Here is a 72,089-nt window from a genome sequence, read left to right as displayed (position 1 = left end):
AAAGAGTACATCAATTGTCAAATTATTTTTTTTAAATTTTTTCAATTTACTTTTTCTTTTCTTTCTTTTTAAATTTTAAATTTTTTTATATTTTAACTTTTTTTAATGTGGGATCCATTTGATATTACTAATTAAAAAACTTTTTTTCTTTTTTTAACGAGTTTTTTTTTCTTTTTCTTAATTTAATAATTTTTTAAAGAAAAATCATATTAGGAAAACCTCATTATGGCTAATACAATGTGACAACTCAACTTCCTTCTTTTTTATTTTCTAGCTTTTTTTTTCTTTTTAAAATTTTTCCTTTATTTATTAATTAGATTATTTTATTGAAAGAAAAGCCCACGGATGTGTGCAAATGATGACACTCTATTTCATTTTTTTTCTTTTAAAAATGTTATTAAAAATTTTTTAATCAGATAATTTACAACAAAAAAATCAATAAATAAAATTTTTAAGAAAAATATCAATTGAGGTATAGATAACAAAACAACCTATATTCATTAAATTTTGATTCATCCAAATCCAATAGGTTAATTATTTTGTTTGGGACCAAAAATCAAGATCAAGTTAGAGACAGATTTATGGTATTTTGTTTTGTCTTGACTATATTTATTAAATTATATTTTTAATTAATTATTTAATTTCATTTATATAAATGTTTTTATTAATAAAAATATTATTTAATATCTTAATTTAATAAAAAATACTATATATATACATAATTAAGATATAATCCATCCACAATATAAATTTGACTCATTTTTACTTTTGCTTCACCCTTATTTAGGTCTTAACATGCTACCTTTTTTTTTTCTTCTCTTATTTTTTTTATTTTTTATTTAGATAAATTTTGTGAAAAAAATTGTGTAGTCGTCTATGTGGTACTATAATTTGCCTTTTTACCTTTTGTTGTTTTTTGATTAAATAAATTTTGAAACAAAATAAGCTAATGGATAGGAATGGCAAGACAATTCGTCTCTAATATGTTCCCACTCAATTGGGATATCCATATAATACCCCAATGAGCTATCTTTTTTATTTTTATTTTTTCATTTTTTGTTTTCCTTTTTTTTGTGTTTTTGTCTTTTTTATTAAAGTATTTTTGTGAAAAAAAAACTCAATAGATGTGTTGACATCGCATCCCTTTTGCTTTTTTTCTCTTTCATTTTTTTCTATTTTTAATTACATAAATTTTGTGGCAAAATGTATCAATTGATATAAATACCAAAACAATCGATATCTGATGGGTTTCACTCCATCTTAATATAATAAAGGGTAATTTTTTAAATTGGGATTGATTTGAGATAGATTGAGTTTTTTTTTTTATTATTAATAAGAGCTCAAGTCGGAAGCATATTTAAGGGATTTTGCCTTTACTTATTTAGGTATATATAAAAATATATTTTTTATTATTTATTTAATTTTATACATATATATTTTGCATTAATAAGTTATTTTTTATCTTAATTTAAGAAATTAATATTTTAAACTTAATATAAGGTGTCAATGTCGAACCCTCTATAAGGCTTTTTTTTTATTTTTCATTTATTTTTTTTCTTGTTTGCTTTTCTCCATTTTCTACTTTTTTTTTTATCTTTTTTTGTACTTTTTTCTTTTTATTAGATAAATTTTTTGAAAAACGGCCAATTAAGATATCCACATGTCTCTTTTTTTTTTATCTTTCATTATTTTCTTTTTTAATTAGAAAAATTTTATAAAAAATAAATGGTGAATAGATGTGACAAAACAAAAAATTTTCACTTGCAACAATACAGAGCATTTTTCTAATTCGTTATGAATTACATAAAAATATTTTGGGTACAAAACCATTTTTTTCAAAAATAGTTCATTCAAACTCATTTTAATGACCAAGTGACATTCCAAAAGTTGTTTACGATCCAACCTTAATGCTAAACAAAGAAAAAATATTATTTTTTAATTTAAAAACTCATTTTTACAACCCTATCTAAAAGCTACTCAAAAGGTGCTTTTAAGGTGAAAAAGTGGTTTTAGGATAAAAAAATCACTATATTATCCTATATTTTTAATATTTTATCATTTTATACATTTTTTTAAACATTTCAATTCACAACACTTTTTCACAATAATTCTAAACACTTAAAATTTTTAACCACACTTTTCTTATCACATTTTTTAAATGCACTTTTTTCAACCTAAACTTTTCTAATTGTAATGGCATCCTAGCATGTGCTAAAAGAAACACAACATAGGGTGATTAAGTGTCTCGTGAGCCACTTTCTTTTGGCACCAAGCCATAAGGTGTTTTATTTAATTTACCCTAAATATTTTAGTGATCGATTGACTTTTCAGCCACTAAAATCTGGAATCTTAGATGGAAACTAGGGATGCTTAAAGCTTTTAGAGAAAAAAATCTAGCAAGGAAACATTTTTTACTTAAATAATGATGTGAAACAATGCATTTTGAAAGTTAGACCCGAGTGAGGAATTCATGTCAACCTACAAATGACCTAATCTAATTGCGGCACACAGAAGCTAAATAAACCATTGATTGTTAATCAAGTCAAGTAAGCCATTGATTTTGTTTTTAGTTTTTTTGTTGTTTTATTTTTTTTTATTTATCTATTTGTTTATGTTCTTTATGTGTGTTTAAATTTCAATTTTTAGATACATGTTTCAATTAGTGTTTTAATTATTTTGAATTGGTGAAAATAGTAAAAATATATAAAATTTAAAAGGTAAATTTTTAATTTCATTAGATTAGATAATGATAAATATACTTTATTATAATTACTTTATAGTGGAATTTTTAATAATTTTGGAATAAGTGAAAATCTAATGAAAGATCAACTTTCAAGAAATTTGCAAGTGCGAAGTTTTCATGAAAATTTTTAGGTGAGAGAACTTTTTCAAATTCTACTAAAACATTGTAGAATTTAGAAAATATTTTCATTATTAAGGATTTTCATTTTTTCTAAGATACAATGAAATAAATAAAAATCAATTATTGTTTTAATTAGTAAAATGAAAAGGATAAAAAGTTAAAAATGTAATTTTATAAGATTGGATTATTATATTTTTGTATAGTTATTTTATCATGTAATTTTAATAAACTTAGCAATAATTGGAGAATTGACTCATGATGAAATTTTTAAAAACTTGTGGGCATATAATTTTCTTAGAAATTTGCAAGTAAGAAACTTTTCTAAATTTCACTATAGCATTAGAGAATTTAGAAAATGATTTCAATATTAAAGATTTTCATTTATTTCTAAAGTCTATAAATATGTTAAAACAAAAAATTTCAAGATTAATTAAAAATGTTAAAAATTAATTAGTTTTTATTGAATATTCAATTAATTTAGCAATGGAGTTTTTTCAACTGTGTTTACTTGAAAACTTTTGAGGTGAGAAAAACTTTTAGAGGGTTGATCAAGGTGTTGAAGAAAATCTAAAAATTTTTCGATTATCTATATAATAAAATAATAAATAATAATAAAAATAAACAAAAATAATTAAAAGTGAATACCATTTTACTTAAGACTTAAAAATAACATAAGATTAATTGGTACCATTTTAGGATTGGTATTGTGTGGATGTTAATACCTTCCCAAAATGTAACTATATTCCTAAAATTAGTTACATTTCGTAGAGCATAATTTATTATTTTTAGGAACTCTTGTCAAGTTTAAAACATTTTTAAAAAAGATAGATTTCAGTAAGTAACCAATCACACTTAGTTAAAAAAAAATTGATAACAATTCCTATTTTTTTGTGTCTATCAACTAAGTTCTTGAATTTAAAAATGATGACTCCATAACTTTCAAGAAAGATGGTCAATGATTTCAATACAAGACTTATTTGTACACAACAAAGTTAGGTGGATACATCAAAATAGGGAAGCATTTCACTTATAAATTTTTTACTACAATCCTTTAACTACATAATTACAATTAAAAATTATGTAAGAGTCTACCACTTAAATCATAACGTGTAGATCGGTGGACCTACCGCTAGACATAGATTAAAAAGAGTCGCCACCAATCTTTTTTTTGTCTAGGAGTGATTGACCACCTGATTGATCTTATTTGTAAAATAGATGTTAGGTTTAGGAGTCAGTTACGCATGGAGAAGGTTGCAGCACCCTTACAACGCCCATCCAAGGATGGTACCAGTTTTGATTTCAAATTATCCAAGCCTTGATCATTTTTATGATTTACCAAATAATTTAATATTAAAAATTAACCCTAAAATTGTCTCAATAGTTTGGTAGCAATTTTGGATAATTCTCTCACCTAAAAGTATTCATAGAGATTAGTGTCCCACTCTGAAGAGGCTCCGTCATCGGATTTATTAATTTTTATTCCAAAAAAAAATAGTAAAGCCTCCCAATAGTTTGGTAGGGCTTATTTCAAAGCAATTCTCCAATAGTTTAGAGGATAAAAACAATTTTCTTTATTTGAAAAGTCTCTTTTTTTTTAAAGATTTTTTTATTATTTTTTATTATTTTGAAAACTTTATTGACAAAGATTTTTTTATTCTTTTAAACTTATTTGAAAAAGGTTTTTTTATTTATTTCATAAAAAAGTACAAAAAAATCATAATAATAAGTAATGTATTTTTTTTCAATTTAAAATAAGAAATAATAAAATTAAATAAAATAAACAAAATAAGAAAAATAGAATCAAAATAGAAAACGGAGTGGAAAAAGGAAAGAAAATACCTATGATCAGGTAGGGTCATGTATCGTAAAACTCATAGATCTTGATGTCTCACATTTCAGGCTTTTATTTAAAAGTGTTTCAATATGCCTCTTTTTCCAAAATGTCTATTCTTTTGTCTTCTCTCTAATTGATTTTCAGAAATTGATGAATAAATCCCAAAAGCTAACATAGAATTTCCAAGAACCCAACAAATTGTCTGGAAAGCTAAACCCAAAAATCCCTAGAATGCAAAACCCTAGAGAAATTCAAACCCAAAAACACCAAATCCCAATCCTAAAAAATCTAAACAAATTAAACCCAGGACCTAAAACCTCTTAGTTGCTAAACAAATTTCTCTTTTTTTTTCTAGAGTTTTCGCACAATCTTTTATTTCTCTCTTGAATGTTCCCTTGCATTGATCATAGGTTTATATAGGAATTCATGCTCAATCAATTCACCTTAAATCTATGATTTTATTTGATTTCTATTTTAATGAGAATTGATTCTGAAATCAAATCCCAAAGTCTCTCCCTATCAATTTAATATGAATTGATTATGTCCTGACAATCTTTCCACATCAAATGTCAATTGATTTTGGAATTAAATTCTAAAAATCTCTTAACTATGGTTAAACTCCAAAAAAATATTTTCAAACAAAATGGAGTATTTACAGTTGCCCCTCTTTGTGCATTTTTTTTATAACAGAAATTGCACAAAGACAAAAGACATCCATTTTGTTCGGGTCTAACATCCGAGATTTAAAAAGCGATTAAAGTAGGCTAAAATGATTAAGGTTAACTATAAAACAAGAAATAAAATGATCTGGACTGAGCCAAGATCAAAATAGGTGATCGAGACAAAAATCATGAGTTAAAAAAAAAGTGACCAGGACTAAGTCTAAATCAAAAATAAATGATCGAGACGAAACCAAAAATCATAAGAAATGATCTGGACTGAGCCAAGATCAAGTAACCAGGGCAAAACCATGAGTAAAAAAAAAAAAAGCGACTAGGACCAAGTCAAGGTCAAAAATAAATGACTGGGACAATGCCGTGAATTAAAAAAGTGATCTGACCTGAGCCAAGATTAGATGATCAAGACTATGTCGTGAGTCTAAAAATGACCATGATCGAGTTGAGGTCAAAGATGAATGACCGAAATGATGCCACAGGTTCAAGAAAGTGAATTTTGCTCTAAATCCAAATATTCACAATTTGGACATTCAAAAAAATTGTGAGGTTCTAAAAGTTAAAAGATCCCAACATCTTGATTCTAACAAAATCGTAAAGTTTCAATCTTTGCAAAGGGTTTTAGATTTATAAGAATGAAAGACTCGTAAGATTCTAAACTTCGCAGAGGTTTTAGATTCATAAAGGTTCCAGGTTCGTAAGGACTTTCAGATTCACAAGAAAGAAATATTTGTAAGATTTTAAGTTTCATAAAGGTTCTTATTCGTAAAGATGCAAGGTTTACAAAGACTTTAAAATTTGCAAGAAAGAAAGATTCACAAGATTTCAAGTTTCGCAAAGGTGTAAGACTAACAAGGACTTTCAGATTCGTAAAAAAGAAAGATTCATAAGATTCCAAGTTTCACAAAGGTGCAAGGTTTATAAGGACTTCAGATTCGCAAGAAAGAAAGATTTGCAAGATTTCACATTTCATAAAAGTGCAAGGTTCACAAGGACTTTTATATTCACAAGAAAAAAAATTCGCAAGATTTCAAGTTTCGCAAAGGTGCAAGGTTAGCATGGATTTTCAGGTTTGCAAGAAAAAAAGATTCGTAAGATTTCAAGTTTTACAAAGGTGCAAGGTTCACAAAGACTTTCAGATTCACAAGAAAGAAAGATTCACAAGATTTCAAGTTTTGTAAAGGTGCAAGGTTCGTAAAAATGAAAGATTCGCAAGGATTTTTAGGTTCACAAGAAAGAAAGATTTGCAAAGTTTCAAGTTTCGCAAAGATTTTAGATTTGCAAATATGCGAGATTTGTAAGGGTTTTTAGGTTCGCAAGAAAGATTCATAAGATTTTATAACAAAATTGAAAGAGTAAAAAGGATAAAGTGACCAAGATTGAGTCAAGAAAGAAAATGACTAACTGAGATGATGTCACAGGTCAAAACATATATGACCTGAGTCAAAATCAGATGACTGGGATGATGTTACGAGTCATGAAAGATGACTTGGATTGAGCCAAGATCAAGTGAGTGATAACAAAGTAATGCAAGTGCATACCTTATGCAAATGCAATGTATGTAGAGTTGATGTCATGAAATTTCAATTATGGTGATAAGGTTCTTAAGACTCCACTAGTTTTTCTTAGCTTCTTAGTATTCAAAGCAAACTTTGTCAATTGATTCATGTCATTCTTCTATCTGGTCACAATTCACAAGTCGTGTTAACCAATCTATCACTGAATTCATCATTAGATCACCTTGTTTACCCCTTTCTAAATTATTTTCCCATGATTCTTTTCATTTATCTCATCTTGGAATTCTTTCAAAAGAATAGAAAACTCTTTATGAAAAATATCATTCATTTATTTGCCAACATTCAAATCAATGACAGACATGATGCATTTTCTTAGTTCACTCAGGGAATGCTCATTTGGTGAAGGGTAAAAAAAATGGATCTTTATTATTGAAAGAACAAAAGGTAGGGTTAAGAACAACTAAAGGGTGAACAAAGGCAAAATGCTATGATTTATTCAAATAGGACATTAACCCAAAATAATGAGTGCCCAAACAATTTTAAACTCAAACTCAGGATTATCCTTCAAAAACACATTCTATTAGACTCTTTAATCTTTAAACTAATCATCATTCTCTTTCCGGGACCTTTACATAAAGTCATTTTTACAAGTTTTCATCTTCACTTAAATTGCCATTTCACGTTTTCAATTTAAGTCTTTTTTTTCCTCCTTTGTCTGTTTTTTTTCTTTATTTTATTTTATTTTATTTTTTTGCTTCTTGATTTTTTTTGTACACCTTTTTTTCTCATTTTTTTTTCTCTTTTACTAATACTTTGATCAAAGCTTCACACAATCCAATAACAAACCTGCCCCAATTCAATTCATGATTCTTCAAATTAAGTATTCACATTTGATCAAAATGAACTTTTAAATGACATAACATAGGCTAAGGTAAATGGTGCCAAAGGAAGGGATAAAATAGGCCCAAATTGCATTTAAAGGGTAATCAAACCAAGGATCATTTCTTCACGTGAGGGATTTTGACATTTTGTCCCATCAATTTTCTTTTTCTTTTTTTATTTTTTTAGAGCATATTGGCATTTTGCCCCAATAATTTTCTTTTTTTTCTTTTTTGGTAGAGCATATTGGCATCTTATCCTATCAATTTTTTTCTTTTTTTTAAACAAAAGGGTTTTGCCCTTAAAATTACTAAAGGTAAATAGACTTTCTGACTTTGCCCCTCAGTGTAATGGTGATCCTTGGTTAGGGTTCTTTAAAAGAAATTTTCAACTAGCTCAGATGGGGTAGCAAAGGATTCTTCTTCTTTTTTTTTTAGAAGGATAGAAAAAATATGGCCATTTCTCATTTCAAACATGAATACTCTTAATGGAGAATCTTTATTAACTAAGAGCAGACTTGTGAATGAGCAAAGATCATGTGTTGCATCACTTTTGAAATTCTTCCCCAGATTTATCTTCCTATTCAGTAGTCCCAACAATCTCAAATTTATTAATCAAAACATCATGAATGGTGTTTTCAAAGTCAAATCTTGAATTATCGTCACTATTGTCAAACATTCATTATTTGGAAAAAAAATAGGTAGAGAAAAAGGGTATAAAATGGTAAAAGTAAATGATGGATATTCACAAAGAAAGGAATGTCATGAAAATGCATCAAGCATGTCATTTCATTAAAATTATGAAAAATAAGATGAAATCCAAGTACATAAAAGAATATCATTATTCTTAAAAGATCCAAGATGATAGGTAGTTCCAATTAACCTCTCAAGGTCATACTCTTGGATGATTGGGCAAAGAGTCTTTATAGATATTCAGCTCTCCTGATTCATTGAAGCTCATCAAGCTTGCTCGAATCAAACTTTGTACCTTATGCCTGAAAGTAAGGTAGGTTTTTATAGAATGACCCGCATTCCCATTATGATAGTCATATGTGACATTAACATTGTACCATTTAGGATAGGGTGGCTTTAATGGTTTCAAAAAGACTAGGGATACTAAGTCATTTTTGATCAATTCTGAAAATAACTTAGTATAGGTTATGAGGATAAAATCAATGCAAGCCCTCTTTTGATTGTTCCTGGATCTTTCTAAACTATTCGCTTGATTATTAGGTCTTGGAACTAGTGTAGTAACAGATTAGGCTCATATGCATATGCTTGAAAAGCTGGTTGATGAGGACTTAGAGTGATGTTGTTCATGGTTGGGATATAAAACTGATAAGGAACAAGATGAACATATAGTGGATATGGGGTATAACTTTTGGATTACTGCCCTTTAAAACTCACCGTTTGGGCTTCACTTTCTTCTTCTTTAGGCATCTTACCCTTTTTGGCACTGTCAATCATTTCCTCTTCAAGCTTGTTACTCTTGGTAGCATTTTCAACAATCTCCCCTGAAATCACTATCATAACGTCTAGATCCAGAGATTTATTGCTAGACATTGACTTAAAAAGTCACCACCAAACTTTTTTATCTAGGTGCGATTGGCCACCTAAGGAATCTATCCTTTCAGGGAACACCTAAGTTTAAGGGTCCCTAAAAGAATAGGTTCAAGTCTACTAACCATAATAGGGTTCGGGAGTTCAGTTACGCGTGAAGAAGGTTATAGCACCCTCACAACGCCCATCGAAAGATGGTACCAGCTTAATTTGTGTTATCCAATAAGCCTTAAAATTTTACCAAGTAATTAATTATTTGAAATTATTCTCAATTGACTCTAATACTTTTAGCAAAAAATTAAAAAAATTTCCTCACCTCAAAAGTATGCAAGAAAACTACTGTTTCACTTACAAAGGCTCCATTGTCAGATTATTTAACATTAAAGAAAAATTCTAGAAAATAAAAAGAAAGAAAAAAATTATTGCTTTTGTGCAGGAAAAATTGATACTTTCAAATTTTTTCCAAAAATATTTTTTTGAAAAGCTTATTTTCAAGAAAAATTGATACTTTCAACTTTTCCTCAAAATATTTTTTTAGAAAACTTATTTTCAAGGAAAAAAATATTCTTTTAGAAAGCTTATTTTCAAGAAAAATTGATACTTTCAACTTTTCTTCAAAGATATTATTTTTAGAAAGCTTATTTTCAAGGAAAATTGATACCTTCAACTTTTCCTCAAAAATATTTTTTTTAGAAAGCTTATTTTCAAGGAAAATTGATACTTTCAACTTTTCCCCAAAAATATTTTTTTTTGAATTTTATTTAAAGAAAATAAAATAATAAAATAAAAATAAATAAAAATGAAAATAAAAATAAATAAAAATAGAAATAAAAAAATATTAAACAAATCTAATCTAATCAATAAATAATAATAATAATAATAATAATATATAAATATATAAAAAAATAAAATGAAAAATGAAAAAAAACCTGAAAACGGCTCGACTTAGCGGCTCGACTTGGCTCAGCTTGAGGAAGAAAAACGGCTCGAAGGCACAGCTCGGGGGTGTCAGCTCGGTTAACGGCTCAGAGATGCGGGTCGCATACAGGTTGAAAGCAGGTTGGCGCTCTGGTCGAGTCAGACCTTGACAAAACGCGCGGATCCTCTAGGTTACTAACGCAAAAACAACGTCGTTTTGGGGAGGGTATAAAAGGCTAATTCCTCTGTTTTTTTTAGTAGAATCCTCCTTCCCTCTCTCTCTCTTCCCTTCCTCTTCTCTCCCTTCTCTCTAAAACCTGAAGAACTCCGATTGAATGCCCATCAGATTCTAGAAATTTTTGTCGGAATCTGGATTTTTCGTTAGAAGTTCGTCGAAAAATTGATCGGTTTCTGGAAATGGTTGTCGAAAACTGGGAAGTTGATCAAAAATTTCAAACTTGGCCTGAATAGTTGTCGAAAAATTCAATCTTTGCCAAAATATTCAAACGAAATGTAGAATTTTCCAGAAAAAAATTTTTCAAAAAATTCTCCAAAAATTCCCTATCGATTCTTAGAGCTATTCTAACGTATCAAAACCCTTTTAAGCTTCTGTTTCTTCACTGTCTATCTTCTATTCTGTTCTGATCAATCAATATTTTTTTTTGGATTGGGATTCAATCTTTGAATCCAATCTGGATTTTGATTGAATCCCAATCCCAGGCGGGTCAGAAGAAAAAGAAAATATAATCAAACAAAAAGTGTTAATAGATAATTAAAAGAAAATAATTACATAAATAAAACTATTAATAGATAAATAATAATAATAATAATAATAATAATAGATAAATAATAATATGTATATCAATAGATAAATAATAAAAATAAAAATAAAATAAAAATAAAATATATATATTAATAGATAGTAATAATAAATAAATAATAAATAACTAAGATACAAAAAATAAAAATACCAGAATAAAATAAAACGGGCTTACCCATTTGGACCAGGCCCAATTGATCCAAGCCTGGACCAAATTAGGTGTCTACAGTTACCCCTCTTTGCACATTTTCTGTGAAACAAAAATTACGCAAAGACGTAGACACCGATTCAAGGCTCCACTCGACCCTCTTTTTTTTATTTTGTTTTCGTTAAAATTTAATCAAAACTCCTCTAAGCAGAGGCTCAATGACTTTGAAGAACATAAACAAAACTCCTCTAATCAGAGACTCGACGACTTTTGGAAATAAATAAACAAAACTCCTTTAATCAAAGGCTCAACGACTTTTTGAAAAATAAATGGCTCTTCTAATTAGAGGCTCAACGACTTTTGAAAAATAAAAGGCTCCTCTAATCAAAGGCTCAACGACTTTTGAAAAATAAAAGGCTCTTCTAATCAGAGGCTCAACAACTTTGAAAAATAAATAAATTCTCTAAGCAAAAGCACCATGACTTCAAAAATAAATGCTCCTCTAAGCAGAGGCACCACAACTTTGAAAAGTAAATTGCTCTTCTAAATAGAGGCAACCATGACTTTGAAAAATAAATTGCTCCTCTAAACAGAGGCAACCACAACTTTGGAAAATAAATTGCTCCTCTAAACAGAGGCACCACGACTTTGAAAAGTAAATTGCTCCTCTAAACAGAGGGGATGGAACTTTGAATAAATTGCTCCTTGACAATCATGTCCAAAAGAGTTATAGATCGTGATTGAAGAAATTTTGCAATGGGAACTCAAGGATTCACAATTTGAGTTTGACATTCAGAGGTTCAGATTCGCACAAATCTTTCAACTTCATAAGAATTTACTGAAATTTGATTCTCAAAATTTCAGTTTCATTCAAATTTGTAATATCTCGAGATTTGCATTTGCAACTTACAAGACTCGCATTCAATATTTAAGGATCTTTATTTGAATTTTGGAGATTCACATCCAAAAGTTCAAGGCTTTTCAAAGGTTTTCATTTGGCAAACTTGGAATTCATATCCAAAAATCTAAAGCTTTTCATTTGAATTTTGGAGATTCACATCCAAAAATTTAAAGCTTCTCATTTGAGTTCAAAGGCTCACATGCAATAAAACTTAGAGTTTTGCATCTAAGTTCAAAGGTTCTCATTTAAAACATTAGAAATTCATAGCCAAAAAGTTGAAGCTTTGTATTTTAGAGATTCACATCCAAAAGTTCAAAACTTTTCATTTGTTCAAAAATTCACATTTGATGAACTTTAGGGTTTCACTCCTCAAAGATTCTCATTTTGAAACTCAAAGATTCTTATTTGAGTTCTCAAAAATTCTCATCAAAATATTCACAATTTATTTTTCAAGTGACTCAAAAATTTGCATGAATGAATATTATGACCAAAAATGTAAATGCCTTCTTAATGATGCAAATGCCTTCTTAATGATGCAAATGCAACAACCTAAAGTTTAATTCATCAAATTATGTGCATGTACTATTCAAACAATGATGCCATCATGATGCATGTAATGCAGACGTCTATGTCACAAAATTCTAAATAATTATGGTAATATGGCTCTCAAAACTCCACCATTTCGCATGTCTTCCTTGTTCAGTTTCTCAATACTTTGGAACAAGTTTCATCAATCGATCATCACTTGACCACCATTCATAGACTTCTCAGCACTAACAAATTTCAAAACAAGTTTCATCCACCATCACTGGGTCATTACTCATAGGTGTCTCAGCATTAACCATTCCAAAACAAACTTTGTCCACTGATTATTTTCATCATTCAATCATAACTTGTAGGTCATATTGACTAATTCATTTTTGTACTCATCACTTGGTTATACCACTTTTCAAGATTTGCCTCATCTTCATTTTATTATCCAATCCATCATCATATTCTTCATTTGGTCACATCATATATCTTTCTAAATCATCTCTTTTAGGTTTCTAATATTTTTCATTTTGTTACTGCCATCATCTTAGATTTCTATTTAAAAGAATGCAAGATTTTTTTATGCACATTGTCATTCATTCATCATCATTTCAATTCTTGACAATTATAATTCACTCATACAGTAAGAGAACACAAGGTGAATTATGGTAAAGATAATCAATGAAGATCTATTTTAGTACAAAACAAATGGGAAAGGAAATAAATTCGATACATGTCATTGGGATGAATGGTATGTCCAAACAATGAATATTCAGACAATTCTCAACATTAATCTAGGATTCTTTTTCAAAAACTCATTCCATTTACTGTTGAAGTCATTTTGAGCTTGGCGAACTTTGCCCCAGTCTTTAAGGGATCTTCAGATGTCTTTGATCTTCCATCCATGTGAACCATTTGACCTAGATCTTTTTATACCAAAATCACCCTTTCATGTTTTAAATTTGAATCTCTCTTTTTCATTTTCTCATTTTTTTTCTTTCTTTCTTTTCTTCCTCTATTTTTTTTTTTTTTCATCATCTTCTTTTTTTTTCTCATTTTTCATCCATTGTTGATATCTTTCACACATCAAACTTTAGAGCAATGTAGCATGATTCCATTATTTCATCATGAGCATGTCTTTGCCCAATATATGATCATTCAATTTAAGCATTCACACTTGATCCAAATAAACTTTTCAAGGTTGTAATGTAGGTCAAGATAAGGGGTCATAAAAGAAATGGATATAATAGGCTCAAAACATGTATTAAATAGGTTCAAAACCAAAGGATCATTTGAAGCAACTTGGTATTTTGCCCTCACATCATTTCACTATTTTTTCTTTCCTCACACAAAAGATTCTCATTACTTTGCCCCAAATCATGTGTGGTATTTTTTTTTTTTTGCTTTTCTTTCTCTTTCCATCTTTGAGACCTTTTGTGATATTTTTTTTTTCAAAAATTGCCTTCCGGTGTAGAGGGTGATCCTTGGTTGGCGTTCTTCAGGAAAAAAAATCATAATAGGCTCAAAGGGGTAACAATAAATGATTTTTCAAATGGTAAAAGAAAGATGACCATTTTTCATCTCAATTGTGAATACCTTTCTTAAACATCATCTATTGAAAAAAAAATAAGCTCATAGATCTGTATAAAAGATTGCACATCTTCAAGACATATCTATTTCACCTTTAGCAATGTCTTGCTTTTTTTTTTCTTGCTCAAACCACCTCTTCTTGTTAGTGTGAATGAGTTCTCAAAATTAAATCCCAGAATTATTGTTATCACTGTCTTAATATTTATCATCTGAAATTTGAGAACGGGAATGAAAAGTTATAAAATGTGACAAAGCACGAAACAATGGTTGAGTGAGAGAAAAAAATTTAATGAAATGTATTAAACTGCTTTTTATTGAAATGATAACAAATGAAATCCTACTGCCTAAAAGAAACCTAACATTACTCTAAAAGAAATCTTAAAATGACAAAAAAAATTTCAACCAACCTTATCTCCATTCTCTAAAATTGTCCCCTTATGCGATCAGGTGAAGAATTTTTATTGACATCTTGCCCCTCAATTCATTGTGACTCTTCGGACCCTTTCTGACCAATGTGTTCTTGATTTTTACTCAGAGCATTAACATGGTGATTTGGTAGTGGATTGCCACTAACATTAGGTGTTGTTGCTTTTTTTTTATCAAAACTTACCATTCCATCATTGATCAATCGTTGCACCTTATGCTTTAAAGCAGTACAATTTTTAGTAGAATGGCCAGTAATTTCATAGTGGTAGTCGTAGTGTGCTGTAAGATCATACCACTTAGGATAGGGTGGCTTAACTGGCTCCACATGGCTGAGGGCAATCAAATGGCTATTATAGAGTTCTTGATATAACTTCGTATAAGTCATGGGGATTGGATCAAATATAGGTTTTTCTTGATTAATCTGTTGCTCTCGTGAACCACTTGCTAGATTAGTATAGTGAATTTGGGCTCTTGCAGGAGTTTGAATGTTAAGGCTATATGTAAGATCTTGAGGGCTAAAAATTGATCGGTATGTGGATGAATAAGGTGGTTGTGGAGCTAGCTAGTATGGGTAGGATGCATTATTCACAGTAAGATAGTATGGAGAGTAACCTTGGGGTGGATAGGGTTGATAACCCTTGAATTATTGCCTATCAAAGCACACAGCTTGAGCTTCAGTTTCTTTCTTTTCTGATGCCTTCTTGGTTTCTCCTCCTTTCAACTTGCCATTCTTGATGGCACTTTCAATAATTTCTCTAGAGATCACCATATCGATGAAATTCTTTGTTGCATTCCCTATCATCTTTTCATAATAAGGAAATTTCAAAGTGCTGACAAACAACACTGTAGTTTTTTTCTTAGTCAGAGGAGGTTGTACTTGAAAAGCAATATCCTTCCATCTCTGGGCATACTCTTTAAAAGTCTCATTGGCCTTTTTCTCTAGGTTTTGTAAAGACAAATGATCAGGGGCCAAATCCATGATATGTCGATATTGACTGATAAAATCATGGGCCATGTCACTCCAGGAATGGATGCGAGTTCTGTCTAACTGGATATACCACCTAACAGTAGAACCAGTAAGACTGTCTTGAAAAACATGCATTAGTAGCTTTTCGTCATGAGCATGGGCTATCATCTTTCTACAATACATGGTAATATGAGTTTTTGGGCACTTTATGCCATCATATTTTTCAAATTCTGGTACTTTAAACTTAGGAAGAATGACCACATCAGGAACTAAGCAAAGCCCAGCAGCATCGATTGAACCATAGAAATCAATTCCTTCCACAGCCTGTAGCATTTGTTTTAGCATACTAATTTTGGAATTTTCCTAAGCTTTCACTTTTATCTTTTCCTTGTCTTTTTCTTTCAGTTCATCCAGATCAGGGATTTGAATTAGTTCAACTACCTTTTCAGTAAAGACAGGATTCTCATAGCTATGGTAATGCCCTGGATTAGAAGCTGATGGCATTTCAGGATATGTAGGATATGTGTAGTGTTGTGGTGGAACCTCTTGTGTAGACTGGGCTTAAGGTGGACCAAAATCAGGTGGATATAGGAGGTCAGTCACTTCTTACGATACAGGACCTTTTTGGCTTGTGTTCTCTTCTACTCATTTCTCCTTATTTAATTTGTTAAGAGCATTCAAAATTTTAATTAACTCGTTCTCAATTTTCTAAGCTTTTTCCAATTTTTCAAATCTGTGAGAGTTTTTCTGCTCCATTTGTCTGGCTTTGGCTCTTGTGTTATATCGATGGGTGAGGTTGCTTGGTGGGGCTATCCTTGAACCTTTAACATCACAATTATGATTAGAAATGCTATGCTATGCTTTATGTATGATACGTTGATGCACGAATGAAATATACATTTTCATGGATGAAATCTAATATGAAATAGATGCAAATGATAATGTTAAAACATGATCATGCGAATGCACAAAATCAGACAAACAACATGGTTAGTTTCATAGATGAAATGAAAGTGATGCCGATGTATAATGTTACATATGATAGTGAAAATGATGCACAAAATCAAACAATCAAAATGATTAGGTAAACACCCTTTTTTGTGTCCTAGTTTCAGGGTATATCTATCATTGGATAGAAATGGCTCTATCTTAGGGTTAGGCACTTCTAAGGTTCACTATATGCAGTTCAAGCCTAAAATCTAAAGGTTCTCAAATTGCTCCTTACATCATTATCTGTCATAGACTAGTAAAGCACCCCAATCCTCACCCATTATAGGCTACAAGCGAAAAATGTTCAATTTGAGTGGGAGTATTTTGCTAGCTACTACAGAGGCATTAAACCTCATGAAAGCAATAGGTACTTTACTCTTTCCTAGAGGGATGGAGCTCGGGTATAGAGCTCATGTTATGCATATGCATATGAATGACATAATTAATAAAGTAAATAAACATGAATGAATAAAAAAAATCTATACAAAAGGTTCAATTTTATTAGGCTTTTGGATAACACAAATTTATTTGCTGGCCTGACTCTCGGATGTCCCCAGCAGAGTCACCAAGCTGTCATAATATCTAGATCCGGAGATCTATCACTAGACATTGACTTAAAGAGTCGCCACCGATCTTTTTTATCTATGTGCGATTGGCTACCTAAAAAATCTATCCTTTCAGGGAACACCTAAGTTTAAAGTTCCCTAAAAGAATAGGTTCAGGTCTACTAACCAGAACAGGGTTCATGAGTTCGGTTATGCATGAAGAAGGTTATAGCACCCTCATAACGCCCATCGAAAGATGGTACCAACTTAATTTTTTGTTATCCAATAAGCCTTAAAAATTTATCAAGTAATTAATTATTAGAAATTATTCTCAATTGACTATAATATTTTTAGCAAAAAATTGAAAAAATTCCCTCACTTCAAGAGTATGCAAGAAAACTACTGTTTCACTTGTAGAGGCTCTATCGTCAGATTATTTAACATTAAAGAAAAATTCAAGAAAATAAAAAGGAAGAAAAAAATGATTACTTTTGTGCAGGGAAAATTGATACTTTCAACTTTTCCTCAAAAATATTTTTTTGAAACTTTAATTTCGAGAAAATTTGATACTTTTAACTTTTCTCCAAAAATATTTTTTCTAGAAAGCTTATTTTCAAGAAAAATTGATACTTTCAACTTTTTCTCAAAAATATTTTTTTTAGAAAGCTTATTTTCAAGGAAAATTGATACTTTTAACATTTCCCCAAAAATATTTTTTTTAATTTTATTTTAAAAAATAAAATAAAAATAAATAAAGGAAAATAAATAAAAATATAAATAAAAAAATTATTTAACAAATCTAATCTAATCTAATCAATACATAATAATAATAATAATAATAATAAATATAAAAATATAAAAAAAATAAAATGAAAAATGAAAAATGAAAAAATGAAAAAAAAACCCAGAAACGACTCGACTCGGCTCGTCTTGAGGAAGAAAAATGGCTCGGAGACGCGGCTCGGCTCGGCTAACGGCTAGGAGACGCGGGTCACACACGGGTCGATAGTGGGTTGGCGCTCGGGTCGGGTCGGACCTTGACAAAACACGTGGATCCTCTAGGCTACTAACGTAAAAATGACATCATTTTGGGGAGGGTATAAAAAGCTAATTCCTTTATTTTTTTTAACAGAACCCTCCTTCCCTCTCTCTCTCTTCCCTTCCTCTTCTCTCCCTTCTCTCTAAAACCCTATGAACTCTGATTGAATGTCCATTGGATTCTAAAAATTTTTATCAGAATCTAGGTTTTTCACCGGAAGTTCACCTAAAAACTTATTGGTTTTCTGGAAATGGTTGCCGAAAACTGGTAAGTTGATCGAAAAATTCAACTTGGCCGGAATAGTCATCGAAAAATTCAATCTTCGCTGAAAAATTTAATCGAAATCTGGAAAATTTCCAAAAATTTCTAAAAAAAAATTCACAAAAAATTCTCCAAAAATTCCCCACCAATTCCTAGAGCTATTCTAACACACCAAAACTCTTTTAAGCTTCTATTTCTTCACTGTCTATCTTCTGTTCTATTCCAGCCACTATTTATAGGGATTGATCAAAAGAGTTTTTTTATCAATCCCTATTCCCTTTTGGATTGGGATTCAATCTTTGAATCTAATCTGGATTCTGATTGTCCCAATCCCAGCCGGATCAGAAGAAAAAGAAAATATAATCAAATAAAAAGTGTTAATAGATAATTAAAAGAAAATAATTAGATAAATAAAACTATTAATAGATAAATAATAATAATAGATAAATAATAATATGTATATCAACAGATAAATAATAAAAATAAAAATAAAATAAAAATAATATATATTAATAGATAGTAATAATAAATAAATAATAAATAACTAAGATACAAAAAATAAAAATACTAGAATAAAATAAAACGGGCCTACCCATTTGAACCAGGCTCAATTGATCCGGGCCTAAACCAAATTAGGTGTCTACAATCACCATATCAATAAAATTTTTAGTTGCATTCCTTATCATCTTCTTATAATATGGTGACTTGAGAGTGCTTATAAATAGCACTGTTGTTTCTTTCTCTGTTAGGGAAGGCTGAATTTGAACAGCAATATCTTGCCATCTTTGAGCATAATCTTTGAAAGACTTAAATGTTTTTTCTCCATACTTTATAACGAAATACGATCAAGAGCCATGTATATGATGTGGTGATATTGGTTGATAAAGGATCGAGTCAAATCCTTCAATAACTTAATGCGAGTCCTATCCAACTAGACATACCACCATGTAGCAGACCCAATTAAGCTATTCTGGAATACATGCATTAATAATTTCTCATTGTTGGCATGTGCGGCCATCTTACAATAGTATTTTGTGATATGCAAAATAGGGCACTTAGTACCATCATACTTCTCAAATTTTGGTACCTTGAATTTCAGAGGAATCACAACATTTGAAACTAGGCAAAGGTTGGCAGCATCCATGGATCCATAGAAAGCAATGCTGTTTATAGCTTGCAGTATTTCCTCAATCATGCTCATAGCTTGATCGGTCTTGGAGTCTTCTAGGGGTACAACTATCTGTAACTTTCTTTTTTTTTAGTCTTATCCATTTTGGGAATTTGGATTAGCTCATCTATCTTTTCAGTGAAGACAAGATTGGTATAGCTCTAAACATTCCCTTGATTGAAATTTGTGAACGTGGTCTGTTGTTGATGAAAGCTTGGAGTGGTCTGAGTCTAGTGTGAACTAAAACTTGGAGGATATGCTGATTTAGTAGCTTTTTGTGAGATATCTTCTTCTGTTACCTTTCCTCTATTTCTCTTTTTTAGAGCCTCTAGGATTTTGCTTAATTTTTCTTCAAGTATCTATTGGCCTTTTCTATTCTGTCAAGTCATTTTACATTGTCTTACTCTATTTTCTTGGCTCTAGGTCGAGTGTAATAATGGTGTTGATCTATCCTTGAACCTTGATTTCCCACAATTATGGAGCAAATTTAGAATGATGTTTATGGATCTATCAGATTATGCATGAAAATGAATGTAATGATGCATGAATACATACATGCATAATAAGAAAAAGAGTTAGTAAGCATAATATTTAACTTGCATGTATGTGTATGAATATGCACAAGAAAAGAAATAAAAAAAGACAAGAAAATCGGTTAGTCACCTCAATAAAAAATAAAGATTATAAAGCAAGCAAAATAACAATATGACCTTAGATTTGGGTTAACTATAAAGAGTGAAAGGACATGGCTCTATCTATGGTTAGGCTCTTAAAGTTAACTATATATGATTTGGGTTAATTCTAAAAGGTTCCCAAATTGTTCCTTACATCATGGTCCATCACAAACTAGTAAGGCACCCTAATCCTTACCCATCATAGGCTACAAGTGGAAAAGGTTCAATCTGAGTGGGAATGTTTCACAGGCCTATACGGAGACATGAAATCTCACAAGAGCATAGGTACTTCACTCTCTCCTAAAGGTAAAGCTCAGGTGGAGGGCTTATGTTATGCATATACAAATGAATGACAAATATATAAATAGATAATTAAGCAAATATAAGCAATGAAAAATAAGCAGGTACACACAATGAAAAGGAAAATAAATAATAATACAAATATAAGCAATAAAAGGGAATAAAATAATTTCAAACTTATTAAGCAAGGCTTGGATAATAAGAAATCATTTACTGGCTTGACTTTCAATGTCCCCAACAAAGTCACCAAACTGTTATAATGTATAGATCCGTGGACCTATCGCTAGATATGGATTAGAATGAGTTATCACCATTTTTTTTTGTCTACGTGTGATTGGCCACTTATTAAATATAATCTGCAAAACAGATGTTAGGTTTGGGAGTCGGTTACACATGAAAAAGGTTGTAGCACCCCTACAATGCCCATCCAAGGATGGTACCAGTTTTGATTTCAAATTATCCAAGCCTTGATCATTTTTATGATTTATCAAATAATTTAATATTGAAAATTAGCCCTAAAATTGTCCCAATAGTTTGGTAGCAATTTTGGATAATTTTCTCACCTATTTTCTCACCTCATGAGTATTTATAGAGACTAGTGTCACACTCTGAAGAGGCTCCGCCATCAAATTTATTAATTTTTATTCTAAAAAAAATAGTAAAGCCTCCCAATAGTTTGATAGGGCTTACTTCAAAGCAATCCTCCAATAGTTTAGAAGATAAAAATAAATTTTGTTTATTTGAAAAGTTTTTTTTTTAAATATTTTATTATTATTTTGTATTATTTGAAAACTTTATTTACAAAGGTTTTTTTATTTTTTTAATTCTTTTAAACTTATTTGAAAAAGGTTTTTTTATTTATTTCATAAATAAGTACAAAAAATCATAATAATAAATAACGTATTTTTTTTCAATTTAAAGTAAGAAATAATAAAAGTAAATAAAATAAACAAAATAAGAAAAATAGAATCAAAACAGAAAACAGAGTGGAAAAGGGAAAGAAAATACTTGTGATCGGTAGGGTTGTGCATGGTAAAACTCACAGATCTTGATGTCTCACATTTCAGGCTTTTATTTAGAAGTGTTTCAGTATACCTCTCTTTCCAAAATGTCTATTCTTCTGTCTTCTTTCTAACTGATTTCCAAAAATTGATGAATAAATCCCAAAAACTGACAGGGAATTTCCAAGAACCCAACAAATTGTCTGGAAAACTAAACCCAGAAATCCCTGGAATGTAAAACCCTACAAAAATTCAAACCCAAAAACACCAAATCCCAATCCTAGAAAATCTAAACAAATCAAACCCAGCACCTAAAACCTCTTGGTTGCTAAACAAATTTCTCTTTTTATTTCTCCAGGGTTTGTACATAATCTTTTTTTCTCTCTCTCTAAATGCTCCCTTGCTTTGATCACAGGTTTATATAGGAATTCATGCTCAATTATGATTTTATTTGATTTTCATTTTAATGAGAATTGATTCTGAAATCAAATCCCAAAATCTCTCCCTATCAATTTAATGTGAATTGATTATGGAATTAAATCTCGACAATCTCTCCACATCAAATGTCAATTGATTCTGGAATTAAATCCCAAAAATCTCTCAACTACGGTTAAACTCTGAAAAAATATTCTCAGATAAAATGGGGTGTCTACAGCTTATAAGTGTGGACTTCACATAATATTAACGGATTCTACATAATTCTAAATTTTAATTGGTTAATAATAATATAATTATTGTAGCTAATACTCTCCATCAAAATAAATGTTACTTTGACAGTCTCACACCTTTTTCTCTTTCTATTCTACTCTATTGGAAAATGAAATTAAAATTTACAAGATGCCTTTGCTATGAATGAGAGCAATCATCATGAGATCACCAAGTGTAGCCATATTATAAATAGTAAGTCACATGACCAAACTTAAATTTAAAGTTTTTTTATTGCATGTATTCTTATAATATAAATCATAAATTGATTTAATTAAAAGTAAAATATGAAAATAAATTGAGCTCATTGAAGTAAAAATTTAGATATTAATATCTATATATACAATAAAAATTATCCTTTTCTCTCAATTCATGCCCAACTCATGTTTGTTTTAAAAAATAATTAAAGGGCTAATTTTGGAATTATAACTATTATGAACAGAAGCTTCTCGATGTTTCAAGGGGCAAAAGCTTTCAGGGTTGAAAAGAAAAGGTTGAAGCTTTTAAAGAGAAAAGCTTTTGGAAACTAATGTGGGTGGAAAAAAAAGTAAAAGAAAAAGAAGGGGAAGGGAACAATAAGAAAGAGGGGGAAGAGGGAATTAGTCACAAACGTCCACAAAAGCTTGAAGATCAACAATGGTTAAGGTAAACTTTTTAAGTTTTTTTAGTTAATGCTTTATGTATTCCCATCTCTAATCTTAGTATCTATCTATCTTTTTTTTTTTTTGTTCAAGGGAGGGCATAGCCTTTATAAGGGGAAAAGGGAAAACCTATTTGTCCTCATAAAGCCTTATTAGCCACTAGACTAAGAGATGGAGGACATATCTACCTCTATCTCTATCTTATGAATATAGACTAACATTCCAACCTCTTTTTTTCTTTTTATTTTTTATTTTTTTGGAATATCAAGCTAAAAATAAGCTAAACAAAGATATAGATTTTCTTTGATTCAAGTGAGAAAAAAAATTAAAGAAGCTTGGAGATGAAAAATTAAAATTTTTTTAATGTTGAGCTTTTAGGGTTTTGCTTTTCTCGTGTATATATTTTTTGTAGGATAAATTGAAAATTGTAGCCAAACTTGTTTTCAAAAAAATTATAATCAAACCATATAAACTATAAAACTACCATTCATTCAACCCACATCTAAAAAATTTCTTTACAAAATCAAATTCTTTTACTTAAGTTCCCCATTCTATACTTACAATAAAAACTATCCCGTTCTCCCTATTAATGCCTAGCTCATGTTTAGAGTTGATATTGCACTAATTCTTGATTTGATACTTTAGAAGCTATCATTTCTTTATAAGCTATCATTTCTTTAGAAGTTAATTTGTAAGTTGATATAGAACTAATTTTTGCCCTTGACACTATAATTTTACCAATTTTTCACTTTTTTTCATTTCTTTTAAGGCCTAATTACATATTTGTAGATGAAATTGTTATTCTTATTCCATCAAATCTTTCATACTATCAATTTCACTTTCTCAAGTCTGAAACATTGGCATAACACTTGGTCACTGTTAGTCAAATCAAACTCAAATGTTTAAAAAACTTGAATTTAACATTTGCACCCTTAAGTTTTATCATTAAAAGTATCAACTTTTAGCTATGATGCCTTGAACATATGGCCATTCTAAAATTCTAACACATAATCTTTTGATTTTGTTTAAATGCCTTGAACATCTTTTAAATGCAAATGCTAATAGATGTTCAATAAGGCTAAGGTTGATTTCCAATTAGAGGTTTTCTAAGCTATGCTACTTAAAAGAGTAAGGCTTCTTGAAAAACATAGAGGCATGTCTATTTCTACTAACAAGTTTGTGTTTATAGTTCTATGTAAGTTTGAAACTTATAGATGGTGCATTAGTTTGTTATGGGATTAGTTTACTTATAAATTAATTATGTTTTAGTTAATTTTTTTATTATAATAAAGGTTCAAGAAAAAATGGGAACATTGTAATCAGTTGAATGTGCAAGATCATATATCAAATATGATATTTTTTCTTTTTAATTTTTGTTCAACTAACCAAGGAACAAGCCATTGTTTACAAGTTTATAACAGCATAATCAAGCAAAAATACTCTTGCTTCAAAGTAATAAAGAGAGGCTAATTTAGATTTTTCCAAATTTGGTGTAAGTCTACTATTTGTTCATATAAAATAAGTAACTTGAAGATAGTTTGCATGGTTAACTTTTGGATTTTATTTGAACGTGTAGAGGTACCATTGGTTAGTCAATGTCATTCTAACTTGTGAGTAATTACTTGATAGGGGAATAAAACTTAAACTTCTGTTTTTTATAATGAATTTTAGTTATTGAACAATCACTACACATGGGAATAGATCACATACTTGTGCCTTAATTCTTTAAGTTTAAAGGTACTCATTTATATTTCTTCTATAATGTCATTCTTTCATGTTTCATGTTTTGAATTTTAAGTTTTAAGCCATTATTTTTGGTTTTAAGTTTTGTTACAACACTTTAAGTTTAGCTTTAATATTTTTTTGGTAATCTAACTTTTGTTTTAATTTTTACTTTAAAAAAATTGTTCATCTCCTTTTTATCTTTGAGGTCTTCTTCTTGGAGTAAAACTATTTTCAATGAACAAAAGAGTCTATTTGTATCTATAATTCCTCTTTGGTCAAACATATCATAATATTTCCTTAGATAATTGAGTTCAACTATAACTCCATTGCATGATTGAATATTGCTTTATATTGGTTTTGACCGAATCTTGCAAGGAATTGCATGGCTTATACGTCCAAAGATATAATACCCTAAAATCAAGAATTAACACATTAAAAAAACCAAATTTAAGCAAATTTTCAAAATTTTGAACTAAAATAGACTTGTAAAGCATTGTAAATTTTATAATCATCAAGCTTAAACATCATGCAAAAGTTACTAGAAAAATAAAGAAAGCAGAATCTAAAAACTAGTGTAAAAGAAAAAATTGTAACTTGCATTATCAAAATAAAAAAAAATTAAAGTCTTTACAATTTAAAGAAAATTTAAACAAGCTAAAGATGAACTAAAGAATAATTAAAAAAATTAGAAGGTAAGCTTAAAAAAGAGAACATGAAGCCTCAAGGGAAGGTCTGATCAGCTAACAAGCATTTTATCATCAAACCAAAAAAAGCATGAAAACTACTAAAGGAAAAAATAAAAAAAAGAACTCCTAAAGCTAGCTTTCTAAATCCCTTTTATAGTCAATAGTTGAGATATTTTAGCTTAGCAATAGTTCAAAATGAGCAATTGTAGCCTTCTAATAAGCCAACATAGCAAAGGAAAAGTCTGGAATTCTTTGGAGTTAAGAAAACCACACATTTTTAGAGGTAGTTGTCTGAGTGTATTTCTTGCCATGTGAAGATTGCCTAGCTAGTTCAATTATAATTCTTTAAAGTTCCATGTGTTAGCTGACTTGTCAAGCTTCAAGAACCCTTAAATGTTCAAATGGGCCAATCATGTAAAGGCAGCAAATCAAGATAGCACAACACCAATTTAGGCATATACGAGAAAAGTGTCATCTTTGAAATGTATTGGTAGCCCATGTGAAGCTCACCACTTGTCTTAATCATATTTCATCCTTTCCCATGCCACTAGATATCTAGGCACCTAAAAGCCACATCATTTATAGCTTGGAAATGTCTTTTGCAGTAGCTGTCTTCTTTGGCAGCTTTACAATTGGCTTTTGTCTTTTTATGCCATAAGTAGCTGAATTTTTTCTTTGTTCTTCTTGTGCATTGACTTAGCTCTATGGCTTTCTTCATGGCTTATTAGCTAGCTTGAAGCATAGCCTAATAAAATTTCTCTTGTAGCCAACTTAACAGTCAAATTAGCATATTTCAGCAAGCATGTAACGTTATTTAGAGGTGTCTTTAGTGGAGGCGGTAGCTGCTATTTGCTAGCTGATTTTCTTCTTTCAAAATGTTGACCATATGATGATCTAAGTGTCTTTAATATTGGCCAATCATTATGCTTCAAAAGTAATGTCAACTCTTTCACTTTTTTAACTCAAAGTGGAAGAATGTAATGCTAACCCGGTGACATAATTGTCGAGAAAGCAATGACTTTTGTCATCATGTGTCAATGGTCCAAATTATCTTCAAGCAACTCATTTCATGATTCGGTAACTTTTTTTCTCCCTCATTCGGTAGCCAATATCTCCATAGGTCCTCATGCATCATCATAGAGTCCAAGCATCATGCAAGCTTATGGTTTAGCAAGGTAAAGTGCTTCCTTAATTCTTTATGGTTCAGCCTAGAGGTAGGCTACTAATTGCCATTGCATTCTTCATTACTTAACTCCATATTTGATTGAGTTACCTACACAAAAGATAATTTAAATAAATTTAGGTGGATTTACACTATTTGCTAAATATTAACCTAAAATCAAATAGAAAAATGGTCTAATTCATGCTAAAATCCCTATGATAATTCTATAAAAAAAATATAACTATCACCATCATGTTTCCCAAGTTACTCTTTACCTTTTCATATTTATAGATACAACTTGGAATTTATTAACCACCCTACCTTACATTATTGCTTAGGAAACATCCATAATCTTTCTTTTTCTATTAAAATTTTAGGTTTTTCTTTGTATTCAATTGTAAATACAAACTATTTTTTATATTGAATTGTTAGATATCAATCCCTAATAGAAACTCTAAACCTTGAATGTAAAAAATTCTAAACCCTAATACACAACTTTATTTTACTCTTGCGGTAAAGCACGAGCTTGCACCTAGTATACAATTAAAGCTATCCTCTTTTTTCCAATTTAAAGCAAAATCAGTTTTAGTATTAAAAATTATTTTAGGGTTAATTTTGTATTTCACTCCCATCATTTCCCCTCTTCCTTTCTTCACTCAGTCTTTCTTTACATCAAAGTTTTTTTTGGCCAATCCATGTATCAAACATGTATATGCTATAGTAATTTGAATAGAAGAAATTTAAACTTTAGTTATTAAGCATTACTATATTTTGGTAGATTATAGTAATGCCCACTAGCCTAATCTCTAAGTAGACTCTACTCTTAACAAAATGATAAGGCTTTGGTATTAACAAAAGTTGGTTGCTATATAGTGATTCAAATATCCATTGGGTTTATGATTTTCTTCCATGTAAATAGACATCTGGTTAGGGTTTTTTTAGATGCTTTGTGTTTTTATGTAAGATTCTATTAGTTATTGTATTGTTTTGTCTATTGCTTTACTCTTATTAAAGCTAGATATGCATCACATATTTCAAGTGTGAATATGATTTTATAGAACTATTTATGATATTTTTGCTATCAATGAAAAGCTTCAAAGTTAATAATTAATAATTTGTAATTTTCTAGAGTGTTTTTTAAAAAATATAAAAAAGTTGTACCTTTAGCAAAGTGAGGGTAAGCCGTTAGTATAATATAATAAACAAATTGAGATCAATATAATTAATAAAAAGTAAAAATTGGATTAGTTAAGATAAGAAATATATAAGTATTATTTATCCATTAATTTTTTTAATGCTAAAATTAATTTTGGTTTTACTAATTGTGATTGCGAGAATATAAAAGTCTTTTTATGTAGTTATTAGTGTAAGAGAAATTACAATCATATTAAGTATTACACAATGAGTCAACATATAACAAGATAAATCCAACATAAAATTGGATAAAACCAAAATATGATGAGACTTGAACTTGAAATCTTAATATTTTATAGGATCTTTTCTTTATCACTAAGCTAAGAGCCAAAGAACTCATTGGTAGTATACAAAAAACTATAAGTTGATCGATTTGAATAACAAGTAATTCCACTAACATTTTAAAACTAGATAGGTCATCAATTAATTTGACCCATCAATTTGATCTTATTTTTATAAACTTGAAAAAGAAAATATTCCATAACATAACAATGATAGCAATGTGTAGAAAACATAAACTTTGACAGCATGTTTGGCACATTGGAATAGGCATGGATAGGAATGTCAATTTTAGATGGTAATTTTCGGCTTTCAACTAAGAATTACAATTCTTCATTTCTGGTTGCAGTTGGATGATGAATTTCAATGAGGGATTTTGTTTTGCAAAGAGACTTTTAAAAACCTAAAGTAGAATTACTTTGTTTGGCAAATTAAAAATTAAAATTGTTAAAATTTTTTAAATTTGAATGAAAAATTTTGAAAGGATCAAATTCTCATTCCCAATTCCACCTAACGAGGTGGAATTTGTGAAACTCATCGTTTTTATGCTAAGAAGTCAACATTTATTTTTTTTTATGCAACTTTTTCTTTCAATTTTAATTACAAAAACTCATTATATAATTTATTTTTTAATTTTCATATTGTTAGTAATACCTATACATTTTTACAAATCTAATAATATCTATATTACGTATTTTTTTAGTATTTTTCTTTTTTTATATCTAATATCCTTATTTATCTATTATGATTATTTTTTATCTCATCAAATTTTAATATTTAAAATTCCTTTTTAAAAGATAATTATCCAAACAATGCAATTACAAATTTTGTTACTTTGAATTGATGCACTTCAAAATGCTAGCATTCAAAAATTCTTTGAAATTTCAAAATTTCCCATTTAACACACCCTCATGGAATCACAAAATTATTTTATGTCAAATTTAATCCTAATAAAAAAAACAAGTAAAACAAAGAGGCTGAAAAAAGGAAATAAAAAATACAAGTAAAGAAAGCAGCATAAAAAAGAAAAACAAAAATACATGCATGCATGATGGTGGCTATGGTGGTGGTTGAAAACAACTAAGAAATATGAAAGAAGGAAGAAAAAAGGGTTGTTTTAATGGTTGCAGAAAGGTCAACGACAAGTGAAAGGCTTGAAACATACAATAGATGGTTGAGTTTTTGAAATTAGATTTAGGTTTTTTTTAGAAAAGAAAAACAACTTAAAAAAGGAAAAAGGGGTTAAAAAGAACAAAAATATGGATTTGGGGATGAAATTGGTGCTGATCAATAGTAGTTAATGGTGATGGTCGACGATGGCGGTCAACAGCGATAGTGGGGGGCGATTTTTTAGAAAGAAAAGTTATGATTTTTAGAGAGGAAAATTGAAGAAATGGACAGCTAAAGAAATAAAATGGAATGAGGAAGGGGAAGGGGAAAGGGAAAGGGAAAAAGAAAGAAATAAATTAAAATTGGATTTTTAAAATTTTTATTAATTAATTAATAATTTTTTTAATTTTAGGTAATTTTTTATTGGGATAATGTCATGAATAGTTCTTAAACTATAGTAAAATATTCAATACGATATCTAAACTTTAAAAATCTTTAATATGATACTTGAATTATGAATTTATTAACTATTATAATACTTAAAGGATTAATTATCTAACATGTGTCATTATTTGAAGCTCGCCACGTTAGAGTTAAGTAGCACTTTAGTTAACAGATTCATAGTTCAGATATATAATTAAAAATTTTTAAAATTCAGATATTTCACTATGATTTAGTGATCATTTAAGATATTAACCCTTTTTTATTTTTAGTAATTAATCATATTAACTAATAAATTATGATATATAATTAAATTTTATTAATTAATGATTAATAATATGAGAGAAATGAGTTAATTAATAATTATTTTTACTAATTAATTATGTTATTATTATTTTTTATCATAAATTTAATTTAATTTAATTTAATAAAAAATAAAATTGTATTTTAACCTTATTCTAATTATATTTTTTAGACTAACTAAACATATTAATATTAATTCCTATTGGTTACTTTCCAACGAATTAAACATTAAATAATTTTTTATTCTATTCCTATAAAATATGTATTTGATTCCCCTTTTATTCTATTTTATGAATTATGCATGTTATCAAATGTGGCCTTAATGTTTCGAGATTTTCCTCTTTCAATGCATTTTAAATTATCAAAATAAATTAATGAAAAAAGTTAAAAAAATTAATGAAAAGAGTTTTACTCGACAAATTTCACAAATTGAATTCTTTAATTTTTTTATATAAATCTTTTGTCAGTAAATTGTATATATGATCCTTAATTTTTTATTATTGTTTCAATTTTGTCCCTAATTTTTAAATTATTTAAGGGGATTCTAAATACACCACAAAATTTTTTTTATATACACCTTAAATTTTCTTTAAAAAATATCCACATAACAAATACCAATTTTAACCTTTACTAAACGACAAAAATATCCTCAATAGTTTATATATCTAGCCTTTCTTCTTATTCTAAATTCAACGATAGGGAGAATTATATTGCATTTTTGAAAATGGGTTTTTGAGAATGCAACTAGATTTTCAGAAATGGATTTTTAAAAATACAATGTAAATCTCGAAAATCCATTTCCAAATGTACAATATAATTCTCCAAAATTCATTTTAGAGAATTATATTGTATTCTCGAAAATATATTTGTGAAAATACAAAAATTTTTGTTTAAATATATATTTAATTATAAACTCTTGATAATGTTTAATTTTAATTTAAATAAAATAAATACATTTAATCTTAAAATAAATAATACAAATGTGGGAATATTAGAGATATGTTCTCAAGCAAACATGGGTTAGAGGGGTTGAGTCAGCAATGTGCCCATGCTTACTTGATCATATGTGTGAGTGGAAGAGACATACTAGTTCTCAAACATGTATATGCATAAAAGTTCTTGTTTTCAGACCAAAAAACCAAGAACTCCCTTTTACCCATACAAAACTAGAAAATTAAAAAAAAATATTCTTAGTTTTTTGGAATCTCAAGAGAAAGAAGAAGTTCATACTATACATGCTTAAGAAAATCTATTTTAGTTTCATTCGCACACATAATCTAGTAAATGGGTCCATTTTCAATTAAGTCATTCTTGAATAGCTCATGGGACATGAGTAAGGTTTCCATTGATTAAAGGTAAGAAATCCACTTCCAGAAGTTTTTAAAGGTTTTCAAAAATAGATATCTGATAGGTTTTAAAGCTTCTTTGAAATGGATATCCGAGAAGCTCTAAGGCTTTTCAGAAATTCATTTTTGAGAAGCTTCAATGATTGTTGAAAATAGATATCCGAGAAGTTTTAAAACTTCTCGTATATGGATATCCAGAAATCATTGAAGTTTTTCAGAAATAGATTTTCGAAAAGCCTTAAAACTTCTTGAATATCCATTTTTTCGAGAAGCTTGATTTCACCTAAATCTTACCGTAAATCCTAACCTATATTCACATGATTTCAACCACAATTTAACCAACATAAATGGAAAACAAGGTAAGAATCTTACCTTTAATCACTAAAAAAAACTTAAAAACACAAGTGATTTAGGGTTAATTTGATGGATTTAGGGTTATTTTGGATTGAAAAGTGAGGAGAGAATAAGAAAGAAAGGGTAAGAATGGAAAAAAAGAAAATGGGGAGTAGGAGTGTATTTAGTAGAAATAGAAAATTGAATTTTGAATTTGGAGTATATTTAGAAGTCTGGTGTATAGAGTAATAAATGGGATGTAAATAGATTTCCCCATTATTTAAAATAATTCCTAATAATCTTTTAAAATGATTTTGTTTTGGTCTTTTATGAAAATATTTCATAAAACAATAATATCCTCATTGTAGATTACTTGGCATGCGATGCAAACATTGCAATGACTTAAAAAAAAAAAAACAAGAATAATTTAACAGGTAAATATTATAAAAAATACAAAATTTTATTTAATTTATTAATTTAACAAATAAAAAATGATATATTTCTTAATTTTATAATATCAATTTATTTCACAAAATCAACTTAATTAATTATGTTTAATCATATATTTTTAAACTTTTTTATTATTACGTTTAAAATTATTAAAACTTTTTCAAGAATAATACATTTCAAATTGATTTTATATCTAATGATGTGGATTTTATAATTATTTTCATCTTTTTACATTAACAATTTTTTTATTTAGAATCTTTTAATTTAAAAATATCAATTCTTTTATCTTGTCAAGTTAATTATTTACTTTAATTTTTTGTTATGCTTGTTCTTACTTTTTGTTTCATTTAGAATTATTATAACTCTTTCTTAAGGTATTATGACGTCAAATGTATTAGCTTTTAGGTGAGATGGTGATTCAAAATGGGATGAATTGGATTTCTCCAAATTTTTTCCAAACAATTTTTCAAAATAATTGAATAAAAAATTAAAATCAATATTAAAATATGATGCAAAGAACAAAAATTGATATATCTAGAAGTAATATAATCAACAATGAAAATAAAAAGATAAGGATAGAGAAATCAAACACATAAATTTATAGAGGTTTGGTCTTTTTCCATAAGGCACCTACATCCTCTCTTTTTAGCTGTCCACACTAAGACTTCAATCCACTAATCTTGAATTGAAAATATAGCCCTATCTTTTTCTCTTTAAGGCTTAAGATAGAAACCTCTACCTTTTGTAATATTTTACCCAATCTCACTACAAAGCTCTCAAGAAGATACCTCACCTCTTTTTCTTTTCCATCTTTGTATATCAAATGTAATTTTGTAAACAATAAAACAACCTTTCTAACGCTAGGTGTTTGCAAATTTTAAGTATAAGGAAATGATGAATGAATAATAAATATGATTTGGATACAATAAATACAAAGATATAGACTTTAAAGCTCTAAAACTTTTGATTTTTTTTAAAGAATGAATATATAGATTATTTGATCTTGCTCTCTTGATTCATTAACCTCATTGGTGTGTTGGAATGCTCAACATATAGAGGAATTGAAAAACTAGCCATTGGGGATGGTTTGAAAGAAGAAATGCTCATTGGAAGCTTGAAAAACTAGCTATTATGCACATCTTTGGGCGAACCCAATCAATCAAGTAAAGGACCTGATCGATCCCCTATGTAGGGGGATAGATCCTTTCTACATGTTTTAAAACCCCAAAAAAAACTTTCTGTACAAAAAATGGATCGATCCTTAAAGAGGAGATCGATTGGGTCACTTTGAAACCTTAATCAATCAATCCCTACAATGAGGGGATTGATCCAATCAAGCTGGGTGATTGTTTCCTATTTTGTACTCCATTCACTAATTTGATCATATTTTAAGTTACACAATTCCAAATCAAAAACCATTTGAAAATTTAGAAACTAGACTTAAAGAGCTTTCTATCATATAAAATTTATCACTTAATTCATTGTATACAATTTATAGTGAATTTTCAAAATTACCCCATTGTGCAATTTTTAGATAACTGCAAAGTATCTAGTAAAAATTCAAAATCTTTTCTTAGAAAATTTAGATTTAGATTTTGTTTAATCAATTAGAAAGTAGACTAAAAAAGCTTTCCAATCATATAAACTTCAAATATTAAAACTTTATGAATTAATATAGACAAATAAAACAATTTCAATATTGGAAAACTTTGTTCTTGTAAAATAACTTTCTTAAGTTAATTTATTTCTCAAAGCCAATATTATCCAAATTGTATTGAGTCTAAAAAGAATAAGTTAACTTTAAAAACAACAATTGGACTTTCATTTAAACTCAAATAAATAATATTTAAAGATAATTTTGATTTGAGAAATAAGAAAACATAAAGAAAGGTTTGTTTAAACTTTGAAAATCATATTATTTATTTAGTACCAAAATAATAAAACTTAAAAACATATATTGAATAAATGTTTTTCAAAATTTTGATCAAGCTTATTTAGTTAAATATTTTGTCATTACAAAATAAAGATCAATTCAAGGCTATCAAAATTATATCAATTTTAAAATTATTTTCACTTTTGTTTTTACTTTTTTACGTTAATACTTATTTGTTGGCTTGAAATTACTTTTTATTTATAATAATAATTTTTACATCACTAATATAATTATTTACATTATAATAATATGTTTTTACACTTGTTATTATATTTTATTACATTTAAAATTATCAAAACTTTTTTTCTTAATGTGTTACAATACTTCTAATAACTTTATGCCAAATGATATACATTTTACGATTATTCTCATATTTTTATGTAAACACTTATTTTTTTATTGAATTATTTTTTATTTATAATAATAATTCTTATATGTTGTTAACTTCATTATTTACATTAAAATAATATTTTTTTATACTTATTCATTATATTTAGAATTAGCAAAACTCTTCCTTAGGGTGTTACAATAGTTCTAAACTATTTTACACCAAATGATACTAATTTTAAAACTATTTTTACATTTTACGTTATGATACTTTTAACATATTTTACGTTAAATTATAATAATTTTACGATTATTCTTACATTTTTACATTAACACTTATTTTAGGTTTAAAATTATTTTTTATTTATAATAATATTTTTATATTATCAATTTAATTATTTACATTATAATAAAATCTGTTACATTTGTTCTTACATTTTACTATATTTAAAATTATCATAACTTTTTCATAAGTATTATGACACTTCAAACATATTTTGCACCATATTATACCAATTTTATTATTATTTTCATATTTTTACTTTAACACTTATTTTTTTTATTTAGAATTATTTTATTTATAATATTTTTTATGTATCAATAATATCTTTTTACATTTTTTGTTGCTTTTCTATGTTTAAAATTATTACAATTTTTTATTAAGGTGTATCGATATTTCTAACCATTTTATGTAAAATAATACTAATTTTATAATAATTCTCATCATTTTATGTTAACTCTTATTCTTTGTTTAAAATTATTTTTTATTTATAATAATAATTTTTTTACATTATCAACTTAATTATTTACGTTATAATAATAATTTTTTATGCTTGTTGTTACCTTTCATTACATTTAGAATTATCATAACTTTTTTTTAAAGGTGTTATGATACTTTTAACTATTTTATGCCAAATGATATTAATTTTACGATTATTTTCACCGTTTTTATATTAACACTTTTTTTTTGTTTAGAATGATTATTTATTTGTAATAATAATTTTTTTATGTTACCAAAGATATTACTTATGTTACAATAATATTTTTTTTATACTTGTTCCTATTTTTTATTATATTTAGAATTATTATAACTTTTTGTTAAGGTGTTACAACATTTCTCATCCAATTTACCCCAAATGATACCAAATTTATAATTATTTTTATCCTTTTTACTTTACGAACATTGTAACATATTTTACACCAAATAATTCTAGTTTTTTAATTATTTTCACTTTTTTATGTTAACACCTATTTTTTGTTTAAAATTATTTTTTATTTATAATAACAATTTTTATCTTGTCAACTTATATTTACATTATAATAAAATTTTTTACACTTGTTCTTACCTTTTATTTTGGTTAGAGTTTTTTTTAAGGTATTACGACACTTATAATATATTTTACGTCAAATGATACTAATTTTATGATTATTTTCATCTTTTTACGTTAACACTTATTTTTTTATTGAATTATTTTTTATTTATAATGTTAATTTTTTTACATTACTAATTTATTATATTTCAATAATATCTTTTTATGTTTGTCATTTCTTTTCATTACATTTAGAATTATTACAATTTTTTCTTAAGGTGTAACAATACTTCCAATTATTTTACATTAAATAATACTAATTTTACTGTTATTTTCACCGTTTTACGTCAACTCTTAACTTTTATTTAAAATTATTTTTTATTTATAATAATAGTTCTTTTGTATTACTAACTTAATTATTTATGTTTTAATAATATCTTTTTATGCTTGTTGTTACATTTCATTATGTTTAGAAGTATTACAATTTTTTTAAGGTGTTAGGACACTTCTAATCATTTTATACCAAATAATACCAATTTTATGATTATTCTCACTATTTTTTATACTAACACTTATTTTTTAGTTTAAAATTATTACTTATTTGTAATAATAATTTTTTACATTGCCAAAAATATTGTTTACATTAATATTTTTTACACTTGTTCTTTCTTTTTATTATATTTAAATTTATTACAACTTTTTATTAGGATGTTATGACAATTTAGATCCAATTTATTCCATGTAACACTAATTTTATAACTATTCTTACCTTTTTATGTTACGATACTTTTAACACACTTTACGTCAAATGATTCCAATTTTACAATTACTCTCACTTTTTTACGTTAACATTTTTTTTGTTTAGAATCACTTTTGATTTATAATAATAAATGTTTTTATATTATCAAATTAATTATTTACGTTATAATAATATCTTTTTATACGTGTTGTTATCTTTCATTACGTTTAGGATTATCATTACTTTTTCTTAAAGGTATTAAAACACTTTTAACCATTTATTGCCAAAAATACCAATTTTACAATTATTTTTATCTTTTTACGTTAACAGCTTTTTTTCTTTTGTGTGTAGGATTATTTTTTATTTATAATACTAATTTTTTTCCATTAACAACTTAATTATTTATGTTTTAATAATATTTTTTTACAGTTGTTGTTACTTTTTATTGTGTTTAGAATTATCACAATGGTTTATTAAGGTGTAATGGCACTTTGTAACTATTTTGCATTAAATAAAACTAATTTTATGATTATTCTCACTTTTTTACATTAACTTTTACTTTTCATTTTAAAATTATTTTTTTATTTGTAATAATATTTCTTTTACATTATCAACTTAGTTTTTTTTGTTACAATAATATTTTTTTATATCTATTGTTACTTTTTATTACGTTTATAATTAGCACAACTCTTTTTTAGGGTGTTACGATACTTCTAACTTATTTTACATTAAATAATACTAATTTTACGATTATTTTCATATTTTTACGTTAACATTTATTTATTGGTTTAAAATTATTTTTTGGATTTAAGGTAATAATTTTTTACGTTTCAACTTAATTATTTACGTTACAATAATATCTTTTTACTCTTGTTCATACTTTCATTACATTTAAAATTATTATAACTCTCTATTAGAGTTTTACGATACTTCTAACACATTTTATACCAAATGAAATCAATTTTATGATAATTCTCACTTTTTTACGTTAACTAATTTTCAATTAAAATTTTTTAAATATTATATTATCTTGTTCTCTTTTTTAGGAATTTTAAATAGATTGTATTTGTCTATTAAAATTTCTTTCATTTTATTTAATAAATAATATTTAATGTTAATTAATTAAAATTAGATTAATAGGTTAACAAGTAATTAATTATTTTTATAATTAAAAAAATCAATGATTTATATCTAGTAGTTATTATTCAATTATTTTATAATAAAGTCAAAAAATTTAAACTTACTATATAAATTCCCTATAATGGAATATGTGACTACTTCTACTTTCTTCCGTAAACATGACTACTTTTATTTTTGGTGAGAGATAAACAAAGTGCTTCATTAATGCCTAATTGAACAAGAAAGCATAATTAGTGTCGCAAATCATGATTCATGCAACTTTGACAAAGAAATCTTATTGGTCATTTAACCGCACGTGGATCGCCAACTCTGACAAGGATTTACAACTGAGGATGAATAATATAAACAAATTTGGTCAATGAAAAATTTTGAATTTACCATGCTCTCTCTTAAATTTCTCAATATATACTCCCAAATCTGTTTTGCCTTCTTCACTACTCGTTAATCGAATCATCACTTTCTCGCGAACAAATATTTTCTTCCATCACCTTCCAGGTCTTTTCGATTGTATAATCAATGGCTCATACGAAGTAAACAACTAGGCAATCAATGGGAGATGAAGAGCCACGTAAGCAACTAGCGACCAAAGCCACTATGAAATCGGCTCCAACCACTAGAGGAGTGAAAAATCCTTATTGTTTCAGGCCCGAAATAGTGGCATTGAAAGAAATCAGAAAGTACCAAAAGAGCACGAAGCTATTAATTTAGAAGCTTCCATTCGAAATGTTAGTGAAGGAAATTACTCAAGATTTCAAAACAGATCTAATGTTTCAAAGCAACGCCGTAGCCATTCTCCAAGAAGCCATCGAAGCCTATTTGTTAGGGCTCTTTAAAGACACCAATCTCTACACTATTCATGCAAAAAAAAGGTTATCATTATGTCGAAGGATATTCAATTGGCTAAGAGGATCAAGGGAAAGAGAGCTTAATAATGTACTAATCTATTTTAGAGTTTCTCAAAAAGATTTGTTTCTAGAATCCAAGTGCTTAGGGTTCTTTATATGTAGATCTCTTGTTTTAGGGTTTATGTTTGTTTTCTGAATGATGACATGTAAGTTTAGGAAATCTATTCAGTGTACTTGGATTGGCTTAATCTTTGATAGTCTTTGATTCATTGTCTTATTGGATTTGGGTTTTATTTTTTTCTTTGGCCAATGGTTTTAGTTTGCCTATTTATATGTTGAGATTATGTCCATTAGAACCAAAGGCTTCTTTATTCCATTAGTAATAGCAAGGTTTGTGTCACGACTCTTAGGGAAGACTAAGAAGAGAACAGAAGAAAATTAAGGAGACTAAGAAGAGAATAAAAAGGGATTGAGAGAATATAATATCTTTTTCATTCATGAAAATTAGTTACAGTTAATAATTATTTAAAAATAGCTATTATGGAACTATCATGCAAAATTATAGAAAAAATACAAAGTTACAGAGCATTCCTAGCCAATAGATTAATAATTGACCCTAAAAGATTAATAACTGACGTCACAATCTTCTTTATCATATTCACCCATTCTATTGTAAGCTTTGAACTCGTCTCTAAGTGATTCCTTTTCATTCTTTGCCATAGTCTTGTTCAAGCAGCTTTTGCTTTTTTCCATCAAACTCATCATACTACCTTCCCCTTCACCAGATCTTATCCCTAAAGATCAAAATATGAAAACTATGACTTCAATACTATATAGTTTTCCAAGTTGCATTATTAGCCCTAAATTGGACCATACCACCAAGAGTTAGGTGACAGCCCTATTATGCCTCATAACCATTCGTTTATCAATCACAATAGCAGGATATACAAGCGGTTGCCCATTCTCATTAGTTTCTTATGGAGCTAGGTTGGGAACTACCTTGTTTCCTAATTTTTTTTTTAACAAGCTAACATGAAACACTGGATGAATCTTAGAAGTTGGAGATAACTAAAATTTATAAGCAATTGAACCAATCTTGGCTAATAGAGGACATATACCATAATATTTGGATAAAAGTTTTAAACTCTTTCAAAGCTCCAATGAGGTTTGTTTATTGAGCTAGAGTTTTTAAACACACTTAATCTCCCATTTGAAACTTTCTTTCACTTTTTTTCCTGTCAGCATACAATTTCATTCTCTGTTAAGATTTATTTAACTGATCAATAATCAACCTTTTGCCTTGTTCTCTATCTTTTAGTAATTCTTTAACATTCGCCACTTTTGCTTAATTACTTGCATCCATGTTAAAGCTAGTGGTTTATAACCATACAAAGCTTGAAATGGAGACATTCTCAAACAGTGTGATAGCTTGTATTATACCACAATTCGACTAACGATAGTCATTAAACCTAACTCTTAGGCTTGAAAAAACACATACACTGTAAATATTACTCAAAACACCTCTCGATTTGCCTGTAAGATTTTAGATGGTAAGCTATACTCAAAAGAACTATGGTTCCCAATAATTTCATCAACTTCTGCCAAAACATACTAGTGAAGACTGGATCCCTATCAGAAATAGCAATTCTTGGAGTCCCATGTAGTTTATAAACTTGGCTGAGATATATTTTAGCTACTTTTATAATTGTAAAAGGATGGGACAAAGGAAGATAATGATTATACTTAGTAAATTTATCCACTATCACCATAATACAACTAATTTTTTTTAGATAAGGGCACCCCTTCAACAAAATTCATGTTGATTACATCTCAAGCTTATTGTGGCTTAAGGATTGGCTGGAGAAGACAAGAAACATGCTTGTATTTGTTCCTTTGACAAAAATCACACTGTTGGATATATTCACAAACTTGTTTCTTCATCCTAAGCCAATAAAAATTCAATTTAAGTTTGTGGTAGGTGGCTTGAATTCCTGAATGCCCTCTTGAGGTGAATCATGCAAGGCTTGCAAAATTTTCTCCCTTAACTACCCACTGTTACCTATACACACTTTTTCTTTAAATTTTAAAACTCCATTATTGAATGAATAGTGAAAATTATCAAGAGGATGGATGGTAGAAGCCTTAATTTGCTTATGTGCCACTATATCACCATTATAGTTATACTCGATCTCTTTTGCCCATTTTGGTATAAATGTAGTTGATTGCAAGCTATAGTTTTGTACTTTTTCCTCATGTTGTCTAGATAAGGCATCTGTTACTATATTCATCTTGCCCTTTCTATATTGTATAGAGTAATCCAACCCAAGTAATTTGGTTAGTCTTTTTTTTTTTAATAATGGTGGTCAACTTCTATTCAAGCAAATGTTTTAAAGCTTCATGATCTATCTTAATAATGACTGGTTTTTCTTTCATGTGGTGTCTCTATTTTGTTACTTTCATTAGCATGTCTAGATACTTCTTTTCATAAATAAAAAAAGTTTTATGTCTAGTACCTAGAGACTTACTTAAGTAAGCTATTGGCTTTCCATCTTGGGATAAAACAGCTCAAATTTTAATATTGCTAGCATCAGTTTCTAATATAAAAGGTTTATTGAAATCAGGCAATGCCAGGATAAAGGTAGAACATATGGCCTCATTGAGTCGATTGAAAGCTGATACTGCTACAGATGTCCACTTGAATCCATTCTTTTTAAGCATATCTAAAAGTGGCTTATTGATCTCTCCATTGCTTTTTATGAATTTTTTGTAATATCCAGTCAATCCAAGAAATCCCCTCAAAGACTTAAAGCTCTTAAGCTGTGGCTAGTTTGCATTGTTTCTACCTTAAAAGGATCTGTAAATACCCCTTTAGCTAATATGATATGCCCCAAATATTCAAGTTGCCTTTGACCAAAGAAATGTTTGCTTTTTTTTACATATAGTGTGTTCTTTCTCAATATTGGAAATACAATGTTTAAATGTTTTACATGTTCTCTCAAGTTAGAACTATAAACAAGAATATCATCAAAAAATACCAACATAAAATTTCTTAAATAAAGAGCAAATATATTATTCATGAGAGACTAAAAGGTTGTAGGTCCATTAGTAAGTCCTAATCGCATTACTTTAAATTTGTAATGTTCATGTCTAAAAGCTATCTTGTGAATATCATCTTCTTTCACCTTTATTTATCAATATCTTGATCTGAGGTCTATTTTTTAGAAGTAATGGACTCCGTTCAACAAGATCTTCCACTATAGGTATAAGGAATTTTTTTTTCATTGTCATTGCATTTAATTGTTTGTAATTGATACACATCCTTTAGGTGCCATCTTTTTTCTTAACTAACAAACATGGAGAAATAAAGGGGCTTTTATTGGTTTGAAAGAAAAAAAAAAACATTTTTGCTATTTACCTTTTGATCTCATTCTTTTAATAATGGTTGAATCTATATGGTCTTAGACTAACAGGTTGAGAGCTTGGTTTCAAAGGTATGCTATGATTTTTCACTCTCTCTAGTGGTGATCTTGTAGGCTTCCTGAATATATCTTCATAGAAAGCTATTATTGGCTCAAACACAACTAGTGTTTCCATATCATCACACTTCCCACTAATCATGAACATTTCCCCTAACATCTTAAGATCTTTGTAGGCTAGCTTCTACAATTTATCTCCAAAAATAAGCTTTAGGCTAGCTTTATTGGGACCACTTTTTAATGTAACTTCTTGTCTTTCTTTTTTGATACTCACTAACATATCATTGAAATCAAATACAAGAGGACTATATTTCCTTATCCAATCAACTTTAAGCACAATGTCACTACCTTTCAGTGCAAAAACTCTTAGATCATGAACAAATTTATGCCCTTATATTATCCATTCAAGCTATTTACATTTAGCGGTACTATACAACTTCACACCATTAGTCACAGTTATAGTTAAAGGATTAGTACATGTCAACTCCACCCCATCCTTAGCCAATCTGAGAGTCACAAAACTATGAATACTCTCGTTATCTATAAGTATATTCAAAGGTTTACCCTTCATATTTCGTTTGATCCTTAGTATGTTATACCCAGTGCTACTTGTTAAAGCATTGATAGAGATTTTCAAATTACCATCCCTCGATCTACTTCATTATTGATATCTTGACTATTGTCAATTGGTTGCTCATCATCCTTCTTTTCTTCTGAAAATTCATTCACCATGGTGGAGTTCAATTGCTTGTTCTTGCAAATGTGGCCAGGAAAGAAATTTTCACCACATTTAAGCCACAGGTTCTACAATTTTCTTTGCTTAAGGGGAGTTTGCTTTTATGTAGTTGATGTTGTATTAAAGGTAACTTTTTATGGTTGGGAGCAAGGATTATAAGGGTTCTTAAAAGAAGTATAGGTGTTACTGGTTGAATTGAGTTTAGTAGGTGATCAATTTTCTTTTGTATTCAACTTCTAAGGCTAGCTGGTGTAACTTAGCTTGCCTATAGGTTGCTACCAAAATCAAAGGCTTACTAGCCTTAACTCTTGGTTTGAGATTTTCTTAAAATCACTTATAAAATTGGATACAAAATATAACTCGTCCAAATGAAGGTTATTCTGAAACATGAATGGCTTGAACTCTTCAAATTTCTCTTGATATTCTACCACTGTGGTCTTTTAAGTTAGCTTGTTGAATTTTTCAATCACATCTGAACAGGTCTTATCACAAAATCTCTAGTAGAGATCATCAAAAATTCCTACCATGTAAATCTTGGTTTCTGCATCAAGTATCCATCAAACCAGATTTCTACTCTACTAGTTAAATGCATAACAACTATCTCTATTTTTTAATGATCTAACATTCCAAAAATAGTAAAATACTTTTGACATTTTCTTACCCACTTTCGAATAATGGAAGTTTGATTTTTAGACGTAGGATAAAAGCATTTAAGCCTAGGGTAGTTATTTATAGGTGAAGCCTCAATATGTTTCCTTGCCATCACGTTATTATGTATATTATTAAGGTTATTGTCCTATTGAAGTTTTGGTAGTAACCTTGGATCATCAAGGCTATAGCTAAACTTATTATATTTATCAATAACAGTTATCTCAATAGGATTCTTACCCTACCTTTTGGTTTTCACCAATGGAAATGCCAACATGCTCCTGGATCTGGCTAGGTTGGAAATTCCTTTTTTGCAATAATTCCAACATGTTGTCAAACTGTTGTGATTCTCAAACATCTTGATTACTGGCTTTTTCTTTTAGTCTTCCCACAATTTTGACATGGAGGTCTGTATTGCCTTTATGTCTTCCAACTGTGTTAAGATTTTTTGTACCTGTTATGTAAGCTATTCAACCGAGTGCTTTCAACCATGGAGAGTTGTTTCTGACTATTTTTCAACGTTGATATGAGATCGCAACGAGTTTTGATACCAATTTATCACGACTTAGTTATGACTTGGTTAATGTTTTAGAGACTAATAAGAGAATAGAAGAGAATTAAGAAGACTAAAAAGAGAACAAAGGATAATTGAGGAGAATAAGAAAAGAATAGAGAGGGATTGAGAGGAAAAAATATCTTTTCTATTCATGAAAATCAGTTACAGTCAATAAATTATTTAAATAGAGTTATTGTTGAACTATCATGCAAAATTGTGAAAAAAATACAAAGTTACAGAGTATTCATAGCCAATAGATTAATAACTAATATCATCATCTTCTTTTTTGTATTCACCTATTTTGTTGTAAACTTTCAACTTATCTCTCAATAATTTTTGCTCATTCTTTACCATAGTCTTACCCATGCTACTCTTACTATTTTCCATCAAGCTCGTCACAATTTGACATTTCAATAGTTTGAATGATTTTGATTGCCATTAAATTGGCTTTGACTGCATTTTCTTACTATGTCTTGAGGCTTGTTTTAAGACGTCAATGGCAATATTTGGGTGAACCATTAAGAAATATAAAAGCCCTAATCTCTACCTCCAACCTGACTCGAACCTGACCCGAGCTTGACCCACCCAACTTGGCGCGGTTATCAAAAGAAAACTCCAATGGCGGGAAAAAGGAAATAAAATGTAACACAATAATAAAGAGCAAAATCCCCAGGGGAAAAAAAATAATACCTTCGATTAGCTATCCCTGTTCCGTTGTTTGGTCTAATGGACAAACACTTAGTTCCTTCTAAACCCTCAACTGAAAACCCTAAACCCAAACCAAGGTAACTTTTTCTTTCTCTCACTCTTCTATTTCTCTGAATTGAATATTTGATGAAATTCTATATATTCTTTTGAATCCAAAGGCGGCGTCCATGGCAAAGATGCGAGCTCGAATTGAAGGGAAAATTCGACCCCAAGTACCGACACAGCCTCACTGGCCTCCTCATGCGCTCTTATTCAGAGGTCTTTCAAATTTTCTTCTGCTTTCTTTTTAAATTTATTTTTTTATTGCTGGTTTTGTTCAATTACTGATCTTTGTTTTGTGATGGATTAGATTGGGGCATTTCCGCATTTCTATCACATTGATGGAAAGCCATGTCAAACCCATGTATGCATCAACATATTTTGCGTCATTAGCAATTTCTTTTGAAATCTATTTTCTCAGCTTTCCTTGCTCTATTTAGTATGACTATGGTATCTGTTCCTAGATTAATCGGATTAACAATGCTGAGAATTGGGGTCATCAGCTTCCTTTCAGAATGTTTGTGGTTCTTATCTCTCTCTCTCTTTCTTCCTTTTCTAGGGAATATCTACGTACCATATTTATGATCTAAATTGACCTTTATAATTGGTATTGCATTTTAATAATTTGTCTGTTTTAAATTATATATGATATTGCTGTTTATCTTTTACTTTTGCTTTATAGCAATTCTTCAAAAAGTTAAAAGCATAAATATTATTATGACAGGGATGCCTCTAGTTCACAACCATAATTTTGTGTAGAATCACTTATGGTACATAAACCGTCTGCTAGAAGGAGCTAACGACTAATAAAAGCTTTGTCTGGGAAAAATCAGAAATAATGATGCCTATGAATTGATTTCTTTTTCTCATGATGATGATAGAGTTCCTTTGTTATCTGTTGTTAGAAAAAGGAAATAATAGACCTGTATGATCCAAAAAAAATCATTTTTAGCCTGCACGAAGCTCAATGTGAAAGGCATGAGCTGGTGTTTGGACTTTCACATATTTCAAGCTGCATTGAGAACAGTTTGAAACGGCTGGAATTTTGAAAAAATGCCATTAAGTATATCTTTTAGATAGTTAGAATCTGATTCTTTGAGCAAATAAAACTTTAGATTTTTGCACTTATTACATAATCTTTCAAACCATGGAGTTAAAGTGGACTGACTTCTAAACTGCAGTTTTTTTCCTTGGACTGGAGCTGTTTGCTAGTTATTTCAATTTAATTCTCAATTTCTATAATAGTATTTATTTTGTTTCATAATGAAGAATCACAGATAATTTCATTTGGCCTTTCTTTCCTAGTTTTAGTTCCTTTACTAGTTACTTCAAGTCATGCTCTTGAGAATTAGTTTTAACATTGAATTGTGCATTTTCAAGTTTCTTTTAAACATGAAAAATTGTTGTTGGTGAAGCCTTTGATACTCTCTCTCAAATTTTACTTACTCAACTTCTTGTTGCATATCAAAAGATTGCTTACTATGATTCTTTTTCAGGAAAGGAATATCTGCAGTTGACTTTGACAACAAGGTGAAACCTCACACTACTAATCATAAAATTATAGCTTCTGAAAATCTTTTGATGATAAATTTACCATGCTAATTGTGTTTCTTGATGGTTCTTTTTTTTGCACCTATTTCTTGAATAGCTAGTCTATTAAGAATGACATGTATATTGATTTGGATAGGTAAGAATGACATGTTTTGGACTTAAAATTGGACTCGAAGTAGGGTTGAGTATTTCCCCTAGCTATAGTATTTAAAGTTTGGTATAAAAACCGTTGAACATATTAGAACTTATCAAGCCATGTTTTGGAGCCAAACATTGATTTTATGATAAGCCAGCCATTTATTTGAACTTCCTGCAAATAATAATTGCATTCTAAGGCAACAATATGTGACCATTTTCTTTTGGATACTAGTTAATTGAGCTAAAGGTAGGGAGTAGCTCTTTCCCATACCATGAACCCCACCCTCTCCTCTCCAAAATTCAAACTTGAGACCTCCAATTTAAAAATTGAAATTATTGGGGTGCCCATTGGGGACAAAAACTGTTACCATATTATACATGTTTTCAAATAATGTCAACTTGGAAACTGCTGTCCAGGGCTTGGTGCATGTAGAATAGATGTTTATTGCAGAATTGTTGTGTCCTAATGTTTATGTGATATCTGCAAGTGTATTAGAAACCATTCTATAAGTGTTTAGACTGATAAAGGCTTGCAAATTTTGGTCTGTGGCATATGGAGTTTGGTATTATTTTCACATGCAATGCATATGCACCCTGCTACTAAATGGGTCAAGTAATTTAAGTTTTATGTACTCTGCTACTGCAGTTTTTGTGACAAAAGGGAGTCGATTAGTATTTACAAGAGATACTTGCTATTTTTTAAGTTTCTTTCCTGATCTCCCTTTTCATTTCATTACATTTTTTACTGTTCTTTTTGTCCTTATTTCTCTTCTCTCTCCAACTTTCCCTAATTAGTTCCCAAATAATTGTCTCCAGGGAATATACTTAGTTTCTGTGACAAAATCAGGGTGCTTAACAGTGCACGACTTTGAGACTCTATATTGCCAGAGTAATGACTTGTTGCCACGTAAGTTGATCAACTAAAGGCTTGCTTTCCCCTTTTTTCCCATCGTCTCCTAACTTAAATAAATGTCTAATGTACATCATGTCCTAATTTCTGTATATTGGTTGAATTGAAAATTGAAATCATTAAGATGCTTTTCTGCCAATGTCCTGACATTTGTGGGTATACATGCATGTCATGTATGTAGAACATGTAAATAAAATTCCTGCATTTAAACGGTCATTTTGTGCATTAAGGGGAGAGACATTAGGCAAAGATTGTTCAAGCGGCATACCTCTTTAAATATGGTGGCTGTATTCATAGGTCATTGATGCTTATGATTCAACTATATATCCAAAAACATGGTTTGATGTGCACCTTTTTGCATCTTAGGAGTGTTAGGGTACAGTTATGAGAGACCAGAGCATAAGGTCCAAGATAGCTGCTCCATAATTCTCAGTAGTTGCTCATTTGGCAATTATGTGCCATAAAGGGATTTGGTTTAGGAGTCATTTTTACATGATGTAAATCTGCCACCTGAGCCCTCATCTTCTTGGATCTTCGGTTATACTGTTATTTTGGTGGCATTTGTTTTGCAATTGCGTATCCTGAAATTGGTTTAGAATTCTGGGTGTCATTGTTTAAATCACCTAGTTGAGCCACCACCCTCTTGGATGACTTGTTTTTCAATGATTACTCATTTTGGTGGCCTTTCTGCATGGTTGCCTGTGCATTATCATGTTTAGGTCCTGCTCATATTATTGTTGGTGTAGTTAAATAACGTATTGCATCCTCAATGTAGTTTGCATAATATTCTCAACATCTATGTTGGTCATGCTTGTAGGTCTATGTTTTACCAGGATGATTATTCCGCTTTATCTTGATCTTAAATAATCTTGAATGAGGATGAGAGTAATTTGGTGACCAAAATGAAGAGTTGTTTATTGATAACTTCAAATTCTTCTTTATATCTTGAATTTCATGTAAAAGGTACATTGTTTCAGTTTTCTTCCTATTTGGACATATTTGAATAATATGAACATGTTCTACTTTCTTGTTTGTTTCTCTATTTTATTTTTATTTATGATATCCTATCTGGACATTTTTGAAGAGTATAAACATGTTTTACTCTTTTGTTTGTTTGTTTGTCTATTTTATTTTTATTTATGATTTCCTATCAGGATTCATAAATGTGTCAGCTATCATAAGTTCTCTGCCATCTGCCTTACTTGTCTGTTGCTTCTTTGGAATAGGCTTAAACGAAGATGAAAGTAAGCATTTAATGCACCTCTATTTGCAACGGCAACTTGATGTTGTTCGGTGGAATCTTGCCAACCAAGATGAGGTTTAGTTCACTTACATGTCCACAAACTTCTATGCATTTAGTTATTGTCGATGGTCAAAAGACATTCTACTTTATTGTAATTTGCACTTGCAATATGCAAAAGGAAATGCTCAGCATAATGTTCTTGTCCCCCATATTAATTTATTGATGATACATTGCGATATGGTAATTGGTCAATTTGATCAAAACCTACATGATATGTGAGTGGTAGGGTTATTGAAGTATATTTTAAACAATAGATCGACATATGTTGTAGTCATAAACATTTTTAGATAATGAGATCATATGTCCAGAAATAATCTCAAGAGTCCAAACTTATGTCATTGGTCATAAGTGTGTATATAACTAACTATTGAAGTTTATGATACATTTACTGTTTTCTTATTTGGCATATTTCCCTTGATGACCTTATTTTCAACTAGCGTGCCAATAGTAATTTCTCTTTTATGCTTTGACATGGTTTTTTACTTTGCTAGGTTGCTTGTACTTCTGTGAAAAGTAATGAAGTACTGATCTTTGATATCGGTTATATCTCTTCTAAACCAGTTGACGTAAGTTTCTCTTTTGGTTTCCCTGTCATATATGATAAGTCTCTTTATTAGAGGTGAGAATTACCAATCTCCTCTGTGGATCAAATAATCGTAGATATGTCTATCTGATATAGTCACAATAGTTTTAGCATGCTAATCACACCAATATAAATAAAACTATTTGTTTATACAGACATCTACTAATATATTCAACATTTATTTACAAAGACCAGCTAGGGCAATGTTTAGTAGGAGTAGAAATTCAGGTATTTTCTATGGTGTTTATGAAGATTTGGAGAGAGAAAGATCAGCTTCAGGGACATGCAGAAAAACTAGAAGTTTTTAGGTGATAATTATTTTAGTTTGATTTGTTAAGCAACTTCTAAAAAGATTATGAGGTCCATGACCCCTTTGAATTGAATATTACACTTTATAATTGGTAACTGCTTCCAGTGCTGAATACCATAACCATACTGTAACACTACTTTTCCAACAGCACAAAATTTCTTCTACCCTCTGACATATCACCATTTCAGCATTTGGTAGTGTTATTGGGCAAAAAGTAGAGAGACTACCAATTTGGCAGTCTTCTATGTATTTATATTAGAATATTAAGTAGTGCAAATGACCAATAAACCTTTAAACTAAATACTTAACACTCCCCCTCAAGCTGGAGCATATATGTCATATGTACCTACTTGTTGCAAATATATCTTACTCTAGAACCAGGAGAAGATTTTGTAAACAAGTTTGTTAGTTGGTCCGTAGACGTCACTGACTGCGTACTAATCACATTCCATATAAGTTTGTCTCGAACTAGGTGACAATCCACCTCAACTTGTTTTGTTCTTTCATGAAACACTGGATTTGAGGCTATATGGGGAGTTGCCTGATTATCACAAATTAAGAGTTGTAGGCTCTTATTGTTGAACCTAAGTTCTTCCATCAGATGTTTCAACCAAATCAATTCACAAGTAGTATTTGCTGTGGTTCAATACTCAGATTTAGCACTTGGTCTTGCAACCATTATCTGTTTCTTAGCCTTCCAAGACACTAAGTTACCTCCAAACTCACAATAACCAATGATAGAGATCTCCTATCATATGGAGATCCAACCCAGTCTGCATCAGTGTAACCTTTAATGTGAATATGACCATGGTTTTTAGAAGACATCTTAAGATATGAACAACATCCTAATAACTCATTCTTGAAGACTCTAAAAATTGACTATGAACACTCATTGCAAAAGAAATATTTGGTCTAATAATTGTCAAGTAATTCAACTTCCCAACCAATCTTCAGTAACAGCTCGAATCAGTTAACACATCACTTCGATTAGCTCATAATATACATAGGAGTTTCAATGGGGTCGTATCCTAACAATCTAGTTTCAGAAGGTAAGTCAAGTACATGCTTCCTTTGGGATAGTGAAATCCCCTCACAAGATTTAGCAACTTCTACACCTAAGAAAATATCGCAAATACCCTAAATTCTTGGTCTGAAATTTAGTTTGAGGATATGATTTCAATGCTCGTATCCTTTCACTATCATCACCAGTGAGGACTGTATCATACATATCGACAATCAATAAAATTTTAGCTGTTTTTGTTTGTTGATGGAAGACAGAATGGTTTACTCCACACCTTGTAAGGCCGAATTCAATAAGAACTTTACTGAACTTCCCAAGCATGCCTTAGGAGATTTTTTTACCCATACAAAGACTTCTTCGAATGACAAACTAGCTTTAACTCCCCCTAGTAATGAATGCAGGTAGTTGATCCATATAACCTTCCTCGTCAAGGTCACCATGTAGAAAGACATTTTTAATTTCCAATTGAAATAAAGGCCAACTAAAGTAGCTGCTAATGAGGCAAACAAATAAACAGAGGTAAGCTTCGCAACATGAGAAAATGTGTCAGAATAATCAACTCCACACACTTGAGCATAACCCTTAGCAACCAAATGAGCTTTTCATCTATCAATCGAGCCATTTGAATGCACTTTAACTGTATAAACCCATTTACAACCAACAATTGACTTACCAACAGGGAGTTTCACAAGTTCCCGAGTATCATTGGGCAACAAGGCATGCATCTCATCTTCCATGGCAGCTTGCCAATTCAGATGGGACAAAGCTTCAAAAGCAGATTTGGGAATAGATATAGAGGACAGTTAAGAGATAAAAGAGAAGTAGGAAGGTGACAGAGCTTGATACAATACAAAGTTGGAAATAGGATGAGCTGTACAAGAACGTTTACCTTTTTGAACAGCAATAGGAAGATCTAAATCAGTAGGAACAAAACTTGGAGAAAGCTCCGAGGATAAGGAATTTGTTGGAGTATTGGATTTAGTTGGTGGAATTGAATAAGGCTTTACTTCTGGATGGTGTTGCTTGCAAGTTAAGATGAGATAATTAACCAAAAGGACCTAAAGGACAACTTGAGTTTTGTGGAGTAGAAACAATAGGATTGGACTCAATAGGAATAGGCTGAGGAAGAGGGAAATTGGTTGTAAGATCTGCAAATTGATATATGCAGTACTTTCAAAGAAAGTAAAATCAGCATAAACAATAAATTTATTCAAAGCTAGACTATAACACCAATATCCTTTTTGAGAACGAGAATAACCCAGATTGAGGGTCCAATTTGTCCTTACCCAATGAAAGTTGATGAACAAATGACACACAACCAAGTATTCAAGGAGGTAAAGGGAAAGTTCTCGCTTGAGGAAAAAGCACAGAATAAGGAGACTGGCCATTGAAATTTGAAGAAAGCGTTCAATTAATCAAATAACATGCTTTAAGTACTCCATTACACCAAAAACATTTAGGAACATGCATTTGAAATAGAAAATGAGTAACCTCAATAAAATGGCTATTCTTTTCGGATTCACTCACTTATATGGCTTGGAACTTGGCTTTGAGCTAGCTTCATGGCTTAGGCAGCTTCTAGCCTTCTTCATGACTCATTCAAGGCATGAAATTCAGCTCACAACTTCCTCCTAAGCTCAGCAATTTGTTTCCTCTTTCCTTTATTTGCTCAAATTGCCTAAAATGAGACAATTATACCATTTAGGAGTATTTTTTAATGAAATTGCTAAGAACTAAGCAAAATTAAACCATAGAGCACTATGATAATTCTATAAAATGGAGAATTATTACTATTTTTTCATTCAGCAACCTTGTTTTGTTGTGAAGTGTAATTACAAGATAACTATTGACTTGTACCATGCTCATGCATAAAGGTATTGAAGGAAGTAAAGAAATACTCTAGGGTATATCATTGCAAAGAACTCAAATAGAGATATTAACTTTAGTCTTAATCTCAACACAAAAGGCACAAAAATTAAAAATAATTCAGAATGATCTTTCATTAGATAAAGCCATGTAACACAAGAATAATTGTAACACAATAATAATCATCTACAAAGGTAACAAAGTTGCATAATCCCAATTTGGAGGTTACATGACTTGTACCCCAAACATCTTAATGAACTAATGTAAAGGGATCTTGAGCTTGTTTATTGTCTGGGGGAGCAAATGAAACTCAATGATGCTTTCCCAACTGATACGACTCACACTTCAAAGATAATACATGACTAAGGCTAGGAATTATCGATTTCAACTTCTCCAAAGATGTGTGACCCAGACAATAATGAATCTCCAATGGTGACAATGACACTGAACAGGCAACAAGAAGTGGCAATGGATTGAAATAGTAAAGCTTATGTAGTTCACATCCTCTTCCAATCATCTTCCTTGTCTGCAAATCTTGGATAAATTGATTGAGGGCTTTGGATCAATAGTGAAAGATCCATAGATCAATGTTTTTGTTTGAAAAGGTAAAAAGGTTAGGGTTTGAGTATAAAAAATCTGATACCAATAATATGTGGCTCTAATACCATATGGTAGTCTCCTACATATTTATGTTAGAACTTTAAGTAACACAAATGACTAATATACTAAGGAAGCTTCAATTAGTTTTTGGTGTAGTCATATAATTTTCAAGTATGCAATAAACTCCTTCAAATAAATTATTACCGTCATTGGTTTTTATTCTTTTGTTCTAAAGTTAACTGTCAGGGGAATCTTACAGTTTGCTTATACATGATGATATCCTCATTTCTAATGAATCATGATAATTTTCTTCACTGTTAACTCAGGTGTTAAGAACAAGATGCAATCTCTCTGTTCTTGGTTCTGAAGTCTACAAGGGTCTTTGTGACATAGCTTTTATGACAACTGATGATTCAAGGTTGGTCAAAGGCTGAGAAAACTTACTAGCTGATATCCACATTGATAATTTTTCTAGACAACAAGTTTGAGGTGAAAGCTATTATTCAAGAGTGTTTTCTACTTTTCTTTGCTTGTATGCCATTGCTAAATTTTGACATGTAAGTATTTTTTTTATTTCTATAGATTGATTATTTCTTACATGAAGATCAAGATAACATAGTCTATTTCCCACTAGACTAGAAACAAAGAAAGCTATTATTGCAAATCAAATTTATTAGGCCATTCTAAATTATTCGGTACTCTTTATAATGTCCTTTTCAACACTAACCAAAAATCTAAAAAAGAAATCACCTGAAAAGTATTAGTATTGGAAGAGATGTGAGGAACAGCTAGTTATTGATCCTCTTTTTCATATTTTCAACTAGCATATAAATGTTAGGTATAGATACATGTTGGGAACCCTTTTCAGAAACTTGCTTAGCCATCTTTGCCATGGAAGAGAGTCAAGAGGCTTTGTTGGTGAGAAACAAGTTAGTTATTGACCACTTTGTTGGTTTATAAACTTGTTTATCTATCTTTGCTGTGACTTGCATCCTAATATATCTTTACAGTGCTCAGATCCATAATTGCATGGGGTTACAGATAATATAATGGGTGTCCTGACTGGCCAAGTAACAATTGGCCATGTAACAAACTGATTGATAATTCAGCGACATTGTGGTTTAACATCTTTGTTGAATCAGTTAGGCTTGGAATTACTATAATTCAAGAATTCAAGAAGGATTCAAACCAATTTTGTGTGCTCTAATGCCAAGTAAACTTATATGTTATTTCTTAAATTTATTCAGGTAGCTGTTATTTTTTCTTGACTCAATATTTAAACTTTTCTGATGATTTGGGAATATTCAATGCTGATAGTGCTTTTTCTTGACTCTGTTTTGTAAAAATTGTTAGACAGCGTAAAAAGGCTGTCATCTTGTCTACATTGCTAGTTATATATATTGGTTGGTGACATTGAGTTGAATTAATTAAATTATCATGAGGTTTATGTTCAGCTTCCAGAATTGCCTTTCTTTTCTGATGGTTTGTTGCTGTAGGGTAATTGCTTCTGACACGCATGGTGTAGTCAATATATGGGATAGAAGAAAGAGCCCTCTTCCTTGCCTCGAGCTTATAACTGGTTCCCATAACACCCTCAATAGTATCCAACCACATGTAGAAAATCAGGTAATAAATTGAAGACCTCTCTTATATTCATTACGAAGTTCACTTCTTTGAATCCATAGGAAAGATGTATTTGCCTATATTATCTTTCCTTTTTTTTTAAGAGATGAAGATGAGACTTATTTTGTGTTATATGTTATCGAATAACTCAGGCTTGGCCTAACAGTTGTTAACCCTCCTTAGGAGGGTTGAGGTCCAAGGTTAAAACCCCCTTGTACATCCTCATATGTAGAGTAGAGTTTAGTTTGCTTATGGCTTAGAAATAACCTGTTCGAACTTGTATTATAGGTGCATTATAGTATTGAATTGAGGATTGGCTCTACTAATCAAGATTCGAGCATGATAGATTTGAACAAGGTTCAACTATGGGCTCCAAGATATTGTTAAATTTTTCTGCCAATTAGATTAATCTCTTGTCATAAATGCATCACTCGTCAAAATGTTAATTTTGTTAAATGATCAATAGATTCACAAATGAATCTTCTATGGGATGTATCTATGCATCTATAAAATACAATGAGGTCTAGCTAATCCCAAACTGACACACATTAGTCCCCAATACTCAAGTGTTGGCATTCTGTAAGGATATTCTTTACATTTGAGAAACAAATCTTGGGGATCAATGGGCATTAGGCAGAATGTCACTGCAGGTTGAGGCCGGATTCCCCCTTTACACCAGACACACACAGACACACACACTTGCCAAGCACACAGCCACCATCTACCCTGATGCATTGGTGTTCTTGCTGGATGGAAAGAAGAAAAGAAAAGGGACAAAAGACTGGGAAAAAATGGAGAGAACAGATAAAGTTTGAGGGTATAAGAAAAATTAAAAAAGAAACAGGAAAATTCTAACCATAATATTAGCATATAATTTTCGTTATAACAATAATAATATTATAAATAATTTTCATTTAATCAAGTAAAGTAATATTATTGTTATAATTTTTCATCCACTCTAAATTTTGCTGTTAATTTGGATGATTTAACATTTTGGTGATGATAGGTCATAATGAGGTGGATTAATTTTTTGACCATGCGGCACATACCATTATGAAAAATCATATTACTTTTTAATTAAATAGCAATTAATATTTTTTTATTTGCTAAAGAACTTTTTTAATATTTTTATTTAAAAAGAAAGGTTTTTTGTGCTAATGTGTGCTGCGTTACCAAAAAAATTTAGGTTGGCATTCCACATTATCAACAATAAGTCATGTGGCCCAAATTAATGAAAAATTTTAACATTCTTGTCAATTGTACTTAACTTTAATAGAATTATAGAGATTAAATTCATTAAAATTAGGGTATAGGGATTAGAACTGTTGAATTGAAATAGTAGAGGAACCCAATTTAGACTTCGGTCTTTTATTTTTAAAGATCATCATTTTTAGTTTAAAACTTACAACATGGGTGTTTATAAAAATTAATGAAAATGTTTACCCATTTTAATAGAAAAAGAAAAAAAATGACAGCTATAATGTTGGAAGGACACACTTCTAGTTTTGGTAAGAAATTTATGTTGTTTGGCATTCAGTTTAGTAAAGTTTATAGTAATTTTGCTTCTTTTAGTGCAGTGTTAGCTACAAATAGCATGGTATTAGCAGCATAGAAGAATTAGTAAAGTTATAGAAAATGCAATCAATTGAAGGAATGTGCTGGTGGATTCATATTCTTTTGAATATGCTATTCTGTTTATTGTTACTAATGCATTCTTTTTAAGCTTTTGAATCATTCTTTTTAAGCTTTTGAATGGTTCTTAATCTTGATAAATTTATTTGATGCAGACCATTTTTGGGGCTAGTAAGGATGGGAATATTTATATGTGGGATCTTCGCGGAGGAAGAACATCTGTTGCTTTTCAATGTCATAATGAGGTAAGACATTGAAGTTCTAACTTTTATCATAGGAATATACACCACCAGAACAGGAAGCTTTTGTAAGAAGGAACCATGTATAGAGTTACAGTTTAAATTAGTTAAGTCATTTACTCTTAAATAATAAATCCAGCCCCTGTGATAAATATTTCATTTAGATAAACCTAAATTTCAAAATATATATTTTGTGTGCCCTTGTAGTCTGGGAAAATGCAAGTTTGTAATTGTACTTTTAAACTTTAAAAGTTTTCTAAATCAATGTTCCCGCTTTTCTAAAGCTGTTAGATCTTTTACTTTTATGTCATGTACCTCAATGTATAATTCTTCCATAGAAGGAAAAACCAAATCTCTTATATTAGCATAATATGACAGAAAGAATAATGAATTCAGACTATTGAACAATTTTGGGACTTAATTGTAATAAACATGCATAATAAAATATCAATATTCAGTTTTTACTTATGTATTTACTTTAAGTAATAAACATAAATAATTCAGATACGTACGATCACCAAGATTTTTATATATGGGAGACCTGTTTGTAGTTCATCAGCAACCCCCTTAGGATGAAATTTTTGTTTGTACCTTGCTTTTGGTGTGTTGCATGGTGGCAAAAGTGTGCCAGACTGTTGCTGGCACTAACAACTCTGCCCAAAAAAACAGTTCCAAGGGTGCTGCAGCCATCCTAGCCACCTTTTTTCACTGTCAGTATCCAGTTATTCTCATCTTTATACATTAGGTTAATATAGCTTGGGAAGTTGACAAAGTTGTATTCTAATGATGCTTGTAATGACATTTGTGATGTTTTCACTCATTCAGACAGGCCATCCGCCTCTGGTATCTTTGAAGTTAGCATCAATGCTGGCAAAGATTAGATCTTTAAAGGTATGCTGTGATGAATTTGGCCGCATTTTTTGCCTCACATTTGCTTCCGTTAGATTTTCTTGCCGAAGGGCTTTAGATGATTTACTGCCTGTGAAGGACCAATATTATTAATGCCCAATATCCTGATGTGTACCTGTTCACAAAAGGGCATTTTAATATCTTTAAAGGATTGTGATTGTCCTTATTTGGCATTACCAGAAATATCGGTAGTTATATACGTGAAACAAGTTCTTTATGTAAACACAATAAAATATGAAGGGTTCATAGGCTATGGAATATGAAGTACTGGGGAGTAAACTATCATGTTACACTAAAAACAGAGTCACCCTGGTTCCTTTCCGTAATCTGCTGTTAATGAATTGTTCCCTTTGTTTTTCAGGCACAATCAGATATTGTTCCAAAGGAAATACACTCCATTGATCTTGATCCTTCTTGTCCATATCAATTGGCATTCCATCTAGATGATGGTTGGTAGGTTGTGGAAAGAATGCATAATTTTTTCCTATCTTAATAATTTATTGATTATCTTTGCATTTTCCTATCACATTTATTGACTGTGATCTGTTTATCAATGCTTAAGCAAAGAAAATAACATTTGGGTTAATTGCACATATGGTATCTGTAGTGATGATTTGGTACCTAAAGGAAAAAAACTGATATCTAAATACTCCAACTTTCATTCTGTTACGTAAATTGCACACCTCTCACACTCTATTAGTCAATTAGGGAGGGGAAAGGGGCTCAGCTGGTGCTAATTTGGCCAGCCCTAGGCAGATCAATGTTGATCTGTCTCGAGCCTACATCCCCTCCCCTTCTGTCTCTCTCTCTCTTCCTTTCCCCTCTTTCCTTTCTCTCCCTCATTTTCTCTCTCTGCCTGATTCTTTTTTCAATTTCTTTAATCTTCTAATTTCATAAACAAAAAAATTTTAGAAAAATTTAAAAAATGATGTGGCATTTTTGGACACATGGCAAATGATGTGATATTTATAGGAGAGTTGGTATGTTACCATTGGTTGTTTGAGAAAGTCATGTTTTCAGTAACAGTGTTAGTGAGGTGTGCAATTTGCATAATAGAATGAAAGTTGGAGTACTTAAGTGCAATTTTTTTTCTTAAGGTACGAAATGAAGAATTTTACTATAGTTTGGTTACCTAACTTTTAATTATGCATTTATAGCACTCATGATTCTTTTATCAGTTTGTAAGCATCCTGAAAACCAACGGCATGCATCTGAGTACCTATCTGTTAGTTTTGATCATGAATTCACTGATTGTGCACATAATTTGCCAAAGATTCCACCATCAAGAAACAAATGTCTGCTGTGGAGTGACTTCTGTATTAGGTTTTGAATCCCATGGAAGCATCAGTAGTTTCTTCAAGTCAATTTACAAGAACTGCACTTGGAAATCTAAATACGTTCAGGATTCATTTTGCGTTAACATTTTAATTAAAAATTTTAACTAAATATTATTGGGCCATGGACACAACCTTCTCTGTTGTGTATCTCATAATTAAAATGTTCATTTGTCAATAAGATCATTTGCAATGGATACCAAGAAGACTGGAAGCCCCAACTTTGATGTTCTCTCGTTTTCAATTCCTCATGTTATGCAGGTCAGGTGTTTTGGATATTTATAATTTAAGAGTTACACATGTTCATTGCCCTCCTCCAGCTTGGTTGTGAGTAAAGTTGAATACATTTACAATGTCCTCATATATTTATAGGAAGGTATTGGAAACTTGTGTTTGATAAGTGGACATTTACTTTTTCTTTTTTCTTTAATTTGAATTTGTTAGGAACGGAGCCAGCATATCAACTGATCTACTATACTTGAGAAAACCATCGTGGCTGCCAACATCTTCTGTAAGACTCTTTTTTTATCACTGGTTTTTCCTTATTCAACTTCTTTTTTTTTTTTTTTTGGTGATATTACAAAAAGTGATCCAGTTTGCAGTTACCACTACGTGCAATTGGTTGCAAAACTCAGGATAATCATAGGCATGTGTGTCAAGGTCCATGAAGGGGAAATAAATTATTGTTCTTATTAAAGGAAGCCTAACTTCCGAGCATTGTCTGACAATCAGCTAAATCATCTTCATATAATGCTTTAAATTCTTTTTGACTCTATATAATGCTATACTTCCACACTTTTGACAACTTATTCTATGATTGTTGCCTTTCATACAGTTTCAGGGCATCCTGTACTGTTTTAGTTAACAATACCATTCAATGCTTAGCAGCATATGCATCACATAGCTTTTTCTGGGTTTTTTTAACAGTAAGGCTCAAATAGTTATACTCTCCCGCAGAGCCCAGTATTGTTTCTCATTTAAAAAAAAGGGTTATCTTACACTATTATTTGTCCGGTGCAGATTTATGTGGTAGGATCATCATCTGTCAGTGGTATTCATATTTTAGATTTCTATCCTGATACCAGCTCTCCCAGCCATGTGGACTACATGTAAGAGAGTCCTTACACTTTTTAACATTAGCCATAAGGTTCTCTGGAGGTTGAATTATTTTGTACGGACACATGGTTTATATTTGTTTGTTAGATTAAAGCGAGTCAAATTTTAGTATTGTTCTTGTCTGAGTAAGACTGAACCAAAACAAGCTATTCTGTTCATGAAGTCATAAATGTTTGCTTCTTTTTTTGGGTGCTCTCTTTGTTGTATTTAACGGAGTCTTATTTGATTTTAATTTCTCTTGTTAGACAAAATACTGTTAATTTCTAACCATGGCCCAGAGGGGGATGGGGGTTTGCAATCAGCCTCTATTTTCAGTGATACATTAGATATTTGATATGCTGCAGTAACTTTTATGTAGAATACACCACTCATGAGAGGGTGTGTTCATGCTAGGTTTTTATGCATGTATTAACAAATACACTCAAGTCCACTGGCATGCAAATACAATTTATGTGCAAAGTAATAACAAGTAATCTGACTGTTGCATATGTTGCTTTCTTGAGTTGATTTTCTTTTGCAAAATTTTGTTTCTCTATCTTTTGTTGTTCTAGAGACGATCCACAGAGTTTGCCTGAGATAAACCACAAAAGAAAGCAAAATATTTTTGTTCCGTTGTCTGAAGGTGTTACCACATGTGCAAGTCATCCCCTTAATGGTACCATCATAGCTGGGACAAAGGTTAGTGTTTTATTCTGATTCCTCTATTGTATTTATGATGATGGATATACCTTCTCTCAATTCACAGTAGCGCCGTTTCCTCCTATAAGTTACTAGTATGCTTTTTGAGAGAGGAAGGATCATTTAGTGGTTGCCAAATTTCCAAGCACAAGAACATGTCTCTGACCAGGAGCTTGTGTACATAAGCTCACTGGATAAAAAATAGATATGCCCACAAGTACATGGAAGGACAGCCTTTAGTAACTACAACAGCAAAGCCAGACTACTTTTGGTTTTAAAACTTTAAAAGAGAATAGACTTACGCTGATGTCCTAATTGGAGAGTAAGCTAGTACATGTAACTCTAAAGTAAAATTGCATCTTCTTTCCGTTAAGCAACTAAGCAAGCAAGAAGCACTATTCTTTCTACCATAAGTATTGATTTATACAAATCAAAATCATTATGATTATCATTTATTTTGATTTAAATCGTGCCATGAAACATTTACTAACAGAAAGTAGGCTGTCAGTCTGTCACTACCAGGACATTGATTGTTTAGATGTTGCATGTATATAAAACAATCTTTATAATACTATGATACTAAAGAGCCTGCAACCTTCAGTTGTTTCAGTTGGTTTCTGCAGCCTTTTACTGCATGCTTGGGATGGAATATAGTTGGCAACTTTTTTGTAGGGCAAAAGAAAAGACCTGTGAAATTAAGGAAATGACTTTCACATGAAGTCTACTCAATGTAGTGACATAGTTTACGCCTTTTTTTGTCATATGGTGTATTGAAATCATTGTAGCCTTATGTAATCATTAACTTTAAATTTCAAAGTTCTCATTGACAGTCATCATTCCTTTTTTCCTGATTTTATCATAACATGCAAACTGAGTGTGGTTGAATGATTGGTTTCAGTATTCATCTTTGCTTGTCATTTCTCAACCACGCAAGTCATTCTGAGGCAGAAATTTGTGTAAGCGACAGGGAAGGCCCTCTGAAGTTATGAAACTAGTTACTTTTCCTACTGTTTAGTTGCAGCATACCAAAGCTGTCGGAAGGCGAAAGCTGGTAAATTAAAACTGTTAAATGGATGGATCTGAATTTGGGAGTACTTGGAACTCATAATCAACCTGTTTGAGTGAAGTGCATCCCAATTTCATAGAAGTCTTGAGCTCAAGTGCAAGGAATGATTTGGTTGTACAGTAGTTTCTTGATGAACAGGTTTGTTTAAAAGCCAAGCTCTGATGTATTACGTAACAATACTCTTTATCAATCTTTTCCTGTTATTTGATTCGTATAATCGTATTGAAACTAAATGAACAGATTGCAAGTACCCTTGCTTTGTTGTAGGGTATATTACATTAACCAAACATTCCTGTGTTTACATTTTTTATAATTCCAAATGTGATTACACAACGTTCATTACAATTTCCGTACCCCAAAATGAAATGAGAAGCAGAAGCAAAAGTTTTGCATTCAAAACTCTCGAATTTTGTAAACATTTGCCAATCAAGAATTGCATCATATATCATACTGCACAATCTAGTTAAACACTATTATTTTAGATAGTGATTTTCATATCAACTTGTGAGATAATTGTTCCTTTTTTTTCATTGGGTTTCATGATTTTTTTCATTAAAAAATTCTCACAAGTTGAAAGTGGTGTGAACATGATGTAAACATTTTAAGATTAATTTTAGTACATAGCTGATATGAGATTCATGATTTCTTTCTAAGGCCTTGACACCGAGATGTTCATGCTGAGGCCAACAGAGTTTAAGCTCCCCTTTTGCAGCGACCAACGAACGGCTTTGCACAATTCCAGCAACGAGCAAAGCCAGTAGTTAATGTATGTTGTTAGCTACTCAGGTTCCAGTGTTTTCTCAATCACCGATGACACATAGTAAAACAATAACTAGGGAATAAAGGAAGAAGAGGATACATCAGTTGTTCTTCAGAGTAGCCTGGATGGTGCTTCAAAGTTCGCTCCAGAGCATGCTGCATAAACAGCTGCAGCAGCAATCAGGGATGGGGAATAGAAAACAACAGTGTCGTAATGGGCAAGACCAAGCTCAGCCAATAAAAACATCATGTTCTCCATCAACAATAATACGCAAATGAAGAAACAAAGAAGTGCTTCAACAAAACCATGAAATCAAAATCAATGTAATGTGCGACCTCCAAATCAGGTAAAACAGAAGCCTTGATATCTCGAACAAGGAACATATATGTTGTAGGCCCTGTTAAATACCACTCTAACTTTCCCAAGGTTGCTTTCTCCATTGCAAGTACCTGTTCCTCGGCATAAGCCCCTGCAAAAGGAAACTAGTAAGAAGAGAAAAAAAACACAACATATCATGCAATGAGGGGAATAAAGGAAGAGAGAACCTTGTAATTGGGCGGGTAATATTGGCAGGGGGGTTCCCTTCAATGAGTTGTAGTGTCAAGATTTCCAATATCAAGCAGAGCTCGCCGGGTTTTCCATCCTTTAGCTGCTTCATTCTTCACCTTGCCTCCCCCTGAAACAGTGACCCGATAACTTTAGTACAGTAGTCAAAACACCGATTGTAGAAACAACAATGAACCAAGAGAATGAGACCAAAGTAAAAAAATCAATGAAGAGGAAACCAAATGTCTAAACTCTAAAGAAAATTACAAGATGAAAGTAAACTAGTTGTCATTCATAATCATCCTTGACTATTATATTTTTTTTGTTCTTCTAAACTCTAAAGCGTAATGGTCATATTTTATTGATCACCAAATTTATAATCATCTTTGTTCAAGGTTATCTAAGATGTATATAAAGTGGCATAATTGTCCTTGTAAAACAACATAGAAGTCGAGACTACTATGCAAACTACATTGAGTAATGACCGTAAAAACAGGCCATCCAAGAAGGTGATTTAAACAATGACACCTTGATCCTAAACCAATTTCAGGCTCACATAATTACCCAACGAGTGCCACCAAAATAACTGTATAGCTGGATATTCAAGAAGATGAGTGCTCAGATGGCAGATTTACATCATGAAAAATTGACTCCTAAACCATATCTCTGCATGGCTTATGCTCCTAACATGCAAAAAGGTGCACATCAAACGACGTTTTTGGATATATAGCTGAATCATGAGCATCAATAACCTATGAATACAGCCACCGTGTTTAAGGTCGCGTTTCCGAATTGGCATTCACGGAAAACATGTTATATTATGGTCGCGTTTTTTGTCCTGCCTCGATAGTTAGAACTTGAATTTTCATATTGGAGGTCTCGAAGTTCAAATTTTGGAGAAGAGAGGGTGGGTTTCATGAAACGGCTACTCCCTATCTGTAGCTCAATTGACCCGTACCCAAAAGAAAATGTTACACTTATTTTTACCTTAAAATGCAATTATGATTTGCAGGAGGTTCAAATAAATGACCGACTTCTCATAAAATCAGTGTTTGGCTTCAAAACATGGCTTGATAATTTGTAAATATGTTCAGACAGTTTTAAACCAAACTTTAAATAGCATGGGTAGGGAAATACCCAACCCTACTTCAAGTCAGATTGTAAGTTCAAAATGTCATTCTCATCTAAATAAATGTCATTTTTAATAAACCATGTGAAGATCCACATGATTTGTATTTGTTTTATTCAAAAGTTTTATAATTTTACCCTATAAAACATATCACAAGAGGTATTTGGTTTACGAAATATTAGATTTTAAGGAAAAATTTGATATTAGGAAAGTATGATCCCTAGGAAAAAATGTTTATGATATCCCGTTTTCAGAATTTGAGTTTATTAAATCATATATTTTTATCATAATATTTTTGATAATATAACAAAACAACATTTTATTAAAAATATAATCGACAAATAATGTAATATTTGAGTGGACAATTATAAAAAAAAATAAAATAGTGATCAATTATTGTGTTTATTTTCAAAGGAATGCAATATTTAATTTACTTAAAAAATTTAAATTATACAATTATTACGTTATATAAAAACATGCAGTAATTGATTTTCTAAAAAAAAATAACAATTAACAATTATTGCATTGTTTTTTTAAATAAACACAATAATTGATTATGTTAAAATTATTACAATAATAAATTACTGCATAATGAATAAATAAATGCTGTAATTAGTTATTTTAAAAAATAACTTGAGCCAATTACTACATTTTTCTTTAAAAACAATAATTGATAATTTAACATGTTTGAAAAAAAATTTACAAAGAACTATTACTGCATTTATTTTAAAATTTATTTTAAAATAAACGCAATAATTGATATTTTTAAAATATGATGATCTAAGAGACCCACCACGTTATGGGATCAACACTTTGCAAATTCATTGGTATACAAAGTAATAAAATGGTAATAAAAAAAAGGGGCAATTACAATAACCTAAACATTTCAGAGTTTTGCAGCATGCGAATGGATGAAAGCTGAAGGTATCGTGATTCGATTATCATTAGCCCCTTGAAAAATGGTCACGAGGGATTGTTACTGAATGCAAGGCAAACAACAAAACAGAAGATCCTAGGCTGATTTCTTTCTTAAAATGGTTATAAACTTGTGGCTCTTCAGTTGGAGGAACGGGCCTTAAGGGAAGCAAAACTGGTGATAGGCAGGCTAAGCGGCAAACTTATCTCTAAACTTTACCATGATGACTTGACAAAATATGGTTTTCTGACCCTTTACTTTCCATTTGTTTGTTCTAAGATGATCACATCAGTGATAATCGTCAATACACTTTACAAGTGTAAATCACAATCCGATGACAAAATGAAGTTTTTGAGATGGTAGAAAAGGTCCAATCAATTACTGCATTTTCTCAAATAAATGCAGTAAATATTATTAATTACTATATTTCTTTAAAAAAATGCAATAATAAAGTTTGAACAAAAGTCACACATTAAAAAATTATTGCATACTTTTAAAAAAATATAGTAATAGAAATATGAAATATAAACCACACAAAGAACAATTACTGCATTTTGTTTGTTATAAACGCTGTAATTGACTCTAAAAAAAATTAATTTCATTGCTAGACTATACTTTTTAAAAGGATAACATAAAAAAAAGTAATTTTTTATTTAGGTTAAATGTGAAACTCAAATAATTTTTCATCCAGAATCATAAAATATCATAGATAAAAAGAGATGAATTCTAATTTCAAGACTTTTGGATACTGTTAAAAATTTGATATTTTCTCTAAAATTAGGATAACCTTAAACTAATATAAGAATCAAATACTCAAAATTAAAATTTTAAAAAGAAATTTTTGGATTTTCCTGAACCAAACATCCCCTTAAGGTTATATGTTTAATCTTACACCATAACAAAAATATCTCTAACCATACAAGAAATGGGTATAAGACAAAAAAGAACCATCAAGAAACACAATTGGCAGGGTAAATTTATCATCGAAAGATTTAGAAGCTATAATTTTATGATTAGTGTGAGGTTTAACCTTCTGTTCTAATGGATAAACTGGCAAACTGACAACCACAATCCAGTAAGAGAATAAACAAAGGCCATCAAAGATTAATCCAATCCAAGTACTCTGATTAGTTTCCTAAACTTACATTTCATCATTCAGATGACCAATCAAAAACCTTAAAACAAGATATCTACATATAAAGAACACCAAACACAAAGATTCTAGAAACAGATCTTTCCCTAAAAAGAGACTAGTACATTATTAAGCTCTCTCTCCTATGATCCTCTTCGCCAGTTGAATATCTTTTGGCATAATGGTGACTTTTTTTGTGTGAATAGGCAGAGATTAGTATCTTGGAAGAGCCCAACTAGATAGGTTTCTGCAGCTTCTTGGAGAGTCATTACGGTGCTGCTTTGGAACCTTAGATCCATTTTGAAATCTTGAGTGATTTCTCTCACCAGCCTTTGAAATGGAAGCTTCCGGATTAATAGTTTGGTGCTCTTCTGCTACTTTATGATTTCTCTTAATGTCATTGTTCCAGGCCTGAAACGGTGCGTCTTCTTCACTCTTCCGATGGCTGGTGCTGATTTGCGAGCCGTTTTTGTCGCAAGCTGCTTGCGTGGTGCCTTCCTTCCCATTGATTTCCTAGCTATCTGTTTTGTGCGAGCCATTTTCATAAAAGAAACGTAATTAGTTGTAATATTCTTTGTTTGTTTCTTAGGAAAGTAACAGCAACAGCAAATTAATTACAGAGGACAAAATTAATGGAAAAAGAGAGAGAATTTGGTGGTACTTACAAGGGAGAAGGAAAAAAAATCTGTGGGAGGCAAGAAACTTTTAAAATTTAAAGTTTCTTTATGAAGGCTTTTGAAAGGAGTGAATCTGGATCATTGCATATCAACGACTATCAAGCATTATGGGTTGAAATCCGTGTGCAAAGTAAATGGACCAATAGAATCTGTTCTTTTACGGAAGTGGAGTATGGAATGTGGACTACTGATGTTTATGAAATTCAACGATTAATAATCCTTAAAGGAAGTTAGCCATGGATAAAAAAAAGGTGTTTGGAAATTGAAACAAAAAATTTTCCCTCACCTTCTAGTGCTTTTTGTTTCATAAAAAAATCTGCAAGGCTGTGTTACCTGTGTAAGCAGGAGGTCCAACGAATTTCAAAAGAAAAGGTACTATTTTTTTAGTCATTTTCATGTCACTTGTTACCCTTTTTTAAGAAAGAAAGAAAGAAAATTTGGCCATAACTAGGAAGGAAAGCCTTCTCTAGTTGATGAAGTTTTTGATGATCTTTATGATATTGTACTACAAGAGACTTGTATTTCAGTGAATCCAAGTTTTATTCAAAATAATAATAAAAAGAAAAAGAAAGACTCACTACACTAGGTGTGAATAGTTTAATTGATATAATAAAGCCAGTTAACTTTAACTTCCTTGTTAGGATTTTGGACTTGTAATTAACAAAAATTGCATAATCCTAAGAATATATATATATATATATATATAAGCCATTGGTTATTATAAATACCTCTTCCAAATTAATTTTTTTCTATTACTCTAGCAAGAAATAAAGAACAAAAGACAAAGTTAATCAACTCGAATAAATATAAACTAAGTTTGGCAATGATACCAAAGTGTTTGCACATCATACAACTTGGGCTAAGACTAAGATAGATTTATCCAAAAATAAAATGAGCTTATTTTTTGTCTAAATCCATTAAATAAATGTAGAACTAAGGTAGGTTGGACTAAGGAGATTGTGTTCACACTAGCTGAAAAAGTAAAGCATGAATATGGATGGGATTGTGGTCAGATACATTATCATATAATCTACAGGAGTAAATGGGTAGATTATGTTCACATGCAAATCCCATGATTTTAAGCACAATTCTAACAATCTAATCTGAAAGTTTTCATGCTTGGAGAGATGTTCCTAGTTTATATTTTCTATTATTCTTTAGTAGAAAACATAATAAAGTTTTCTTTATCCTTAAGCAATCTTTTATATTGTTCTTCAAGTTTTGTATCTTTTAGGTATATTTCCTAGAGTGGTGAACTTTTACTGTTTTGTATCTTTGATTAGAATTCTTATAGTAGTATTTCTGTATCCCTTAATTTCTAGTCTTGGTGGTGAACTTTTATCTCTTTTAATCTAATAATCATATTTTGTCATTATTCAAATCTTTGTGAGTCTTTTTGTTTGTAGTTAATCTCCACATCTCAAACATCAGTTCTCGACATCAAATTAGTATCAAAGTTATGGTAGATCATCGTTGTCAAACACCAACAGAAGAGGTTAAAGCCAATATCAATGTGGTAGCAACTACCACTATTGACCTAAAGGATGCCCTCATAGAGGAGATGTGACAATAGATCTTTCAACTACAACATCAACTGCATAAACAAGAAGAGAGAGAAGAGATAAGGAGGCAATGAAAGAAGAACAAAAAAGGTGAAGGAAAAACCAATCTATATCGTGAAAACAATAGCGATTCTGATGATAACATCGTATATCACCCACAGTAAGTTAGAGACTATCTACGCAGAAACTAACTTCAACCTAGCATATTTAATATGAAAATAGAGATTCCTAAGTTAAAAAGAAAAATGCAAGCTAAAGAATTCTTAGATTAGCAACACGTGGTAAAATGCATATTTGAATACCATGATGCCCCTGAACATCGCAAGGTGAAGCTAGTAGCCATCAAACTTAGAAAGCATGTATCATTTTGATGGAAAATTTTGAAGAAACAAAAGGAAAGAGAAAGTAAAAGAAAAATTACAACTTGAGAAAAGATAAAAAAAGAGTTGAAGAGGAAGTATCTTTCAGATAACTTTTGATAAGATGTCTTCTTTAGGCTTCATAACTTGAAACAAAGGGATCTTTCGATGAAAAAATACATTAAAAAGGGAAGTACATCCAAGATTAGTGTTTCTACCAAACCTCTTTCAAATCTACCACTAAAGAAGGAAAGAACCATTCCCAACAAACCACAATCTAATGTTGTCAACACTTAAACCCAAAGAGACTTCAAGAGCCAAAGAGTTGAGCATATACAATATGAGTGTCCAAATCTCAAGATAGTTATGTTGGTTGAAGATGAAGATCTTGAAGATGCTGAAGGAGAACCTATTGAAGTACCCCAAGATTTTAAGAAAGATGTTAAAGAGACCTATAGTGATCTTGAATCCTCACTTGTTATACAATACAGTTTGAATGATATGTATGTAAAGAAAGAAGACTGGTTGCACAAGAATAAATTTCACACTAAGTGCATTGCTCATAATAAGATATGTGAAATAATTATTAATAGTGACAGCTTTGAAAATGAGGTATCCACTCTCTTGATACAGCAGTTGGATTAAAAAAACATGAAACATCCCCATCCTACAAGTTGTCATGGTTGCAACGTGGAAATGAGATCAAGATCAACAAACATTATTTGGTTGCATTCTTTATAGAGAAACACTATAAGGCTTCCATCATGGTGGTTGTGGATCATTTTTTCAAGATTACTCATTTTGTTCCTTGTACTAAAACTATATATGCTTTTCATGTTCTTGATTTGTGTTTCAAGAAAATTATAAAGCTATATAAAGTTCCTGGATTCATGGTATCTGATCAAGATTCCAAGTTTCTTAGTCATTTTTTGCGCACCCATTGGAGGAAGCTTGGCACCAATCTCAAGTATAGTTTTTTTTATCTTTCCCAAACCAATGAGGAAATTGAAGTTATCAATCATAGCTTAGAAATTTTCTTAAGGAGTTATGTAAAAAAAAAACTAAAACAACGGGAACTTGTTTTACTTCAGGTGAAGTTTGCTTGCAACCATTCACCAAGTCAAACCATTAATTTTAGCCCTTTTAAAATTGTTCTTGGTAAGAATACAATCTGTCCTTTGATTTTAATTCAACCTTATACTAATCAACATTTTGATGGAGAAAAAAGAGCCAAGAGTATCAAAATATTTCATGAATAGATTCAGAATAAAATTTTATAAAAAAATGAAAAATATAAAAGGGCAATAATCATGCATTGAAGACATGTGAAGTTCAAAGAACATGATTTAGCGTGGATTAACTTACAGAAAGAAAGATTTCCTTTAAGGAAGTTTGGCAAATTACAACTTAAGCTAAATGGTTCATTTAGAGTTCTCCAATGCATTAGGAAAAATACCTACAAAATAGAATTTCCTGACACTTATGGAGTATTTTCTACTTTCAATGTTGCTAGTTTGTCACCCTACCATGGTGAGAATACTAGTTCATACTTGAGGACAAGTCTTTTCCAACCAGAGGAGTTTGACACCAAAGTGTCTGTACATTATACAACTTGGGCTGAGACTAAGGTAAACTTATCCAAAAATAAAATAAGCCTATCTTTGGTCCAAATCCATTAAATAAATGCAAAAATAAAGTGGGCTGAAATAAAGAAATTGTGTTCACATTAGCTAAAAGAGTAGAGGGATAAGATTGTGGTCAGATTCATTATCATGTAATCTGCAGGAGTAAATGGGTAGATTATATTCACATGCAAATCTTATGATTTTAGACACTATTCTAGCAATGTAATCTGAAAGTTTCTATGCTTAGAGGGATGTTTTTAGCCTATATATTTTCTATTTTTCTTTGGTAGAAGGCATCATAAAGTTTTCTTTATCCTTAAGCAATCTTTTAGATTGTTCTTTAAGTTCTATATCTCTTAGGTGAATTTCTTAAAGTGGTAAACTTCTATTATTCTCTATCCTCAATTAAAATTCTTATGATGGTATTTTTGTATCTCTTAGTTTCTAGTCTTGGTGGTGAACTTTTATCCCTTTTAATCTAATAATCATATTCTTTCATTATTTAAATTCTTGTGAGTTGTCTGGTTTGTGAGTTTTTGTATTTACAATTTATCACCACATCTCAAACATCAATTCTCGGCATCAAGCAAATAAGATTAGTTGAAAGATAAGATACTAATCATTCTGTCACATGTATATTATGCACTTAAATAAAAGAATTGGATTATTAAAAGGATTAGATATCCTATACCAATAGGATAACTTTATCCTTTGAAAAAGTAAGGAATTTTTTTCAATCTATAGGATTAAATAATTTATCATAATTTTTAAATATGAAATTGCTATTTTACCCTTAAATTTAAATTATCAAATATTTGAAAATTTCTCTACTTTCCAAATATTTTTCAATCCCTATCAATGGAGAAAACCCCTTTGTTCTCCAAAGAAAAATCCTCACTATTTTCTAAACTTTTCATCTTTCTCCATCAATTTTCTTTTAGATTTTTCGTTTAAACTTCAAATCAAGTGGAGTTTTTTCAATTTTCTTTCAGATTTCTCGATAATAAAAAAAATCTTATCTCATGCTTCATCTATTTTCATTCTATTATTATTTAAATATGTTGATTATCTAATTGATTTTCAAATTTCTTAGTTTATGTTTTGGATCTTCAAGTTATAATCGTGTGTTAATGTCCAAATTATCTTTTTTTGTAGATTTTGAAACAAAATCGATTTTTGAATAGGTATTTTACTATTTCTCTTATTTTGATTAAACTTTGATTTTTTGGAAATAATTGATATTTCTCAATGTTCATCCAATTTGTGCTCAAAAATTTGTTCTCTACATTCAATAAGGTCCATTCAAACTCTACATAAGATTCTAATCTAAGTTTTCCCATATTTTTTATCTTTTTTTTTTGCTTGAGTATGCCTTGTTTCCAATATACCTTGTTCTCTTTTTTCACTCATTTTATTTCTATGCCCAGCTTAAACTATTTGATTTTGATTACAATAGTAACTAAAAATGGCAATTTTACAAGTTTCCAACATAGGATAAGATGCCTCTGAAAGTGGGTTTCGTTTGCTTTTGGTGAGCTTTCTTAAATATATGTAAAAACTTCCATGGTCTACAATCATTTATATTATGTTTAGTGTTTACAAAGCATTGAGATATATATGTTTCTAAGTTCTTGAAGAAATGTTTTCACAAGGAAAAAAAATAGAGATAAGAGCAACATTGTTTGCAACTAAAGTTACAAACCTTATTTATTAAGAACCAAATATTTCTAAGCAACTTCAACATAGCACCAAGGTTAGGTTACCACATGTAATCAGAAAATCTGGTTTTATGACAAAAAATAATGGTTATTCTTAGCATAATACAGAGGAGTTAAATATTTGGTGATTCTTTCTTCTACCAAAGGTTATAAATGATTTTTCACTTTTTTTTTATTTAAGGGGCATCTAGTGAATAAAACTTTCAACGCACTTCTAAAACATTTAGAGAAAGAGAAAATCATATTTAGTACCTTATTATTTGTTGGTTATTATAATTTAATTGGTATATAAGATCTTCTTAACTTGCTTGAACATATTATTTGTCATTTCAAAAAATTCATAGCTATT

The 72,089-nt window shown here is 30.1% G+C and overlaps 1 protein-coding gene and 2 pseudogenes across 3 annotated transcripts; 2 read left to right on the top strand and 1 right to left on the bottom strand.

The window, feature by feature from the left end:
• Positions 1-37,945: 37,945 nt before the first annotated feature.
• Positions 37,946-38,358, top strand: LOC111302394 (histone H3.2-like; annotated as a pseudogene).
• Positions 38,359-44,307: 5,949 nt separating this feature from the next.
• LOC111301830 (Transducin/WD40 repeat-like superfamily protein) lies at positions 44,308-62,549 on the top strand. 3 transcript variants are annotated; one of them, XR_002691584.2, is made up of 19 exons: positions 44,308-44,475; positions 44,557-44,656; positions 44,748-44,801; positions 44,902-44,954; positions 45,934-45,967; positions 46,943-47,033; positions 48,263-48,354; positions 48,831-48,905; positions 53,046-53,137; positions 54,216-54,345; positions 56,130-56,219; positions 57,039-57,104; positions 57,484-57,575; positions 58,718-58,783; positions 58,901-58,967; positions 59,477-59,565; positions 60,124-60,250; positions 61,149-61,454; positions 61,971-62,549. XR_002691584.2 is itself a non-coding variant. In XM_022897819.2 (18 exons), the coding sequence occupies exons 1-18, from the start codon at positions 44,417-44,419 to the stop codon at positions 61,191-61,193; spliced, it is 1,422 nt and encodes a 473-aa protein (XP_022753554.2). In that variant the 5' UTR covers positions 44,308-44,416; the 3' UTR covers positions 61,194-61,629. The 3 variants fall into 3 exon arrangements, 2 of the variants coding, with proteins under 2 accessions (XP_022753554.2, XP_089600748.1); XM_022897819.2 differs by lacking the exon at positions 61,971-62,549 and having other exon boundaries at positions 61,149-61,629; XM_089744622.1 differs by lacking the exons at positions 44,308-44,475; positions 61,971-62,549 and having other exon boundaries at positions 44,554-44,656; positions 44,902-44,961; positions 61,149-61,629.
• Positions 62,550-65,635: 3,086 nt separating this feature from the next.
• Positions 65,636-66,479, bottom strand: LOC111301828 (uncharacterized; annotated as a pseudogene).
• Positions 66,480-72,089: the final 5,610 nt, after the last annotated feature.

Source organism: Durio zibethinus, chromosome 15, assembly GCF_047325235.1.
Source record: "Durio zibethinus cultivar Kanyao isolate XHJ-2024 chromosome 15, ASM4732523v1, whole genome shotgun sequence".
Taxonomy (NCBI): domain Eukaryota; kingdom Viridiplantae; phylum Streptophyta; class Magnoliopsida; order Malvales; family Malvaceae; genus Durio; species Durio zibethinus.
Note: the sequence above shows the minus strand (reverse complement) of the source record. Positions and strands in the feature narration are given on the sequence as shown.

What these genes read in the sequence shown, in the direction of transcription:
- LOC111301830 (XM_022897819.2), top strand. Translation starts at nt 44,417, where the DNA reads ATGGACAAACACTTAGTTCCTTCTAAACCCTCAACTGAAAACCCTAAA. An exon ending in TTCCATCTAGATGATGGTTG is followed by an intron (nt 57,576 to 58,717) that starts GTAGGTTGTGGA and finishes CATGTTATGCAG; the next exon opens with GTCAGGTGTTTTGGATATTT. An exon ending in CCATCATAGCTGGGACAAAG is followed by an intron (nt 60,251 to 61,148) that starts GTTAGTGTTTTA and finishes GATTGGTTTCAG; the next exon opens with TATTCATCTTTGCTTGTCAT.